Source organism: Acomys minous (genome assembly GCF_964271855.1).
Source record: "Acomys minous genome assembly, chromosome: 12".
Lineage (NCBI taxonomy): Eukaryota > Metazoa > Chordata > Mammalia > Rodentia > Muridae > Acomys > Acomys minous.
In genome coordinates, this window is record NC_140493.1 from 4,534,009 (window position 1) to 4,590,574 (window position 56,566).

At 50.2% G+C, this 56,566-nt stretch overlaps 3 protein-coding genes, 1 long non-coding RNA gene and 1 pseudogene across 6 annotated transcripts; 3 read left to right on the top strand and 2 right to left on the bottom strand.

The window, feature by feature from the left end:
- The first annotated feature begins 1,194 nt into the window (after positions 1-1,194).
- Positions 1,195-4,270, top strand: LOC311580026 (tubulin alpha-1B chain). The gene is made up of 4 exons (XM_084751174.1): positions 1,195-1,352; positions 2,489-2,711; positions 2,847-2,995; positions 3,112-4,270. Exons 1-4 carry the CDS (start codon positions 1,350-1,352, stop codon positions 4,090-4,092), a joined length of 1,356 nt encoding a protein of 451 aa, XP_084607300.1. The 5' UTR covers positions 1,195-1,349; the 3' UTR covers positions 4,093-4,270.
- A 6,054-nt stretch (positions 4,271-10,324) lies between these two features.
- On the bottom strand, positions 10,325-11,618 carry LOC311578127 (histone H2B type 1-K-like; annotated as a pseudogene). Its single transcript has one exon. The product of its transcript is annotated as a histone H2B type 1-K-like (transcript).
- Positions 11,619-13,180: 1,562 nt separating this feature from the next.
- Positions 13,181-17,539, bottom strand: LOC311578128. Its single transcript, XR_014772773.1, has 3 exons — positions 17,412-17,539; positions 17,042-17,172; positions 13,181-13,843 (listed from the first exon to the last, which is right to left on the bottom strand). It is a non-coding gene; the product is annotated as an uncharacterized lncRNA (long non-coding RNA).
- Positions 17,540-17,669: 130 nt separating this feature from the next.
- Positions 17,670-32,945, top strand: LMBR1L (limb development membrane protein 1 like). 2 transcript variants are annotated; one of them, XM_084747848.1, is made up of 17 exons: positions 17,670-17,907; positions 20,321-20,436; positions 22,111-22,144; positions 23,060-23,199; positions 23,357-23,460; positions 23,833-23,959; positions 26,054-26,122; positions 26,258-26,322; positions 26,522-26,594; positions 26,685-26,768; positions 26,845-26,921; positions 27,662-27,739; positions 28,218-28,291; positions 29,112-29,202; positions 29,399-29,465; positions 32,048-32,209; positions 32,353-32,945. In XM_084747848.1, exons 1-17 carry the CDS (start codon positions 17,822-17,824, stop codon positions 32,415-32,417), a joined length of 1,512 nt encoding a protein of 503 aa, XP_084603974.1. In that variant the 5' UTR covers positions 17,670-17,821; the 3' UTR covers positions 32,418-32,945. The 2 variants fall into 2 exon arrangements, with proteins under 2 accessions (XP_084603974.1, XP_084603973.1); XM_084747847.1 differs by having other exon boundaries at positions 17,677-17,907; positions 20,352-20,436.
- A 4,835-nt stretch (positions 32,946-37,780) lies between these two features.
- On the top strand, positions 37,781-43,138 carry DHH (desert hedgehog signaling molecule). Its single transcript, XM_084748636.1, has 3 exons — positions 37,781-38,380; positions 41,604-41,865; positions 42,135-43,138. The coding sequence occupies exons 1-3, from the start codon at positions 38,078-38,080 to the stop codon at positions 42,758-42,760; spliced, it is 1,191 nt and encodes a 396-aa protein (XP_084604762.1). The 5' UTR covers positions 37,781-38,077; the 3' UTR covers positions 42,761-43,138.
- The last annotated feature ends 13,428 nt before the right edge of the window (positions 43,139-56,566 follow it).

Here is a 56,566-nt window from a genome sequence, read left to right on the forward strand (position 1 = left end):
GGTCCCCCTCCCCCCCTTCGGTCCTGGGGAATCACACTCAGGTCCTAACTGAGCTATTTTCTCAGTTCAGATTACCTCTTTGAAACAATGTATCTCCCAAAGCCCCCAAATACCTACACTGTGCCACGGAAGCTTCCTGGATGTCCTCTAACACCAGGCGCCTCACTCTCAAGTGTCTGCTCTTTCTCCTAATTAACTGGCTAAGGCATTCCTTTTACTCTTGGAATTCTGTTCAGCTGGACTACGTCAAGAGTCCCAGGGCACCTGACTAAGAGGCGCTGGAGGCTCTGAAAGGGGGAGTCCTCAGGCTGCACAGCTGCAAAGGATCAGTGTTTCCTGCTGCCACTGCCAGGAGGACATTTTGAATAGTTTAGTAATTGCAATGTTTCAGTGAGGGCAACTTTAAAGCCTTTATCCTTAGCCCTAATTACCTTATGAATAGCAGTTTATGGTCCTGGGATAAATCCGGGGGTAATTTATTTATTATAATCATCTGGTCATCATAGCACGCAGCAGAGCGCCAAGAAACCCTTTTTAGAAAACTTACATAGCGCAAGAAATCCCTGCTCTCAAATATTCCTCAGTGAAACATTTCCCTTCCAGTTCTCCTCATTTCAAATATTTTTTAAATCGTGTGAAAACCCCTACTTACGGTTCTTCCATCAAGCTGGTAGCTTAAGGCTAGAGATGGGGCCTAGACTGCCCTCGTTTTAACAAGCTCAACATTCCGTGCTTCCAACACGTGGTACCCTTGGTACCCTCGCCTTTATAAAGGTTTTCACATTAGCAGGTAAGTACGCAACGCACAGCCTTTAAAGGAAGCAAGGAGAAAGGCAAAACTCACTCATCAAGTGTGGCCACGTGAATATAACCAGCTGAGCTATCCGGGCCACAAGTTTCTGCATTCTAAGACGCTTCACGTTTAAAACTGCGGACCTCCCAAGTCCCAGGGTTCGCCCACATGGAACGAGACTCCCCTGGTTCCCAGCCACATCCGTCCGTCTGCGGCAGAGCCCGTTCCCCTCCCCGCATTGCAGCGGCGCGCCCCAGTCTGCAGCACCGGCGCGCGCCCGGGCGGGGGCTCCGCCCTGCGGGCCCGCGCAGGGAGGGGGCACCGAGCCGAGCCCGCCTCTGCGGCGGTCAGGCCGGGCGCCCAATGGCCGCGGCTGGCTAGGGGAGGGACCGTGACCACCCGGCCGCGGCCGCCCCGCCCCAGCTGCTACTTAAGAGGCTCCTGCGCCGCCGCCTCCGCCTCATTGCGTTACTTACCTCGACTCTTAGCTGTCGGGAACGGTAACCGGGACCCGGTGTCTGCTTCTGTCACCCTCGCCTTCTAACCCATAGCTACCATGGTGAGTGGGTCGGTGTATATGGAGGGACTGCGGGATGGTGATGCATGGGGGATACGCTGGGGGTTGGGGGTCCCGGTGAGCGGGCGGGGAAGCTTTGGGGCCTGGGCTGCTTGGGGACTTCAGGGATCTGTGGGCAGAAGGGGTCCCCCTGGGCTCGCTCTCCAACCATCCGTATTCTTGCATAGGACATACAGCATGGCGCTTCCAGACCGCAGTCTTTGCCGCGTGGGCCCTTCCCCCATCCTTCTGCATTTCGGGCTTTCTGCATTTCGGGCGCGCGCAGCCTTTCCCCGCCCTCACTTCCTCTTTAGCGCGAAAAGGCGGGGGCGGGAAGGCGCCAGAGACAAAGACGCATGCGCGACCGTTACATTCCCGCCTGAGAGCGGCGGGAACGGCTTCTGCAGTGCGCGTGCGCGCTCAGCCACTGCGGGTTAAATACATTTAGGGTGTGTCTCCAGTTGGACCTGTGTTTTGGGGGGGGGGGGGCGGGCTGAGGATCAAACCTAGGATCTCTCGGATCCTAAGCCAGCTCTCTGCTACCGAGCTACAACCTCAGCCACGGCCTTTCTTTTTATTTTAATGAAAGGAATTATGGGGAAGATTTCCTCAACTACCTTCCACAAATCGTAACTTCCCGACACCATGGAGTCCAACTGCCTCCAGTTAGGAATTTGTATGGGACCAGATGGTGACATGGAAGGATTTTGAGGGGACAGTAATCGGATCCGGGCGGTTGATAATCCCTTGCTGCGACAGGACAGATGTGGAACTGAGCTCTGTGATACATACAAATAGAGGAAGTGAAACCCAACAGCCTCCCAAGCCGATCAGGGTGCACACTCTCAAAATTGCTCCTTTACCACATTTGGCGGAGATCGCCTGCATCTAGGCATGTCCCCCTCAGTGCTCCAGCCATGTGCTTCCTGTGTCTAGAATCGTCCAGAATTCCAAAGCAAAAGTAGAACTCAGGGTAGATGAAAGACCTTTGTGTCTTGGTTTTCAAAAAGCGGAAGCTGTGACGAGGACTACTAGGTGTGGAAAATGCCCAAATTAACCATTTGTCATGGCTTGCCAATGAGAACCCCAGCTCCATGCAACATTGCTAATAGATTTCCCCCCCCCCTCTCTTCCCACAGCGTGAGTGCATCTCCATCCACGTTGGCCAGGCTGGCGTCCAGATCGGCAATGCCTGCTGGGAGCTCTACTGCCTGGAACATGGCATCCAGCCTGATGGCCAGATGCCGAGTGACAAGACCATCGGAGGGGGAGATGACTCCTTCAACACCTTCTTCAGTGAGACAGGCGCTGGCAAGCACGTGCCCCGGGCGGTGTTCGTAGACCTGGAACCCACAGTTATAGGTAAGCTGACCCGGAGCTTCCCTTCCCCGAGGGATTCCTTCCTCCTCACATATTCAGGATCTCTTCAGACACAGGAGGGGCAGTGAGCTGTGTGGCTGGTTGGTGGTGGACGGCTGATTTCTTCTCCTTTGGCAGATGAGGTTCGCACTGGTACCTACCGCCAGCTCTTCCACCCTGAGCAGCTCATCACAGGCAAGGAAGATGCTGCCAATAACTATGCCCGTGGCCACTACACCATTGGCAAGGAGATCATTGACCTTGTCTTGGACAGGATTCGCAAGCTGGTAAGTGCCTTATGTGGATACATTTAAAATGCAGTGAGGGGGTTCTGGTGCCTAGCTAGGAGTGTGTGCCCTGCCAGCAAAACATTACATTTCCTTCTCTCTCTATTTCCCTATAGGCTGACCAGTGCACGGGTCTTCAGGGCTTCTTGGTTTTCCACAGCTTTGGCGGGGGAACTGGCTCTGGCTTCACCTCCCTGCTCATGGAGCGGCTGTCTGTTGACTATGGAAAGAAGTCCAAGCTGGAGTTCTCCATTTACCCCGCCCCCCAGGTTTCCACCGCTGTGGTTGAGCCCTACAATTCCATCCTTACCACCCACACCACCCTGGAGCACTCAGATTGTGCCTTCATGGTAGACAATGAGGCTATCTATGACATCTGTCGTAGAAACCTCGACATTGAGCGCCCAACCTACACTAACCTTAACCGCCTTATTAGCCAGATTGTGTCATCCATCACTGCTTCCCTCAGATTTGATGGGGCCCTGAATGTTGACCTGACAGAATTCCAGACCAACCTGGTGCCCTACCCTCGCATCCACTTCCCTCTGGCCACATATGCCCCTGTCATCTCTGCTGAGAAAGCCTACCATGAGCAGCTTTCTGTAGCAGAGATCACCAATGCCTGCTTTGAGCCAGCCAACCAGATGGTGAAATGTGACCCTCGCCATGGTAAATACATGGCTTGCTGCCTGCTGTACCGAGGTGATGTGGTTCCCAAAGATGTCAATGCTGCTATTGCCACCATCAAGACCAAGCGTAGTATCCAGTTTGTGGACTGGTGCCCCACTGGCTTCAAGGTTGGCATTAATTACCAGCCGCCCACTGTGGTGCCTGGTGGAGACCTGGCCAAGGTCCAGAGGGCTGTGTGCATGCTGAGCAACACCACAGCCATTGCTGAGGCCTGGGCTCGCCTAGATCACAAGTTTGATCTGATGTATGCCAAGCGTGCCTTTGTGCACTGGTATGTGGGTGAGGGCATGGAGGAGGGAGAGTTCTCTGAGGCCCGAGAGGACATGGCTGCCCTGGAGAAGGATTATGAGGAGGTTGGTGTGGATTCTGTTGAAGGAGAGGGGGAGGAGGAAGGAGAGGAATATTAATCTATTTTTGGAGCCCCTGTATCATGTCAGATTTCAGCTTCAATGTTAAGCTGACAGGCATCAATGCTATTGTGTTATCTTCATCCTATGATCATGTTTTCTCCATGTGTGCCTGTAAGGTGTTTTTCCATGTCTCAAAGTAAAAAGCTTTACGGAAAAAAGTTTCTGTGTGCTTGTGCTATTTGTGCTAAGTCTCCAGTATCCCCGACTAGCTTAGACTTGATCCTCTGGTTCGTGCCCTGGGAAGTAACAGGTATGATCCAGTACAGCCTGTGTGCTCAGGCAGCACTAGGTTGAGAAAGACCCTACAGTTATAGAGCATTTGCTGGATGCTGGCTGTAGTGCACACCTCTAATACCTACACTTTGGGGTGTGAAAACAGGAGTTCCTGGCCAGCCAGGGTTACAAAGGACTGAGGGTGGTGCTGAAGGCCCCATTTCCACGATTAAGGTTAGAGGGGATTTAACAGTGGCCATTCCCTCCTAGTAAAGAGCTGAAGGAAGAACACATAGTCTAGGGCTGAAGAGATGGCTCCAAGGTTAAGAGCACTGACTGTTCTTCCCGGGGTCCTGAGTTCAACTCCCAGCAACCACATGGCTCACAACCATCTGTAATGAGATCTAGTACCCTCTTCTGATGTAACAGGTGTATGTGGAGGCAGAACACTGTATATGTAGTAAATATTATTGTATTACAGGAAGTGGTTAGAAGGTCTCAAGTTACACATTTGGTACTTGAGATGAATAGACGGCCTCGGTATACCACTGCCATACCTTCTGTTTTGTTTTTTCTTGTTTTGAGATTGTCTTAGTTACTCCTGCTGGTCTTACCCACTCAATATGTAGCCCAGGGCTACTTGTGTCTCCCAAGTGTGGGATTAAAGTCACAAACCTCTGGACAGAAACGAAAGGCGGAGGGTCAGGAGCACAAGCCCAGCCTGAGCTACAGAGGACCAAATCCCAAGAAAAGAAACCAAGACAACCCCATACCAACTAGGGATGGTGGGACATGCTTATAATTCTGGGGCTCAGAAGGCAGAAGGAGGCCTTGTGCTTGATAACCTGCAAGTCTAACCTAGTCAAGCCCCACATTCCACGGAGATTCTAAAACAACAAGGCTAGAGAGGGCTCAACACTTGGGAGAGTACAGTTCTTTCAGAGGAGCCAAATTCACCCAAGCACCCCTCTGACTTCTGGCTCCTGCACTCACATTACCCACATAACATACAATAAGAATTAAAATCTAAGAAACTAAAACAAGGTGGACAACTGAAAAACACCGAGGTTGACCTCTGGCCTCTACACATATGCTTACATTTTTGTAAACACACACACACACACACACCACACCACACCGACAAACCATCTTTTTACCAGGGAGATTATACCAGATGTGGTGGCACACACCTTTATTCCCAGCATGCAAGAGGCAGCTTGAATCTCTGAGTTCAAGGCAGCCTTCTACATTGTGAGTTCCAGGACTACACAGATCCTGTCTCAAAACAACACATTCAAGAATCCAAGGGGCTGTCTTTGTAGCTCAGTTTGGTAGAATGTTTGGCCAGCTTACGTGAAAGGCCTGAGTTGGTCCCTAGCATTGCAGTCAACCTGACATGGTGGCCGATGATCTCACCACTCAGGAGCTGAAGGCAGGGCACTAGTTGTTCAAGGTGCAGTGCCTGGGAAAGCCTGTGGCCCACAGGAGGTTCCAAGATTATTAAATCATGATTATTTCCCTCTTAGGCCAGTTTTGTTTGTGGGGGGGGGGGTAGGGGTCTTGTTTGTGTTTTGAGACAGGGTTTGTCTGGGTAGCTCTGGGTGTCCAGCTCTGTAAATCAGTCTGGCCTTGAATTCACAGAGATCCGCCTGCCTCTGCCTCCTGTGTGGGAGTGAACCACCCACGCCGCCTCTGCCCTTTAGTATATTACTTATTGTAGTCTGGGATTAAAGGTGTGTGCTACCAAGCCAGCTTTTATGTATCCCAGGCTGACCTGCCTCAGCTTATGGCCGTCCTCCTGCCTCAGCTTCGCAAACGCTAGCATTGACAGGCAAGTCTAACAGTCCATGGCCATCTCTTAGACACTGTAAATGTTATAAAGCTCACACCTTCTCCTTATAGCCACCGTCCTCTTTAGCCACTTCTGGAAAAGGTGAGTCCCAAAGGCCTGTCCCTGGGGATCACAGAGATCGAACTCTTGTTCCGTTGTGATGCCCCTATTACCTTGGGACCATTTATTCTTTTGCACTGCAGTTCCATTATGCCTTGCTCATAGGAATTAACAGGTAGAGACCGACCCTGTTAGGCCCTGTAATTAATTGTAGAAGCAAGAGCTGGTTCCCTCCTTCCATCACGTGGATTCTGGGGATCAAACTTAGGTGGTCAAACTTGGTATCTCATTAGCCTTTACATTTGCCAAAACGAAGCAAAACAAAAAACAAACAATGGCAAAAACCCCACAGTGCTAAAGTGTGTCCGGAGTGGAGTGTTCTTCACTTCCTTGAGGCCACTAGTAAAATAGGATTCCAGTTAGTTTCTCATCTTACAGATGACAGATTTAATTGGCAAGAAAGAAAGGAAATGAAGTCCGGCGTTGTGGCGCACGCCTATTAATCCCAGCACTTGGAAGGCAGAGGCAGGCGGATCTCTGGGAGTTGAACTGAGTCTACAAAGTGAGTCCAGGACAGCCAGGGCTTTTACACAGAGAAACCTGTCTCGAAAAACCAAAAAAAGAAAGAAAGAGCCGGGCGTGGTGGCGCACGCCTTTAATCCCAGCATTTGGGAGGCAGAGGCAGGCGGATCGCTGTGAGTTCGAGGCCAGCCTGGCCTACAAAGTGAGTCCAGAGCAGCCAAGGCTACACAGAGAGACCCTGTCTCAAAAAACCAAAAAAAAAAAAAAAAGAAAGGAAGGAAGGAAGAAAATGATACCACAGCTTTGTGTTAGAAGATCAGAGGGACTATGGATTTTTCAGCCCAACGGGGAAGGGATCCATGCTGTGATCCATGGTAGACAGAGTAAAAGGGAGGCAGGAAGAACATTTTAGCCTGAGACGGAACTTACCCCTCCCAATGCCATAAAACACCTAGCAAATCCCGTAATGGCCTGCAGATGGCAGCACCGACAAGGAATTCTCTGTCCAGGCGAGCCAAGCTGAGCCATGTGAACTCTGTCTGCCCTTGCCATCACCTTGGAGGTAAGGCTTAAAAAAAAAAAAAAAAGCAACAAACAGGAAGTGACCGACAGGGCATCCCTAGCATTTAAAGGCTTGCCAATTTTTTGTTCTGACAATTACTGGAGGAAGCTGTGCCTCATGTTAGGTCACTCTGATTCAGACAGCCACAGGCAAACCCCACACCCAAGAAGTTTCTTGAGGTGAGTCTCAACATCCACCCCTACTTCAGGACAATTGTAAAAGTATGGCCTTAAGGTCCAGGAAAACTAAGAGAGAGAATGTTGCCACAATAACCTAAACTCAATACTGATACAAAGTAATAATCACTGGGTATCTTGTAGCTGCTACTAATGTCATTATGTTGCTAACACTAGCTTCCTCTGCCACCCACATAAGCCACTCCCAACTGACAGCTTGCTGGATGCTGCAGTTCATTGTGTTCCAAGAGTTTAAGTAAGGCCTTTAATCCCAACACTCGGGAGGCAGAGGCAGGCAGATGGCTGTGAGTTTGAGGCCATCCTGGTCTACAAAGTGAGCCTAGGACAGCCAAGGCTACACAGAGAAACCCTGTCTCAAAAAACAAAAAAACAAAAAAACAACTCCTCCTCCCAAAAAAGAGTTTAAGGAAGATAAACTTACTGCTTCATAGTGGCACATGTCTTTAATTCCAGCACTTTGAGAGGCAGAGGCAGGTGGATCTCTGTGAGTTCAAGGTCAGCCTGGTCTATAAAGGGAGTCCAGGGCAGGCAAAGCTAGAGACAGAGAAATGCCGTCTTAAAAAGGAAAGAAAGAAAGAAAGAAAGAAAGAAAGAAGGAAGGAAGGAAAGAAAGGAAGGAAGGAAAGGAAGGAAGGAAAAGGCTGTGGTGCATGCTTATGATTCTAAGCATTTAATCTGCTGAGACAGGATAAAGAGTTTGAAACCAGGGGTTGGGGATTTAGCTCAGTGGTATAAAGTGTTTGTAGCAAGCTCAGAGCCCTGGGTTTAGTCCTCAGCTCTGGAAAAAGAGTTTGAGACCAGCATAGGGAAGTTTGTCCATTACTTAGTGGAACTTTTTTTTCCCCCTGAGAAAGGGTTTTTGTTTTTGTTTTGGGTTTAGGTTTTTGTGCGTTTCTTTGTTTCTTCAAGACAAGGTTTCTTCTCTGGGTAGCCCTGGCTGTCCTGGACTCACTTTGACCAGGCTGGCCTCACACTCAGAGATCCGCATGCCTCTGCCTCCCGAGTGCTGGGATTAAAGGTGTGAGCCACCATACCCACCAAAAAGGGGTTTTTATGTAGCCCTGACTGTCCTGGAACTCTGTAGACCAGGATGGCCTCAAACTCAGATGTTCGTCCTCATGTATTGGGCACCAGGTAAAAAGCTAAGAAATCACTGTTCAAGACAAACAGGATTCTTTCTCAAGAGACGTCTGTATGGGAGGCCACAAATGAATGTAAATAAATCAGATATAATTATGGCAAATCTGGTAACCTGAAAAAATTAACTTTATTGGGCTGGTGAAATGGATTAACAAGTAAAAGCACTTGAGACCAAATCTGATGGCTTGAGGGTGAGCCCCAAGACCCACATGATGGAAGGAGAGAGAATGTATTCCTGAAGTTTCCCTCTCACCTCCATACCTCACAGTGCCACAAATGTACCTGGACACACACACACACACACACACACACACACACACACGATTTCAAAATTAAAAAATAGGCTTCTCCTGGGCATGGTAGCACACGCCTTTAATCCCAGCACTCGGGAGGCAGAGGCAGGCGAATCGCTGTGAGTTCAAGGCCAGCCTGGTCTACAAAGCAAATCCAGGACAGCCAGGGCTTTTACACAGAGAAACCCTGTCTCAAAAAAAAAAAAAAAAAAAAAAAAAAAAAAAAAAAAAAAGCTCCTTTAGATAAGGGAGTGAGGAGCACTACTCTGAGCTGAAAGGGAGGGAAAGAGCAGAAGTTCACGGTCACCCTGGGCTACTAGAGGCAATCAGAAGTGAACCGGGATAAAGGACACAACCAATCCAGAGTCCTGAGGTTAGAAAGGGCTTTGCCAGGTCCACTAGGGAGTGACAGAGGCCAGATGAAGATAAAGCCAGGTTACAGTACAGAGGCTCTAGATTGTAGATGCAAGTCTGAGCTGACAAAATAATAGAAAATCTGGTAAGGTGTGAAGGTATGTGATGTGGAGTGTGGACCAACGCCTTGTGCCACACCATCTGTAGAGTCATGGGTCTGCATTCCCCTGTTGTGTCAGATCTCTGGGGTTTTGAGGTTTTGGGGTTTTTGGGGCGTGTCTTGGGGTGGTTGTGTTTTGGGGGGCTTTGAGAGACAGGCTTTCTCTGTGTAACCCTGACTATCATGGAACTCACTCTGTAGACCAGGCTGTCCTCGAACACAGGTACCCATCTCCATTGTCTCCTGAGTGCTTAGGTCAAAGGTGAGCACCACCATGCCCGGCTCAGATCTCTCTCTATGAAACATTCTGAGCCGGGCGTGGTGGCTTATGCCTTTAATCCCAGCACTCGGGAGGCAGAGGCAGGCAGATCGCTGTGAGTTCGAGGCCAGCCTGGTCTGCAAAAGTGAGTCTAGGACAGTCAAGACTACACAGAGAAACCCTGTCTCAGGAAGAAAAAAAAAAGAAAGAAAGAAAGAAAGAAAAGAAAACAAACATTCTGAGCCGGGCATGATGGCACATGCCTTTAATCCCAGCACTTGGGAGACAGGCAGGCAGATTGATGTGAGTCTCGAAAAGCCAAACACCAAACCAAACCAAACCAAAACAAAAAGAAACATTCTGGCAGCCGGGTGGTAATGGCCCATACCTTTAATCTCAGCACTCGGGAGGCAGAGGCAGGCAGATTGATGTGGGTTCGAGGCTACCTTGGTCTACAAAGTGAGTCCAGGACAGCCAGGGCTACACAGAGAAACACTGTCTCAAAAAAACCAAAAACCAACCCCCCCCAAAAAAAATCCAAAAAAACCCCCCCAAAACAGTCAAAAGTCTCCTTTGAGACTCACAGCAATCTCTTAATTAAAACCCTCTGCAAATAGAATAAAAATGTAAAACGCATACTTCTAATATATAATGGAACAGAATATACATTATCAACCTAAAAAAGAATAACGGGATAGAGAGAGGAAATACTGGACCAAAATGAGGCAGAAATCCAGCAGGCAAACTCCCAAGGGCGCACAGGGCTCCGCCTTCCAGCTGTGCTGACTACAACACATTCGCCCCTTAGGCCACCTCCACTCCCTGTCTGCAGCTCTCCTTGGCAGGTGTCCCACAGCTCTGACAACTCCAGCACTGAGCATCTTGAGGTCTCCAGGGCAACCTAAGCTTCCCCTTCACAGCTTCATGAGAAAGGCTTGTTCTGCCCTCCATGCAGGGACTCCCTGCCACACCCCTGGCCTCGGTGGTTTTCCTTTACAGTGGAGGAAAAGACTACAACCTCTTTCTTTCTTCCTTCTTTCCTTTCTTTTTTCTTTTGCGAGTATTTTAATTTTCTACTTATGTGTGTCTTTCTTATCACAAATATTTACAGTGAACATTTTTGTTTTGTTTTGTTTTTTGTGACAGGGTCTCTCTGTGTAGCCTTGGCTGCCAGGACTCGCTTTGTAGACCAGGCTGGCCTCAAATTCACAGCGATCCACCTGCCTCTGCCTCCCCAGTGCTGTGATTAAAGGCGTGAGCCGCCACGCCCGGCTCAACAGTGAACATTTTTTAGCCAGAAGCTTATCAATTGTTCTTTCAAGCTTTGAAATATGTCCGCGGGGTTGGGGATTTAGCTCAGTGGTAGAGCGCTTGCCTAGCAAGCGCAAGGCCCTGGGTTCGGTCCTCAGCTCTGGGGGGGAAAAAAAAGGTGAAATATGTCCACTAATCTGCTAAGTATCCCCATTAGCATTGTCTCCTTTGTCAGAGGAAACAATATCAGCACTTGTGAGTGATAGAGAAAATGTAAGATCTCCTCCTCTTGGCACCATTACTTGGCGCTGCTGTACCTGGTGACGGCCTTGGTGCCCTCGGACAGGGCGAGCTTGGCCAGCTCTCCGGGCAGCAGCAGGCCTACGACCTTCCGGATCTCCGTAGACGAGATGTTTGAGTGCTTGCTGTAATGTGCCAGGTGCAATGCCTAGCGCGCTCTATGCTCGAAGATGTCGTTGAGGAACGAGTTTGTGATGCCCATGGCCCTGGATGAGATGCCCATGTCGGGTGCACCTGCTTCAGCACCGTATACACGTACACCAGTTCGTTCTCCCTGGGACTGTGCTTGCGCTTTTTGCGTCCTCCTTCCGCGCCTCAGTCACAGTGGGCCCTCTTGGAGCCCTTCTTTGGGGTAGGCGGGGACTTGGCAGGCTCAGGCATCTTCAGGTCTCTAAACACAGGAAGCAACCCCTTTATTTACTCTTGTATATGTCAAGACTCCAAGAAAGAACCATTGGGGTGGTGGCGGCACAAGCTGGGCAGTGGTGACGTAAGCCAGGCAGTGCAGAGACAGGTGGGTCTCAGAGTTTGAGGTCAGCCTGGTCTACAGAGCAAGTTTCAGGACAGTCAGAGTTAGACAAGAGAAACTCTGTCTTGAAAAACTTACCAAAAAAAAAAAAGGATCTAAAGAGATGGCTCAGCAGTTAAGAGCACTGGTGGTACTTTAGAAGGACCAGGGTCAACTCCCAACACCCACATGACAGTTCAGAACTATATGTAATTCCAGTTCGAATCTGATACCCTCACAGACATACATGCAGGCAGAATACCAATGTACATAAAATAAAAACAAGTAAATAAATTTAAAATATCCAAAAGCCAGGCGCGGTGGCACAACCCTTTAATCCCATCACCAGGGAGGTAAAGGTAGGTGGATCTCTGTGAGTTCGAGGCCAGCCTGGTCTCCAAATCGAGTCCAAGACAGCCAAGGCTACACAGAGAAACCCTGTCTTGGGGGGGGAAACAAAGAGAACAAAAACCAAGCAAAGAACCATTGGCTGATATTGCCATGTTATACAGCCTATTTGGGATAGAACCTGACCCTTTCCTTGAATTATAATTGCATAATTCTTATTTATTTATTTATTTATTTATTTTTGTTTTTCGAGACAGGATCTCTCTGTGTTAGCCTTGGCTGTCCTGGACTTGCTTTGTAGACCAGGGAAGCCTCGAACTCACCTGCCTCTGCCTCCCGAGTGCTGGGATTAAAGGCATGAGCCACCACGCCTGGCTCTAGTTGCATAATTTTTGATGGATTGCTTCCCTTTGTTGTTTAAGCTTTCTTTCTTTTCTTTTTTCAAGACAGGGTTTCTCTATGTATCCTAGGCTGTCCTGGACTCACTTTTGTAGACCAGGCTGGCCTCGAACTCACAGCGATCCCCCTGCCTCTGCCTCCCGAGTGCTGGGATTAAAGGTGTGCGCCACCACGCCCGGCTTCTTTTCTTTTCTTTTTTTTTTTTTAAAGATTTATTATTTATTATTATGTATACAGAGCTCTGCCTGCATGCATATCTGCAGGCCAGAGGAGGGTATCAGATCACATTATAGATGGTTATAAGCTACCATGTGGTTGCTGGGAATTGAACTCATGACCTGTGGAAGATCAGTCAGTGCTCTTAACCACTGAGCCATCCTTCCAGCCCTGTTTAAGCTTTCTTTTTCACAAGTTGCAGAATTGGCTGGGTGGGGGCGTCCTAACCTGAGGATACCACTCCTTTATTCTATTTTGTGTCCGGGGTCTTCTCTTGCCACTCAGCATAAGCTTTGGTTTAACATTCAGTTTCCTGGTACTCTTTCTCCTCAAACTGTACTTTTTGTTTTGTTTTGTTTTGTCCGCCGCCCCCACTGCAGCCCCCGCCCCAAACAGGTTTTTCTGTATAGCCTTGGCTGCCCTGGACTCACTTTATAGACCAGGCTGGCCTCAAACTCACAGAGATCCTCCTGCCTCGGCCTCCCGAGTGCTGGGATTACAGGCGTGGGCCACCTCGCCCAGTGACATTTTGTGTTTCTTTTTGCCCCACTTGCTCTTTTTCACTGTCGACCTGCATAAGAGGTAATCAGTAACAGTCAGGTGACAAAGTCAGTACTAGGCTGTCTTGAAATCACCTCTGCCAAGAACATTAGTTCAAAACTTTTCAATATGGACTCAGGCAGATTTTCAGGACAAAATAAAGAAGTAACCACATGCATTCTTTACCATGGTATCCTAAGAATGGTCTCTAGCTCAGCTGTTACATTGTTCCTCTTTGAAACCTTTTGAGCTGGGCCTCCGTAGTCCACATTGCTCTTAGTACTGCTGCCTATTAAACCCCGATTACAGCGTTCAACCAATTTCCTAGTCCAAAGTCCCAAAGTCTTGCAAGTTCCTACAAAAACAGCATTGTCAGGCCTGTCACAATAATAACTCACTTCTTGGTACCAATTTACTTCTCAGTTACTTTTAAGTGGCAGTGACAAGGCACTATGCCCAAAGCAACTTATAGAAAAGGAGTTTATTGGAGACTTAGCGTTCAGAGGGTGAGTCCCTGACCATGATGGTGAGGAGCATGGCGGCAGGCAGGCAGGCAGGCAGGCGGGGCTCTGGAGCAGCAGCTGGGGGCTCACAGCTGATCCACAGGCAGGAAGCAGAGAGACAGGGATTGGCACATGGGTGTGTGAAATCTCAAAGCCCACCCCCCTTGACACATCTCCTCCAATAAGGCCACACCCCCTAATGCTTTCCAGTTTCATCACTTGAGCACCAAGTATCCGAATATAAGGAGCCTACACTTGGTTTCATTCAAACCAGTACAACGGGTGGGTTTGTATGTGGGCAAACAGATATGAGCGCAGGTGCCTCAAGAGGCCAGAGTATTAGATCTCCCTGGAGCCGGAGTTACAGGTGGCTGTGAGGACCTCCTGTGGGTGCTGGGAATCTGACTTGGTTCCTCTTCAAGAGGCAGAAGTACTTTTAACCATGGAGCCATTTTTCTGGCTACAGATTATTTTTATTTTCATTTACTTATTTATTTTGGTTTTTCGAGCAAGGGTTTCTCTGTGTAGCCTCGGCTGGACTCACTTTGTAGACTAGGCTGGCCTTGAACTCACATTGATCCCCCTGCCTCTGCCTCCTGAGTGCTAGGATTAAAAGTGTTCTCTGCCATGCCTGGCTCTATTTTTTTGTTGTTGTTGTCATTGTTTGGTTTTGTTGCTGTTGTGTTTTGAGACAGGGTTTCTCTGTATAGCTTTGGCTGTCCTGGACTCATTTTGTAGACCAGGCTGGCCTCCAACTCACAGAGATCCACCTGCCTCTGCCTCTGGAGTGCTGGGACTAAAGGTGTGCGCCACTATGCCCAGCTATTTTTTTCCTTTTTTTTTTTTTTTTTTTTTTTTTTTGGTTTTTTTGAGACAGGGTTTCTCTGTGTAGCCTTGGCTGTCCTGGATTCCCTTTGTAGACCAGGCTAGCCTCGAACTCACATTGATCCCCCTGCCTCTGCCTCTCGAGTGCTACTTTTGTACTTTTTAAAGACAGGGTTTCATGTATCCCCAGCTGGCTTTGAACTTGCTATGTAGGCAAGGGTCACCTTGCCTACATAGTAGTACTTGAGCTCTGTACTCAGGCGCTGGGATTACAGGTACACACCACCATGCCCACTTATGCATTGCTGGGGACCAAACCCTGGGCTTTGTGCATGCTTGGCAGCACTCTACCTACTGAGGTACGGCCCTGCCCTCTTTCTCACTGATTACTCTTACTACAGGTTCTAAGTCCTATGAGGGCAGGGGCGAGGCCCTCTACTTCTGCATGCTCACCATGTCTAGCTCCTGGCATACTATGGTCCTTAATCTCATGCATGCCAATTAGAGTAATATGAATGAAATGTTCTGGGTTTGCTCTAAGTCTTTTCATTTCATTTTATTTTATTTGAGACAAGGTCTTGTTGGGTAGTCTAACTCCTGCTGGCCAATTCACATCCTCCTGCCTCAGCCTTCCATGTGCTGGGATTATAGGCACCGACCAACACCATTGACCTCAACTTCATTTGCATGTCCATGCTCTCATGAAAGCACAATGCTTTTCATATCTGAAATAAGCATCTGAGGACTCAGATGGGTGTGGTGGCGCATGTCTTTAGTCCCAGCACTCAGGGAGGCAGAGGGAGGCAGATGCTGTGACTTTGAGGCCAGCCTGGTTTACAAACTGAGTAGAGGACAGTCAAGACTACACAGAGAAGAACCTTGTCTCAAAAAACCAGAAAAACCCAAAAGGAAAACAAAAAACATCACCTGTAAAGGCACTTGATGGCCAAAACTGATGACCTGAGTTCAGTTGCTGGGACCTACACTGTGGGAGGAGAAAACCATCTCCCAAGAGTTGTCCTGGGTCCGTCTTACATGCAAGCACAAGCTTGTTCTCATTGTGTGTGCACGCACACACACAGAGAACATGTTAAACATATTATAAATAAAACTCACTTTAAAATGGTGTAGTAGAGTGGGGCATAGTGGCACATGTCTTTAATCCCAGCACTCAGGGAGGCAGAGGCAGAAGAGTCTCTATGAATTTAAGGCTAGCCTTGTCTAAACATCGAATTCCAAGAAAGCCAGGGCTATATATATAAAGAGGAGCCTTGTCTCAAAAAAAAAATGTAGATTTTGCATATAACCTATGCATATCCCCTAGACTACTTTAAGTCACCCCTTGAGCACCTATAATTATATTTACTTGTAAGTAAATAGTTATAAATTTTATAACTATTTTATAATATTTTTAATAGTTAATAGTTAAAGATAAATAGTTACTAAATACAAAGTAAATAAATACTTATATTTATTTGTAAGTAAATAGTATGTTGTTTAGGGAATAATGACAAGAACATAAAAATCTACACACATTCAGTACAGACAGGATCTTGTTCTCAGTTTTTCTTTCATGGTGCTGGGACTCAATTCCAAGGCCTTGCACATGCTAAGTTTTTTCCCACTGAGTTACATTCCTAGCGTTTTTTGAGACATGGTCTTTCTTTGTAGCCTCAATTTTTTTTTTTCCAGACTTGGCCTCTCCCTAGGACCTGGAGCTACATGGATCCGTTAGGCTAGCTAGTCAGAATCTGACAACCTCCTGTGGTCTCCACCTCCCCAGCCCCAGGGCTGGGCTGGGCTCTCCAGCATGCTCCACTAATTGTGGGTGCCAGGCATGGAATTTCACTCCTCTTGCCTGCAGGAAAGCACTTCACCAGCACTTTACGTCTCTACAGCTACCTCTCCCAAAGCTTTTGGGTTTTTGTTTTGTTTTGTTTTTGTTGTTGTTTGAGTGGAGGGCCAATTATGTGTACATATTTGTATACACAAGCATGTATTTTGTTTGTTTGTTTAAGATTTATTTACTTATTACATATACAGTGCTCTGCTTACATGTACTGTTGCACAGCAGAAGAGGGCACCAGATCTCATTATAGATGGTTGTGAGCCACCATGTGGTTGCTGGGAATTGAACTCAGGACCTTTGGAAGAGCAGCCAGTGCTCTTAACCACTGAGCCATCTCTCCAGCCCCCTGATTTGCTTTTTTAAGACAGATTCTCACCATGTTACTCTGGTTGCTCAGGAACTCCATATGTAAACCAGACTGGCCCCGCACTAAAGAGCCACCGTCTTTCGCCTGCCTTCCTTCCTAGTGCTGAAATTACGGACTCGTGCCACAGCGCCCGTGACAACCTATACCTTCTAGTCTCAAATTCTTGCTAGTAAGTAAAAATTAGATAAAGGTTATAAAGAGAACGGCACATAGCAGGTAGCTAGTAAATCTTTGACTCACTCCACTCACCAATATTCCCCGTGGACATTTCCTCACAGTTCCAGGATAGCTCGGGCCTGGTAGCACATGCCTATCGTGTAGCAATCACCTGGAGGAAGATCGCTGAGAATTCAAGCTTAGCCTGCTTTGCATAGCGAGACCTGTCTCAACAAAACAACAGTGTCGTGACATATTTTTGTAGTCTCCTTTTTTTTTTTTAACTATTTGTTGTCCAAAACTCTAGGCCTTACACACACACACACACACACACACACACACACACACACACACACACACACACACACACACACACACACACACACACACACACACACACACACACACACACACACACACACACACACACACACACACACACACACATATCCTATCAGCGCACCCCTAACGATGAGCGACAGCCGTCGAGGAGCCAATAAGGTCCTCTCATTGGAAGAAGCCCGCCCAAGCCTTGTGTCGTCACTGGGCTTCTTAAAACCACAGCTCCAAGCCTGGCGCTTCCGCGTAACCAGGTGGCCGGTACTAGCGTTGAAACGCGACTTGTAACCACACCTTAAAGGGGAGGGGACAGCGGAGGACCCGAGCCCTTTAAGACAAGGCGGGCTGGGGCCTGCCCCTTTAAGGGCGGGGCGTCCGACGGCTGAATCTGAGCCCCAGATTACCTTGAGTTTCCGTCACCCGCAGCGAGCGGCGGCTCCCAGGCTGGGTCCGGGTGCTCGGCGGGCGGCGGCGGCCTCATCACCCCCCGCTCGTCCTCCCCGGACCCGGAGACACCCTCGCCCCGCCCCAGTCATGCTGAGCAGAGTATGGAAGCAGCTGACTACGAAGTGCTATCCGTGCGAGAGCAGCTGTTCCACGACAGGGTCCGCGAGTGCATCGTGAGTGCGGGACCTTGGGCGGGAAGGGGCCGGGCCGAGGTGGGAGGGGCGCGGGCAGTGGTGGAGACGGGGAAGTCCTGCCGCCTGGGCTCGGAGCGCCTCGGACCCCCGCGAGGGCCGGGGCTACGGTTGGCGAACTCCTGAGTCGGGTGGGCTGGGTCCCTGGGCCTCCGTAAACAAAGCCGCCTGGTTTCCGTTCCTGGGCTGCTCGCCCCTCCCCCCCGCCCCCTTCTACCCCACCCCGGTGGGCGTTCCTGGCGGTGGGTCCTCTAGTGTGGAAAATCTATCTATCTGATCGTCCCGAGAGGGATGGTCTAGCTGGTTGTGCGTGTTCCCCTTGAAAGTAGATGGAGGGCAGTCGTAGCTGATGTTGGAACGAAGGGAGACCCGAGTCACATTGAGCAGTTAAACTAGGGAAGTGCAGGGGTGGCGCGAGGGAAGAGATGGGGGTGGGATGCGGGGGGGGGGGATGAGGCGGGTCCTCCATCGAAGGCAGAAAGTAATCGTGTCCGAAACGGGTTGTAAGATGTGGCGTTGGAGAAACACTCAAGGTTCCCCTTCAGTTGTAGTTGTTTGTTGTCATTCGTGCTGTGACTGAATCCTGGGCCTCTGGCATGCAGCATGCCAAAACACAAGCCAACGCAATGACACACACCCCACTCCGCTTCCTGATCATTTGTTTGACGCTCTGGAGGTCTGGGCTTCCAGCTTTCCAGCCTTCCAGCCGTTCAGGGAGTTCTCCTTGGTGGGGGTGGGGCGGCCCGCAGTGGTCCTGAGCACATGGAGTCTGTGTTCCTTATACCCTCAGGGCAACCTAGAATTGCCACGGAACCTTCCAGACAGCCGGGCACTGCTCCATAGGAGCACCCCAGTGGAACTTAGGGAAGTCTGCTTTGGGGCCCGTTTTGAATGCTCATCTCCCTGTCTGCTGTTTCTCCCACATACTAAATGAAGGGACGGTCTTGGAGGAGTGGAAATAAATCTTACTGAATTGAGGCTGAGCTTTAGGCTACCCGTATGCGTGCTTAGATTGAAGAAAGGACAGAGGGAAATAGGATGTACCTATGTCTGACTGGAAAATACAAGTGTACGGCCCCAGGTGTGAGAATCAAGTAGCATCCCTTACGTGTTTTTTGGGAGAGGGACACACTGGGACATTGTTGCGTATCCTGGAGCCACATCCAGGCCTTGAGATACCAACAACCAGGAGGGGTGAGACCTCAGATCTGCCTGTAAAATGTCTCTGCCTTCTAAGCTATTAGCTTAGGACATCAGCACCAGCCAAGGGCAGCTGAAGGTTTCCAGTGCCTCCCCCACGTGGCTCCCTTCTAGAAGCTAGAAAACAACATAGGTAGGGGGTGGTGGCCCCTGCCCTTTAATCTCAGCACTGGGGAGACAGAAGCAGGTGGCTCTCTGAGTTTGAGGCCAGCCTGGTCTACAGAGGGAGTTCCAAGACAGCCAGGGTTACATGGAGAAAAACCAGAGAGAGAGAGAGAGAGAGAGAGAGAGAGAGAGAGAGAGAGAGAGAGAGTACAGCCTAGCCTCTGCTGGAAGTGGGTGGAACTCCAAGCCTGACCCTTTGATCTCTTCTGCCTTCTTGGCTGTTACACAACTTCAGGGCCGAGTGGGGCAGAACACCGTGCTGTAAAAGTGCAGCCACAGTCTTAGCTGTTCCTTCTGTGGAGAGTCCCTAAGTCAGTCAAAAGCTGCAACTTTCTTCTAGACACAGAAGTTTCTTGGTCTCTCCTTGTCGCTGTACAGATTTCCTGTAGAGTCAGCTCCTCTTGGAGACTAGAAGACACATGAGATTGATCTTGTCTTTGCCTACCTCAAATGCAGTGACATATATGTCTTCTACAACTTTGGGGTTGTGGACATACTGATGAATCTGTCCTATCAGCTGGGAGCCTAACCACTCAGGGCCGTGAGTAGGTCCTGGAAGTTACTTGTGGTAGGGTCTCAGGATCGACTGCTTTTAAAGTGACAGATAACCAGCTCTGGAAATGCTGGGCCTGACTAAAGACTTCTCTTAGGCTCAATGGGCTCTAGTTTGCCACAGAGCAGACCTGATGCTTCAGGCCGTGAATGAATAAGCAGGGTAGAAGCTCTGATCTGGTGGATAAAGGTGATTCTTACACAGTCGCTCCTGGACCGTATGTTGTCATGACAGCAACTGGAGTTGAGTAAGAGGACAGGCCAAGACAATCTAGACATTTTTTTCCTCAAGCCTGTTACTTTTCCAGAATGTTCTCGAAGTCAGCCTCTCTCATTCTGGCCTGATTAGCACTGGATCCTTCTTCAGGCCCCCGATAGCTTAACTAGAGGGAAGGCACCAGTGGGGAATCGAGAATCCTGGGATCCGTGGGGCTTTATACTGAGGGCCTTGCGGGTGCGGCTGTGCTGGCGCCTCTAGCGGGGCTCATTCCGGTTGCTTTTTGCCGCAGATCTCAATACTTCTGTTTGCAACACTCTACATCCTCTGCCATATCTTCCTGACCCGCTTCAAGAAGCCTGCTGAGTTCACCACAGGTACTTTGACTTCCCTGCCTTCAGCCAGAGTTCCAGTTGCCATGGAGCCAGCCTCAGAGGAGTGGGTGATGGTGCCTGCTGGGAGGGGAAAGACAGCTCTACTGGGCCATTCTCAGCCCCTGCTCTTCCACAGGCGGAGCTGAGTGGTGGTAGCAAGTCTGTATATGGAAAATCAGCAAGCTCCGGGCACCTCACACAGCACTCATGTCTCCCTCTTCTCTCTTTTGTTACTTAATTACTTTCTTTGCGTATTTTTTTAAAGATTTATCTATTATATGAGTGCTCTATCTGTGTATACACGTGCACACCAGAAGAGGGCACCAGATCTCATTACAGATGGTTGTGAGCCATCATGTGGGTGCTGGGAATTGAACTCAGGACCTCTGGGAAAGCAGACAGTGTTCTTAACCTCTGAGCCATCTCTCCAGCCCTCCTTCTTAGTTTTATAGCCAACATCTCATATAGTCCTGGCTGGCCTCAGACTCTCTGTGTAGCTAAGGGTGACCTTGAACGCCTGTCTTTTACCTCCCAAATACTGGGCTTCATAGTGTCATGGTGGCATCACTGTCTATGTAGCTTTTCTTCCCCTCCCCCCCATTTCTTTTCTTTTTTCCTTTTCTTTTTTTTTCTGAGACAGGGTTTCCTTTTGTATCCCTAGTTATTCTGGAACTCACTCTGTAGACTTGGCTGGCCGGAACTCACAGTGATCCACCTGCCTCTGCCTCCCGAGTGCTGGGATTAAAGACGTGCACCCCGGGCTGGAGAGATGGCTCAGAGGTTAAGAGCACTGGCTGCTCTTCCAAAGGTCCTGAGTTCAATTCCCAGCAACCACATGGTGGCTCACAAACATCTGTAATAAGATCTAGCGCCCTCTGTACATGCAGACAGAACACTATATACATAATAAATAAATAAATCTTAAAAAAAAAAAAGAGAGAGACGTGTGCCGCCACCACCTGGCATCCAAGTAGCTTTTCTCATCCTCAGTGTCTTCTTACAAACTGGGCATAATGAGGTCCAGCGGTGCCTTGTCACTGGGAGGACCAGATGAGGGCCATTTGTGAATCTGAAGTGAGCAGCTGCAGGATGAATGTCCTGGGCATATGTTTTGGGTCATCTCCTCCCCTAGTGCTCTCCCACTGAGACCAAGCACTTCCCAAGGTTTGGTGATGGTGGCCTTTCTCTTGGTAGAGAGACTGAATATTCTCAGACTGTGGCTTTGCATCCCATAGGCCTCTGATGGGAACAGAAAACACACTTTGTTTCAGAGCCTTGACCCAACCTGCTCAGATACCCAGCCACACTGTCTACATTAATGTTCTTCCCTTGGGGACTTTTCTTTGGGAGTCCCCTCTTTTCCCTGTAGCACGTGTCTCCCTTCTACCCAGTCACTGACCTGAACAGCCTCATAGACTGCAATTTGTTTATTGTATCTAAGCCTATATAAAGAGGAACCTGTTATAATAGCCATGATGGGGAGGAGGGGAGTTTGAGGCTTATATTCTGTGGACAGAGGACCACTGCTTACTAAACCACCTTGGTTGGAGAACAGGTTGTCGGGTTTATAGTGTACAATGTCCTGAACCCTCTTTGAGCATCGTCTTCTGGGGTGGGGGCGGAGCCTCCCAGAGCTGCCCACTGATGTCCTGCTGCCTCCCTGTCTGTCTCTTGCAGTCGATGATGAAGATGCCACAGTTAACAAGATCGCGTGAGTGTCTCTACCCTCAGCACTGGCCCCAGTGACTTTTACATGCTGGGATCTGGAAAGCCCCCTTGAGGAGCGGGGAGAAGGAACTGTCCCCCATCCAATAGAGAAAGAGTTTCTACTTCCCTCCTATTTCTGGCTTCTTCCAGCTTTACCTCATCCCAGGGATGCTCAGAAAAGCTGCTGGTCCTGTCTCCCTGGTTAGGCCAGGGGCTTCATGATGAGGATATTGGCTGGCGCTGAGTCACCAGGAAATGGGTTCAGCTTGGCCTCACCTCCCAACTGTCAGTGAGGGTGGGGAATGGAAGGGAAACAGGCCGATGGGAACAGAACAGGGTTTGGTGAAGATTAAAAGCCCCTGGAGGATCAGAGGAGCCCTATCTCAACCTGCCGCCCACCCCAAACAAAACCCCACAAAGACTGCTTGGCCCTAAGGAAGCCCTCGTGGTTGGCGGTGTCATTCTCCAGCAGCACACACAGCGATGTGGCCTGAGGGCAGCATATTCTCCTTTTGCAAATGTGTTTCCAGCTGGCACAGGCCTTGCTGGTGAGGTTGGGTTTTAGCTTGCTTTATCCTCCGTGACGATGCCCTTCCTAAACGGCAGGACCATGTGAAGTGCTGGAGCTCCTGTCCTTACAGAAAAGGCAAGCTCGGGACTCAAGCTCTGAGCAGAGAGGAGGCGCCACACCTCTTGTTAGCATCCCTGGCATTCCCTAGACTAGTGACATGGCAGGTGATCAGGTGCGCATCCCATGGGCCAGGGTTGCCCTGTAGGCAAGGACTGACTAGGGTAGGAAGGCAGGAGGCAGAGCCCAGCTCCATAGCGCCTTCCTATTGCTACAGCTGGCTTAGCAAAGAACTGACTTCCAGGGCAGTGGGGCTGGGGACTGGCTTGGCCTGACCTCCTCCCCTCGTAGGCTGGAGCTGTGCACCTTCACCCTGGCCGTCGCCCTGGGCGCTGTCTTACTCCTGCCCTTCTCCATCATCAGCAATGAGGTGCTGCTCTCATTGCCACGGAACTACTACATACAATGGCTCAATGGCTCCCTCATCCATGGTATGTGGCTCTGCACTGCACTGGGGTGGGGAGCAGGGCAGCTATCAGGCAGACCCAGGCTAGACCCTTGGGCTAGCCAGTTCGCCCACCCATTGGGGGCCACTTCCCCATTGATTGGCCTCCTTAATGAGCAAATCTGCTTTCTTTTTGGCTTTAGGTCTTTGGAACCTCGTCTTTCTTTTCTCCAACCTGTCCCTCATCTTCCTCATGCCCTTTGCATATTTCTTCACAGAGTCTGAGGGCTTTGCTGGCTCCAGAAAGGTAAGCAGAGGAAATATTAGTCAACCCAAGCCAGAAGCAGAACTCTGATTTAGGGAGTTGGCATAGGAGATAATTTGCAGACTTCAGTCAGAGTTAAGGGATGGAACAAGGACAGGGCTGTAGCAACATGAAGAGGAGTCATTGTCGCCCCAAGCCTGTGGGGCAGAGGGAAGAAATCATATCTAGGACCCACTGGTGCTTTAAATTGAGACTATGGGATCATTTAGCAGAAGAGTTGTGGTCTTTCTGTTGTAGCTGCTCCTGGAAAGCGTTAGCCAAAGGTGAGAGGGAGCATAGGAAATCCAGGCTTGCATCAGGCTCGGGATGCAGTCGTGCTGACCCCTCCTCCTTGCCGGTCTCTTCCTCCTGCAGGGTGTCCTCGCCCGGGTCTACGAAACAGTGGTAATGCTGGTACTCCTCACTCTGCTTGTGCTGGGCATGGTGTGGGTGGCGTCAGCCATCGTGGACAACGACAAGGCCAGCAGGGAGTCACTCTATGGTAAGAGTTGAGCTTTCTGTTGCTGTGTTAAAGGGGGAACAATTTGGGCTCATGGCTCCATGGGTTTCAGGCCGTGGTCTTTCAGCCCTGATTCTTGGGCTATGGTGAAGTGGAACCTCATGCCCTACAAAGCTTACAAATCATAGATGGCCAAAGCTACGACCCAGTCACTCCCTAAAAGCACCACCTTTGCAAATCGCATTGGGAACCAAGCGTTCAACAATCAAGTTTGTTTGTTTGTTTGTTCAAAACAGGGTTTCTCTGTGTGGCCCTGGCTGTCCTAGACTCACACTGTAGACCAGGCTGGCCTTGAACTCACAGCAATCCACCTGCCTCTGCCTCTCTGGGTACTGGGATTAAAGGTATGTGCCACCACACCTGGCTGCAGACATTCAAGGTTTTTTTGGGGGGGGGGCGTTTCAAGACAGGGTCTCTCTGTGTTAACCTTGGCTGTCCTGGACTTGCTTTGTAGACTAGGCGGGCCTCGAACTCACAGTGATCCACCTGCCTCTGCCTCCCAAGTGCTGGGATTAAAGGTGTGTACCACCCCCACCTGGCTCCTGACATTCAAGATTTTTTTTCTTTTTTTGGGGGGGGGAGGTTACGAGACAGGATCTCTCTGTTAGCCCTGGCTGTCCTGGACTCGCTTTGTAGACCAGGCTGGCCTCGAACTCACAGTGATCCGCCCGCCTCTGCCTCCCAAGTGCTAGGATTAAAAGCGCGCGCCACCACACCTGGCCCACCGACATTCAAGTTTTAAAAGACCATTTTATATCTAAACTAAAACAGAGCTCTAGCTTTTCCCTCTTTTTTTAAAGATTTACTTTTGTGTGTACAGATGTTTTTCTTGTATGCATGTCTGTGCTCCACATCTATGCATTGGCAAAATAAACCAGAAGAGGGCGTCAGATCCTCTGGACCTGGAGTTACAGGTGGTTGTGAGCTGGCTTGTGGGTGCTGGGAACTGAACGTGGGAAGAGCAACCAGTGCTCTTAATTACTGAGCCACGTCTCCAGCCCCATCCTACCTCCTCTTAAGACCTCAGGAGACTAAGTCAGGGAACTCCTTGTATAGTGAGCCACAGGCAAGAGCCCAGGCAGTGGTGGCGCACACCTTTAATCCCAGCACTTGGGAGGCAGAGGCAGGCAGATCGCTGTGAGTTTGAGGCCAGCCTGGTCTACAAAGAGTGTTCCAGGACAGCCAAAGCTGCACAGAGAAACCCTGTCTCAAAAAAACAAAACAGTACTGGCTCTTTAGTTGGCCATGTGCATTTGATCAACTGTGGTTCTCTTAAAGCGTGAAGACTGGCTCCACTTCTGTAGGCTAAAGTTCCAAACCGATGGACTTTGGACACATCCACCATATAGAAAATTCCCTTGGGCCCACAGAATGATTTAAAAAATAGTCAGCCAGGCATGGTAGCACACAGTTTTAATCCCAGCATTTATGAGGCTGAGGCAGGTGGATCTCTGGGAGTTCCAGGCCAGCCAGGACTACTAGAGAGACCCTGTTAAAAAATAAATAAGTAATGGATATCCAGTTGTTCACTGTAAAGCCCAGGTGGTGGTTGAAATCTTTCCACCTCAACCTCCCGGTTCTCCTGGGATTACAGGCATGTGCCACCACACCCGGCTGACACTTTCATCTGAATATCTGCCTTGTTTGACAGGGGAGAGGATCTGGCCGCCAGGACCAGACAGCAGCTGGGCCTTCTTTTTTTTTTTTTTTTTGGTTTTTCGAGACAGGGTTTCTCTGTGTTAGCCTTGGCTGTCCTGGACTCACTTTGTAGACCAGGCTGGCCTCCAACTCACAGCGATCCACCCGCCTCTGCCTCCCGAGTGTTGGGATTAAAGGCATGCGCCACCACGTCCAGCCAGGCCTTCTATATAAACTAGGATCCCTAGTTTCCCCATCACTCTACCTCTAACCCTAGGCCAGCTTTCCTTGAGAGTGTGTGCATGTGCGTGTGTATGTGTGTTACTTGCCTATAGCCTGTAGGTGTTTGTGCTGAGTTTTTGTCTAGGCCCTGAGCCCTGTTACCTCCTAGTAATCAGGAGCTGTAAGACAGCCTGACGTGCCTTTTCTTGTCCTTAGACTTCTGGGAGTACTACCTCCCCTATCTCTACTCCTGCATCTCCTTCCTGGGAGTCCTGCTGCTCCTGGGTGAGTGGCAGAGTCTGGGAGGGAAAGAGCATCTTGGGCTCCAGCAGTCAGGTGGAAGGAGGAGGACTGGGCAGTGGGTGGGGTGGGGGGAAGTGAAGAGTCCGAGAGGTGACTGAACCTCCCTTGTCCCTACAGTGTGCACTCCACTAGGTCTCGCCCGCATGTTCTCCGTCACTGGGAAGTTGCTGGTCAAGCCTCGGGTATGTCATCCTCCTTGCCTCTTGTGCACCTGAGGCCAAACCGTGAAATGGACCTACAGTTGTGCAAGGCCACACTCCTGCTTGCCTTCTTTGTCCTTTCCCCATCACTGGGGCTGGTCAGAATGCAAGGAATTGGAAGGCATAGGAGCAGCCGCGGTCCAGGAGCCTCTCACAGCCCCTCCCTCTCTCCTGCCCTCAGCTTCTAGAAGACCTGGAAGAACAGCTCAACTGTTCAGCCTTTGAGGAGGCAGCTCTGACTCGGAGGATCTGCAGTGAGTTTAAGTCCTTCCTTGCTCTTGCTTGGGTGCTGGCCTGGTAAGGGCTGAGGCCTGGAGGAAGTGTGTGTGTGTTCTCCCCCTTAGACCCCACCTCCTGCTGGTTGCCTTTGGACATGGAGCTGCTGCACAGACAGGTCCTGGCTCTGCAGGCCCAGAGGGTCCTCCTGGGTATGTGCACTGGGAGCTTCCCAGGGAGAAGGCCCCTGTCCTAAGTACTTACTGACCACCTCCCACCCCTGCACAGAAAAGCGGCGGAAGGCGTCGGCCTGGCAGCGGAACCTCGGCTACCCTCTGGCCATGCTGTGCCTGCTGGTGCTGACGGTGGGTTTCGTAGCCATGTGGGGATGGGGAGGAAGTGGGTCCCTGGTACTTTAGCTTCCTCAGGGAGGAAAGATGTACGGATGTACGTTGCCATGGTTGCAGAGGATTCCTGTCAGATGTGTCCTGGCCTGTGCTAAGAACATTAATTTCCACGTTGTGGATGGAGAAACACAACTGACTTCCCCAAATCACACACAGTCAGTGGGAGCGAACACAGACTTACAGTGGAGTGAAAATAAAGGTGGAAAGCTAGTGTCTGAATTAGGGCTTCAGGAGGAATCTTAGGGGAAAAGGTACCTTTTTGTAGGCCATCTCCTGTGTGGGCTTTGCAACCATTAGTCAGGTGCTCTGCAGAACTACGCCTCGCCCCATAGGTAGACCCTTTTTTTGTGTGTGGGAAGGAGGTGGCACATGTTTTGAGACAAGGTTTCTCTGTGTAGCTTTGGCTGACCTGGACTCTTTGTAGACCAGGCTGGCCTTGAACTCACAAAGATCCACCTGCCTCTGCCTCCCAAGTGCTGGAATTTCAGGTGTGCGCCCAGCAGTGTACTCTCTCTAGTCAGGCTTTTGCAGTTCATCTGCAAGCAGCAACCTCCAGGAGGTCCCCAAAGCTGCATGGTCGCAGAGTCATTCTTGTAAACTGGAAATGCTAAACTAAAGAGAATGCTCCTAACACTGCTCAGAGCACAGCTGGGGGCTGGCCTGGGGATGGTGGGACTTGGTGACCTTGCTGCCCACAGGGCCTGTCTGTGCTTATTGTGGCCGTCCATATCCTGGAGCTGCTCATCGATGAGGCCGCCATGCCGAGAGGCATGCAGGTAAGGGGGGCGTGCAGGCAAGGGGGGGGTGTGCAGGCAAGGGGGGGTGTGCAGGTAAGGGGGGCATGCAAGTAAGGGGGCGTGCAGGTTAAGAGAGTGAGGGGCATGCAGATAAGGGGGCATGCAGGTAAGTGGTGGAGGTTGTGGGGGGGCCAGGGGCGCTGGCTGTCTTTCCATCACTTCTGGAGAGGGCTTAGTTAAGAAAGGCCGGGGAAGCTGAGTATGTGTCTCATGCTGTTATCCCCGTGCTTAGGAGGCTGAAACAGCTGGAATGCCACAAGTTTCAGGCCAGAATGGGCTACCCAGGGAGAGTTCTACCAGCTTGTACTACAGCATAAGACCCTGTCTTAAAAGGGGGAAAGGGGAGGCTGGAGAGAGAGACAGAGAGACAGAAGTCAAGGACAGATAGATGGAAGACTGGGTGGTGCTGGTAGTCATAGTGGGACTGCCCCTCAACAATGGCACCCTGCCCCCACAGGACGCCTCACTGGGCCAGGTCTCCTTCTCCAAACTGGGATCCTTCGGTGCCATCATCCAGGTCGTACTGATCTTGTATCCTTCTGGAAGCTCCTCCTTCTGGCCCCTGCAGGCGTCCACATTCATATGCACATACCCACAACTAAATCTATGTCTTGTTTACTTGTTTATTCATCTTTAGTCTATGTGCAGTGATGTTTTGCCTGCTTGTACGTCTGTGTGAGGGTGTTGGAACCCTGGAACTGGAGTTACAGACAGTTGTGAGCGGCCATGTGGGTGCTGGGAATTGAACCTGGGTCCTCTGAGCAGCAAATGCTCTTAAACCACTTGCTGGGCCATCTCTCCGGCCCTAAAAAGTATTGTTTCAAAAAGATGGTTCAGTGGGTAAAAGTGCCTGCTACGCAAGAAGACTGGCACCCTGAGTTCCGTCCCTGGGAACTCACAGTGGCATGAGAGAACTGACCCCTGAAAGTTGTCCTCTGCCCCTCCCCCATTACATGTGTGTGCTGTGGCATGTACATACACATGAATACAACATAATAGTAGATAACACTAATGTGGAGAATGATAGGGGACACCCAGCCTGACCTGTGGCCCCTGCACATACATGCGCGTGCACCACACAGAAAAGCGGGGTTTTTTTTTTGTTGTTGTTTTTTTTTGAGACAGGGTTTCTCTGTGTAGCCTTGGCTGTCCTAGACTCACTTTGTAGACCAGGCTGGCCTCGAACTCACAGTGATCCGCCTGCCTCTGCCTCCCAAGTGCTGGGATTAAAGGCGTGCGCCACCACCGCCCGGCCTAAAAGCGGGGTCTTGAAAGGGGTCCAAGAAGTCCATTTTCTGACAGAGGCAGCCGTTACTAGAAGCTGGCCGGTTCTTCCCTAACCCAGTGGCAGTTACCTGATGGTGTCCTCGGTTGTGGGCTTCTACAGCTCTCCGCTCTTCCGAAGCCTGAGGCCTAGGTGGCATGACACAGCTATGACACAGGTAGCTAGGAGGGCACCTCTGGGTGTGGGTGAGAACTGGTGTTGGCGACTTGCACACTCGTGCGGGCACACACAGCCCAGGCTGTCCTCAAACTCACAGAGGTCTACCTGTGTCTTCTGGGATTAAAGGCATGCGCCACCATGCCCAATAGCACTGACACCTCTTCCTGCCTTTGCCTCTTTCTTTTCTCACCCAGATAATTGGGAACTGTGTCTGCCTCCTGGTCCTAAGCTCAGCACTTCCTGTCTTCTCTAGAACCCTTGGTAAGTAGTGAAAAGGGGGGGATCAGCAGTGGGTCGGGGGAGACTGACTCCCTTGGTTTAAAAATGAGGCGCAGTCCAGGCAGTGGTGGTGCACGCCTTTAATCCCAGCACTCGGGAGGCAGAGGCAGGCGCATTGCTGTGAGTTCGCATCCAGCCTGGTCTACAAAAAGAGTTCCAGGACAGCCATGGCAATCACACAGAAAAACTCTGTCTGGAAAGCCAAAAAATAAAAAATAGGGGCTGGAGAGATGGCTCAGAGGTTAGGAGCAACCACTGTCTGCCCTTCCAAAGGTCATGAGTTCAACTCCCAGGAACCACATGGTGGCTCATGACCATCTATAATGAGATCTGGTGCCTTCTTGTGGCAGGCAGGCACAAATGCAGACAGAATACTATATAAATAATAAATAAAAATTTTTAAAATTTAATTAAAAATGATTTTCAAAGGCCAGTCTAAACTTATTAGAGAGTTTCAGGCCTCATCTACACCGGGAGACCGTATAACAAAACAAAGCTGCCAGGGTCTGACTAATCATCCTGCTTCAGCCTCCATCGTGCTGGGATTATGTTTTAAAGATTTATTGTTTTATTTGTATAAGTGTTTTGCCTGTATGTATATGCACATCCTACATGCCTGGTGCCCGTGGAAAGCACAAGAGGAGATTACATGCCCTGGAACTGGCGGTGTGGATGGCTGTGAGCACCAGTGGCTGCTGGGCGCTGATCTAAGGGCAACAAGTGCTCTTCACTACTGAGTCTTCTCTCCAGCCTCAGAATGAGAAAAATGGAGTTGCAGATGGTTGTGAGCCACCATCTGGGCGCTGGGAATCAAACCTGGGTCCTCTAAAAGAGTAGCCAGTGAGCTGGAGCGATGGCTCAGAGGTTAAGAACACTGGCTGTTCTTCCAAAGGTCCTGACTTCAATTCCCAGCAACCACATGGTGGCTCACAAGCATCTATAATGTGATCTGATGCCCTCTTCTGGCATGCAGGTGTACATGCAGACAGAACACTGTATAAATAATAAATAAATAAATCTTTAAAAAAATAAAAAATAGGCCAGGCGTGGTGGTACATGCCTTTAATCCCAGCACTCGGGAGGCAGAGGCAGGTGGAACCCTGTCTAAAAATAAAAATAGAATGAAATAAAATAAAAAGAATAGCCAGTGAAGTTTTTTTGTTTGTTTGTTTTTTCTGAGACAGGGTTTCTCTGTATAGCCTTGGCTGTCCTGGACTCACTTTGTAGACCAGGCTGGCATTGAACTCACAGTGATCTGCCTGCCTCTGCCTCCTGAATACTGGGATTAAAGATGTGTGCCACCATGCCTGGCTCTTTCTTTTAATTTTTAAAGTTACATTTATTTTATGTGTGGACAACTTGCAGGAGTTGCTTCTTTCCTCATACCATGTGGGGAATTGAACTCAGGTTGTCAACTTGGCAACAAGTATCTGCCCCACCCCCACCCCACCCCCACCACCTCCCTTGGCCCCAATTTTATACTCTTTGGATTAGGAATGTTCAACTTGTGCTTTCTCTTCTATGCCATAGTGATTTGGAGGAAATTGGGTTTATTGTTCCCTTAATTCCTAGAGATACTCACTGAGTGAAAAGACAGAAGCCAGACCGTGGTGGCACACACCTTTAATCCCAGCACTTGGGAGACAGCCTCCCCCCCCCAAAAAAGACGGGTGCACTAGGAATGTGTATTTAAATGGGGTTCAGGCCTTTGACTTGAGCATTGTGATGGGGGATACAGAGGGAGTTAGGCACAGTGGCTGACACTTGCAGTCCTGGGGAGCTGGGGGCAAAAGAATCACAAGTTGTTCATCATCCTCGGCTACAAAGTGCTGCCAGGCTGGAATGCAGAAGAGAGAAAGGGGAGGGGTCCTAATAGTGCCTGGCACAAAGAAATACTGTGTGTGTCACCTTAATTGTTATGGCCCCACTGTTTTGTCTCTTTCAAGTTGAGGCCCAGAGTAATGAACTTGCCCTATGTTACCCAGCTGTGGAGGTGGAGCTGGCATAAGAAACGGCCTGATGGCCGGGCGTGGTGGCACACACCTTTAATCCCAGCACTCGGGAGGCAGAGGCAGGTGGATCACTGTGAGTTCGAGGCCAGCCTGGTCTACAAAGTGAGTCCAGGACAGCCAAGGCTACACAGAGAAACCCTGTCTCAAAAACAAAACAAAACAAAACAAAAGAAATGGCCTGATGGCAGTTTGCACTCTGTTCTTTCAGTCTCTTAGCTCCTGATCTGTGCACTAATGAAAACTTAATGGCCAGCTTGTAGAATCTCAGCTAGGAACCACTTGTGATCCTGGCAGTTCCTAGAGATACCTGAGGCTAGAGGCAGCTGGCTGAATGGAAAGATGCAAGTGTCTGGAGGGAGGAGAAATTAGTGAATTTAGCTGCTACTGTGTTCAGGAGTCCTGAGCTGGCCTTGGAATGGGCTTAATATGGGCACAGCAGATGCTGGCAGCTGTGACGCTCAGGTGTGGCCACTAGGAGGCAGCAGAAAGCTGGGCTCCTTCGAGGAGAGGGCTTGGGGCGTTCCACCTTCTCATAATGGACTTTGTACTCAGGACTGACTCGCTTTGACCTGCTGGGTGACTTTGGACGCTTCAACTGGCTAGGCAATTTCTACATCGTGTTCCTCTACAATGCAGCCTTTGCCGGCCTCACCACCCTGTGTCTGGTGAGGACCTTCACTGCAGCTGTGAGGGCAGAACTGCTCCGAGCCTTTGGTAAGGGACGTGTTCTGACCCAGTGGTGGCCCCACAGGCGTGCTACCTGCAGGTCGCCTGACTCATTTACCCATTGTATACCCTGGCTGCCTCACCTGCCAGCAGCCATGTCCTCTTGTGACTGCTGACCTTCTCTTTTCCAGGGCTGGACAGACTGCCGCTACCTGTCTCTGGTTTCCCCCGGGCTTCTAGGAAGAAACAGCATTAGTGACCTCCAGCTGGAGGCTGAGAAGGAGAAAAGCAACACTGCCTAGGCCTGGAGGCCAGCTCTCGGGTGGCTGGACGCAGGGCCTGGAATCTGAGAGGGTGGGTGGCAGGAGGGAGTTGAACCATCTGCACTGTTGCATAATCTGAGCCAGAGTTTGGGACCCCCCCTCACCTCCTGCCTTTCAGATGTAGCTGTGGCCTCCCTCAGCCTGGGGTAGAGCTGGGGGGCTGGCTCTAGTTCCTGGTCCCAAACACGTTTACACATCAGTCTGCCTCAATCCTGTTCCAGGCAGTGCCTGAAGCCATGTTTACACAATTTGATGTGCAATAGGGTGGGGGGTGGGGGGCACTGGGTCAGGGGTAGGCTCTGGACACAGCTGTCTTCCTTGCCGCTGGCCCAGCAGAGCCGAAGCACTGTGCTGTCCTGTGGAGGGCTTTGGACCACTGGAGAGACCAAGGGTGCAGGCAGGAAGAGGCCGCGCTCATCAGCAATAAAGTTGATCCAGGGTTTCTTTGTTTTTTGTAAAAAGCCTGTGTCTGTCTGTCTGAAAACCCTGGTCCCAGCTAGCCCTGAGTCTACCAACTAGGAGAAACTGTCCTTTCTCTCCCCTCTGCCTGAATTCCTTACCCCTGTGGCGCTGGAGATCTGGTGTCAGGTCAGAAGGTTCTGCTGAGGAGGCTGTTCTTCTCATAGCTTTACTTAAAGTAGGCTGTCTCCTCCTTTAACCCCAGCACTCAGGAGGTAGAGGCAGGCGGATCTCTCTGAGTTGGAGGCCAGCCTGGTCTACAAGGTGAGTCTAGGACAGCCAAGGCTACACAGAAAAATTCTGTCTAAAAACAAAAAACAAAACAAAACAAAAAAACCAAAAAGAACCCACCCAGGGGCTGGAGAGATGTTAAGGGCACTGGTTGCTCTTCCAAACATCCTGAGTTAATTCCCAGCAACCAGGTGGTGGTTCACAACCATCTATAATGAGATCTGGTGCCCTCTTCTGGCCTGCTGGCTTGCATGCAGGCAGAATGCTGTATTTAAAAACAAACAAACAAGCCGGGCGTGGTGGTGCATGCCTTTAATCCCAGCACTCGGGAGGCAGAGGCAGGCGGATCGCTGTGAGTTCGAGGCCAGCCTGATCTACACAGAGAGTCCAGGACAGCCAAGGTTACACAGAGAAACCCTGTCTCGCAAAAACCAAAAGTAAATAAATAAAATAAAATAAAAATAAAAACAAACAAAAAGAACCCGCCCAAAACTTGGCTAGTCTTCCCGACACTCCCTGCTGCTTGGGGCTTTGTTTCTACACCTTGGGAAATGGGTTACGAGGGCACAAACGTAAGATGCCGTCCTCTGTCCACCACACCTCCAGCCCTGACCCCCTGTCAAGTGACACCTCAGAACCTGGGTTCGGTTCAGTTTGTAAAGGCTGCCACTTCCTTGATGTCCTCCTATGTTGAAGGAAGGAACAAACCTGTAGACCTCCGCAGATTGTACATTGTGTAACTTCAAAGGCCACCACTTCCTCCATAGTTACATACAATTTCTGTTCTTTGAGACAGGGTCTGACTGTATAGCCCCTGGCTGTCCTGGAGCTCACAAAGATCCATATGCCTCTGCCTGTTCAGTGCTATCTAGCCCTAGAATATTTTAAATTTCTATTATTAGGTTTTCAAGACGTTCCGGGGCTTTTCTGTGTAGCCCTGGCTGTCTTGGAACTCAAAAGATCCGACTTGCTTCTGCCTCTGCTGAGATTAAAGGCTTGCACCAGCACACCGGAGTCAAAAATTCAGTGACTGAGGTCAGAGGAATATCATGGTGTGTGTATTCATAGGATAACTTTTGAGGAATTGGCTCTTCCACTGTGTGGCTCCTTGGGGACCGTCTGCTGGGCCAGCCTTTGTGACCTTTGCAGTCCTGAGGCAGGAGATGTCAAGCCCAGGGCCTATGCTTGCCAGGCAGCTGGGTGCTCTACCACTGAGCTGCACTCCCAACTCCATGTTCATGTCCTTGAACGGACGGCAGGCATAAGGGTTTTTGTCCCCCACTGCTTTTTGTCCTAGTTCATACAAAGTCACTGGGTGCTAGCCTTGGAACTGGGTGAGGGAGGGTGAGCGTGGAATACAAAAAGGGGTGGGTTCCACACACACTTGCCAAGTGCAGAACTTGAACCTAGACGGCCTTGGAAGTACGTGATAAAGGAGCTGGTCCTGAGGAACTTTGTATGAAAGGTGCCACGTATTCTAATACTGTAGTTCATTGCTGCCCCCCAAGAGGACCTGAGTCACACTGTCAGGCCTCAGGGAGGGTTTTTGGTTTTTTGTTTTGTTTTTTGGGGGGTCTTTGTTTTTACTTTTGCAATGTTTATTTTGAGCGTATGTGTGCATGGGCACACCGGTGTAAGTGTAGAGATCAGAGGACACCTTGATTCCGTCCTACCATGTGGGTTCATATTGGAATCAGCTGGTCAGGCCGGTGGCAAAACTGTCTCCTATGTAGCTACAACTGGCCTGGGACTCAATATGTAGACCAAACCATCCTGGCCTCCAAATCACAGAGATCCACCTGCTTCTGCCTCCTGAGTGCTGGGGCTAAAGTTGTGCAACACCATGCCCAACCTTTAAAAATAAGCAAAAAGCTTTGGCCAGGTGTGGTGGTACACACCTTTACTCTCAGCCCTCAGGAGGCAGAGGTGGGTAGATCTCTGAGTTCAAGGCCAGCCTGGTCAACATAGCCAGTTCCAGGACAGTCAGGGCTTCTACATAGATCTTGTCTCAAAACAATTTAAGAGGTGTTTTCTGGCTTACATTTATGACTGTCTACCTGCATGTATGTTATATGTACCATGTGTGCCTGGTGCGTCTCTTAGGGTTCAGAAGAGGACAACAGACTCTCTGGAACTGGAATTACAGGAAGTTGTGACCCACCAAGTAGAAACAGGTCTGCAATAACAGCAAGTGCTCTTAACTGCTTAGCCATCTTTCCAACCCTAAGGATTCACTGTGTGTGTGTGTGTGTGTGTGTGTGTGTGTGTGTGTGTGTACAGATGTCCATAAGGCCAGAAGATGGTGTTGGCTCCCCTAGAGCTGAGTTAGTTGTGAGGTGGGAGGTAAGCCTGGGTCTTCTGTAAGCAGAAAGTACTCATACGCTGGGACAACTCTTCAATCACCTGTGTTTAAAGTTGAGTTGGCTTGAGTTTCTCTGTGTAGCCCTGGCTGTCCTGGGCTCACTTTGTAGACCAGGCTGGCCTCAAACCCACAGAGATCTGCCTGCCTCTGCCTCCCAAGTGCTGGGATTACAGGCGTGCGCCACCACACCTGGCTTTTGTTCAGACTTTATTGGTTTTTATTTTATGTGTATGAGTGTGTCTGTGCACCACGGGAGTCAGGTGCCTGTGGTGGCAGAAGGAAGTGTTGGATTCTGACTGATGATCAGCTGCCATAAGGATACTCTGGGAATCAAACCGCAGTCCTTGGAAAGGCAGCTGGACCATCCACTGGGACAATAGCAAACACGGTTTGTTATTGTCCTGGTTGCTTTTGTCAACTTGAAACAAATCACCATATCTAGAAAAAGAGAATCATACTTAATGAAAGCACCTGCATAAGAGTGGCCTGTGGGCGCAGCTGCAGAGCATTTTCTTTGATAACTGATGTGGAAGGGTGCAGCCCACTGTGGGCGGTGCTGCCCCTAGGCAAGTGGTCCTGGGTTGCATGAGAAAACAAGTTGAGCAGGCCTGCATTCTTCATGGCCTCTGTTTCAGGTCTTCCCTCCAGGTTCCTGGCTTGAGGCTTTTACTCTGGACTTTTGTTTTTATTTTTTTTATCTTAGGTGTTTTATGGGTGTGTATGTAGGTTTGCCATGCGTATGCCTGGTCCTCACAAAGGTCAGAAGAAGGTGTCAGTCCCTCTGGAACTGGAGGTATGGGCGGTTGTGACCCACTATGTGGGAGCTAGGAACAGAGCCTGGGTCCTCCAGGGAGAGCAGCCAATGCTCCCAACTCCTGAGCCATCTCTCCAGTCCCTTACGGTTCGTCCCGCCTTCCCTTCATGAATGGACTGTGATTGGAACATGTGAGCTGAAGTCCTTTCCTCTCCAAGTGGCTTCTGGTCGTTGTATTCATGACAGCAACAGAAGCCGTATGACAGCGATGTAGCTGAGGAAAGCCCTGAACAGGGTCCACCTGCATGTGCTAGCTCTTGTGGAGGCGCTGGTTTTGATCTAGCACCACATAAAGCTGGCATGGTAGGTTCATGACTAATGCCAGCACTGAGAAGCTGGAGGCCAGAAAACACTCAAGGGCAGCATTCGCTATGAAGTAGTTTGAGACCAAGCCTGAGCAACATCAGATTCTGGAAGAAGAAGAAGAAAGAAGAAGAAGAAGAAGAAGAAGAAGAAGGAGAAGGAGAAGGAGAAGAAGAAGGAGAAGAAGAAGAAGAAGAAGAAGAAGGAGAAGAAGAAGAAGAAGGAAAAGAAGAAGGAGAAGAAGAAAGAAGAAGGGGGCTGGAGAGATGGCTCAGAGGTTAAGGGCACTACTGACTGCTCCTCCTGAGGTCCTGAGTTCAATTCCCAGCAACCACATGGTGGCTCACAACTATCTGTAATGTGATCTGATGCTCTCTTCTGGCCAGAACACTGCATACATAATAATAAATAAAATTTAAAAAAAAAAAAAAGGAGGAGGAGGAGGAAGAGGAGGAGGGATGCAAAGTGACCCTTGGGTATCTGGCAAAGATTGTGTGGGCTGACAAGAGGGATCCACAGGTAAAAGCACTTGCCACACAAACCTGATTAACCTGAGTTCAAGCCCTAGAACCCACAGAAGGAGAGAAGGGACTCCCCAAAGTCTGACCACACACACACACACCGTACACATGAGCAGTAAGTCCCAAACTGGATTGTGTCAAACTCTGTTCCCAAGAAGATATAAAACCACCAAGGAACATGATCCTCTGGGATCCAGGCTTAGTTATGGACAAATGTGAAGAGAGAGAAATCGGGGAGGACCACAGAGAAGGGAGGCTTTGATTATATGCCCAAAGGGCTTGGGTGGCCTTGAGCAGAAATTGGAACTCAGACTTCCTGGATAACAGCAGAGGCCACAGCTTGCCAGAGTAGACTTTGGGAGAGCAAAGACTAGCAGAGGAAGATAGTTTAGTTCCTAATTTAGACTCGGAGGTAGAAGGATGCTTATCCAAGCAGCCAGGACTGTAAAGCTTCAAGGATTTCCTAAGCAGGTGCCTCCATGGTTTCCAGGATGGGACACACTTCAATGGAGTAATGGAACAGTGGTGACCGCTAGATCCCCCGCCCGGGTGGGAGGGGGCGGGACAGTCCTGGGAGAAGGGCGGGGGGCGTGGCCAGGGACCACTTAAGGCGGAGTCAGGGCGTTTCTGGGAGCATGAGAGCCGGGCAGCAGAGACTGGCTGGGCTGGCACTTACCCTCGACCCACCTGCCCTGTAATGGTAGCCTATTAGTAGTAGGTTCCAAGTTCCCCGGAGCATGTAGGCAGAGTTAGCGGCTGCCAGGTGTTTAGAGCCACAAGCGCTCCAGGTATTCTGGGGGCTTCTCTATCTGCGCTGCTCTCTGGCTCCTGCGGAGATGCCCAACTGACAGGAGAGCTAGTGAGGATCAGAACGCTCCCCTTCGACCCAAGTCCACTGCGCCCATGGCTCTGCCGGCTAGTCTGTTGCCTCTGTGCTGCTTGGCACTCCTGGCACTGTCTGTCCAGAGCTGCGGGCCGGGCCGGGGACCCGTTGGCCGGCGGCGTTACGTGCGAAAGCAGCTTGTGCCTCTGCTGTACAAGCAATTTGTGCCTAGTGTGCCCGAGAGGACCCTTGGCGCAAGCGGGCCAGCGGAGGGGAGGGTAGCAAGGGGGTCCGAGCGCTTCCGGGACCTCGTACCCAACTACAACCCCGACATAATCTTCAAGGATGAGGAGAACAGTGGCGCTGACCGCCTGATGACAGAGGTAAGGAGAGGTCCTCCCCACCTGCTCTACCACACACCATGAACTCCTCACCAACGCCACAGCCTTGGAGCATGAACTGTCCCTTCATCCCCAGAGAACATAAACTAAGCTAAAATAAAGCAAGACCTCCTTAGCCACATCCTTCAAGAAAGCAAATAACCTGCTGGCTGGAAAGCGGCTTGGAGGTACCCAAACCGGGAGAGGCTGGGATGGGAGGGGGAGGAGGAACTGGCTAGTGAGAGTGAATCTGGGAGAGGCTGAAGGGAGGGCGGGGAATGGAGGATGGCGGCAGGCGAGACGGGAAATGGCTGAGGCGTGGACCGGGGGTCAGCCACCGAGCCAGGCAGGAAGGGCTGGGGTGAGCTGGGGGCCAGAAGCTGGCTAGGGTAGGGAACCTACAGAAGGCTTTACACTTAGCCTGGCTCTTGGCCTGAAGTCCAAAAGCTCTGTGAGCCAAAAAGAAGAGGGCTGGGGAAACGGTGGGCAAGAGTCAGGTTACCAGCCCGTCTAGCTGAGAACGGAGGGTCAGGAATTGTCCTTGGCATGGGAAAGGTGTCCTCAACCAGGACAGGCCTGTACTAGGATCTAAAGAACAGATGAACGTACCTGAGAATCAAGGGTTCCTGAGCCTCCGAAACCCAGCTTAACTTAAGGACTTTGCTGAGTATTAATTTAAAGAATTAAAAATGGAGCCCCAGCATGGTGGCACACTCAGAGCCAGGACTCAGGAAGCAAAGACAGGTGGATCTCTGTAAGTTCCAGACCAGCCTGGTCTACAAGGTGAGTCTAGGACAGCCAAGATTACCCAGAGAAACCCTGTCCCAAACAAACAAACAAAAAACAAACCGGGCTTGGTGGCATAGGCGGATCACTGTGAGTTCGAGGCCAGCTGGATCTACAAAGTGAGTCCAGGACAGCCCAGGCTACACAGAGAAACCTGTCTTGAATAAATAAACAAAATTAAAATTTTATTACAAAATGTTGTTGCTAAGCTGGTATTAATTTAAATGATTAAATTCAACTACTGTTAGTGACCACCTGCTACAGATGGACATCCAGCCTCCCTGGAGTTAAGGTGCACCACGCCTTGGAAGAGAAGGACCCCTCTGCCCAGTGTTCTGGGGTATCAGAACTAAAAAGAAATTCAGAAGACATATTCCTCCCCCCCTCCCCCACTGCACCCCTCATTTCAATCTGAGAGCTGGGCCCAGGAAGAAGGAGCAATTTAATCAAGGCCTCAGAACTAACCAGTAGCATTGCTGAGACTAGGATTCAGGGCTCCCAGTTCTGAGTCCCTATGTACTTTCTTTCCATTACACCACCTAATTGTGTGTCTGCGGTAGGGAGGTGGAGGAGAGGGGGGAGTACGGATTTCCTCTGACTAACTGCCATAGTTTTCCAGGTTACTTTGTTAGAAAACCTGTACGGGGGGGGGGGGGGAGGGGGAAGAATTACTGTATTTATTTATTTATTTATTTATTTATTTATTTTTGAGACTCTATGTAGCCCTGACAGGCCTATAGCTTGCTATGTATGTAAAACTCAGAGAAATCCTCCTGCCTTTACCTCCTGACTGCTGGGATGAAAGGTGAGAATCAAGCACTCCAAGCCAAAAAAAAAAAAAAATCCTCCTTCTTCCTGTGGTGAAGCCATCCTCTTTCCAGCAAACCGGGAAGGGGCATTCCTCCCCTACCTTGGTCATGGGGCATTGTGGTCCTTCTCTCTGGCTGAAACCTGCAGCAGAGTAATAAAACAGGGGACAGGCTCGGGAGGCCTCAAAAGGCCTGGGAGCGCCCCCCCCTGCACCCCCCAACACACACACACCCAGTCTTACTTATCTCCCACACCCTGCCTGCAAAAGGGCTCCATTGACTTGACTCTGTACTGGGCTACTGCCCCCGCAGGTCAGGGCCTTCTTAGGGGACAAAATGACACAAAGTTAGAAAGAGCTACCACTTCTCCTGCGCCACTGCAGAGGTGAAGTTGGCTAGAAAAGAGGGGGCGGGGCGGTGTCCCAATCATGTAGAGTCCAAGTTCGAGGTGAGAAAGGAAAGGAAACAAAGAAAAAGTTCTTTGCGCGCTCCTGCTCCCGTGGTGTCCCCGGCTCTGGTGTGCCAAGGTCTCCAACTCCCAGACTGAAGCAACCAAGATAGCTATGGCCTCCTCCCCCGGGGCTGCAGGCCCGCGGCTGTGGCTCCTTTCACTCTACTCCCACCCTGCGCGGGGAAGTGGGGGCAGCTCTACGCCAGGGCAGCTCCATTCTCAGGTGCTGTTGGTTGCTCCCACGCCTTTCAGGGCTGACTCTGAAACAGAGACTGGAGAGAGGGGGGCTCCCAGGACTGTCACAGTGGCAAGTTGGCCACACTGGGGGAGGGGACCTGGCCGGCGGGAGCAGGGACGTGGGGCGCGGCGTTCTGCCCTTTCCTCTCCCGGAGCCGGGGCGGCTGAAAAGCTTCTTTGTAGCTGGAGCTGCTGAGTCCGCTTCTCCCGACGCGTTCCCGGCCTCGGCCTGAGATTCTCGCTTAGTTAAGTCATCCCGGAGAATGGCCATTGTACTTCGTGCAGCCCCCGCCACCCAACCCTTTTTTTCCAGCAGCCTTGATCCCACGCGGCTCCTCTTGGGCACCTCTGTAGGGGCGCACCCAGACCACCAATGGGTTAATGCTAGAGGCTGAAAGGAGGAGGAGGAAGGAAGGAAGGAAGGAAGCGATGCCCTGTGCCAGGGGAGGCAACCAAACAAAAGATGAATCAGACTGAGGGAGGGCAGCTGGGGCCCGGGGAGCTGGGGTCAGGCTCAAATAGGGTTGATTCGGGGAGCCAGGCCCTCCCTAGGCAAGCTTCCATTCTCCCTCTCCACTACGGCTCGCTCTCTGATTGGCCTGAGCTCCTGGTCCAGGAACAGATGGGGATGAAGGGCAAGCACTGAAAATGGAGGGCGGGGGGAAATAGCTAGGTATGCGCATCCCCCCCAAGCTCTCCAATCAAGCCCTCCCGAGGGCGTGGGCGTACAGCTTGGTGACTACACCTGTTCAGAAGCACGCTTCCCCGGGATACCCAAAGGCCGGGAGGGAATGAAGTGAGTCCAGAGTATAAAGATGCGTTCCATTCGTGCCTTTAAGGTTCCCCTCCCCGCGCCGGCCCCCCTCTCTCCCCCCCCCACCTCCCCGCCTCACCTTTCCTAGCAGTAATAGTGGGAAATCTGAGTCCTTTATTCCCTCACCAGCGTTGCAAAGAGCGGGTGAACGCTCTGGCCATTGCGGTGATGAACATGTGGCCCGGAGTGCGCCTACGTGTGACTGAAGGCTGGGATGAGGACGGCCACCACGCGCAGGACTCACTCCACTACGAAGGACGTGCCTTGGATATCACTACATCTGACCGTGACCGCAATAAGTATGGTTTGCTGGCACGCCTAGCAGTGGAAGCTGGCTTCGACTGGGTCTACTATGAGTCCCGCAACCACATCCACGTGTCGGTCAAAGCTGGTACGGTGGAGGCTAGATGTTGGTCCACCCAAAAGGGGCTCTCTCGGGGAAACCGAGTCTACCATAGCCTTGCTCTAAGGAAGCCTTGCACTAACAGGCGTTAGTGTTGTAAACCACCTTTCTAATTCCATTCATTGGGGCTAGATCTCTGGAAAGTTGAAGTGTCCCGGGACTGGTGAGGTCGGCCTTTGTGCTTGATTCACATCTTAGAGACGCTGTACTTTCACTAGCTGACCTGTTTTAATCCTCTTTATGGTTGTGCCTTGCAGATAACTCCCTGGCGGTCCGAGCTGGTGGTTGCTTTCCGGGAAATGCCACGGTGCGTCTGAGGAGCGGCGAGCGGAAAGGGCTGAGGGAACTCCATCGTGGTGACTGGGTACTGGCCGCCGATGCAGCGGGCCGGGTGGTGCCAACCCCGGTGCTGCTCTTCCTGGACCGGGACCTGCAGCGCCGCGCCTCGTTCGTGGCTGTGGAGACCGAGCGGCCTCCCCGCAAACTGTTGCTCACACCCTGGCATCTGGTGTTCGCTGCTCGCGGGCCGGCGCCCGCTCCAGGTGACTTTGCACCGGTGTTCGCCCGCCGGTTACGAGCTGGGGACTCTGTGCTGGCTCCCGGCGGGGACGCGCTCAGGCCGGCGCGCGTAGCCCGTGTCGCGCGCGAGGAAGCCGTGGGCGTGTTCGCGCCGCTCACTGCGCACGGGACGTTGCTGGTCAACGATGTCCTTGCCTCCTGCTACGCGGTTCTGGAGAGTCATCAGTGGGCCCACCGCGCCTTTGCTCCTTTGCGCTTGCTGCACGCGCTCGGGGCGCTGCTTCCCGGGGGTGCAGTCCAGCCGACTGGCATGCATTGGTACTCTCGCCTTCTTTACCGCTTGGCGGAGGAGTTAATGGGCTGAGCATCCAAGCCCAGAAGTCCTCCAAGCTCTGATCGAAACTGAAGCCAGAGACATGCTAGCTGAGATCTGGGGATGTGGGCAGTAGGTGATGCTGATTGGGAGAGTGGGGCGGGAAAGAGAGAGAGAGAGAAGGGGGGAAAAGCGTGCTGTGCTGGAACTTTTTGGTTTAGGAGCAACTTTTAGCTGAGATGAGTGGTTCCTGGTCCTTGATAACTGGGTTTGCTGGTAGGCACTCTTTAAGAAGGACTTTTTTTTTTTTCTCGTCTTCCCCAGTGCCTCAGTCCCACCCGATAATTTTATTTCTATTTATAATTTGTAATATGATGATCTGCTTGCCCAGCCCACCAATATGAGGAACTGGAGCCTGGCGTTCGTTAACATTGTCTGACACAGCCAGCCACCCTGACGTCTCACATTCTCACACTTCCTTGCTGGGGGCGGGGGGGGGGGGTTAATAAAGGGACGGCTTCCTGGAGAGCACCTTCACTCCCATGATTCACCTCCAAAGATCAGGAAAGAAGAAACTAACCAGAGCCACCAGCACCTCACTTCCAACTCGCAGGGTGTCCCCACCCCTCAGCAGCAGACTAGAAAAGCCCTTCCTTTTTTTTTTTAGGTACTGGTCCCACCGCCAGCTGGGACCAGAACTTCGCTTATGAGGATATACATACCAACTTTGGGTGGAGTGGGGCTCACCGAGGGCACATGGAGATTGATGCGCAACGCATTTGGACTCTTCTCTTGTTAGCTGTTCTAGGCTATCCCTGCAAGCTGTGGACCAGCCCAGCCATCATCCTGCTGGCTGAAGCAGTGTGGGCTTTTTTTTTTTTTTTCCCTTTCTGGGATTTTGCTTGCCAGCTGATGGACCATGGGTGTTCCTTACACTCCGCACACATGTGTGGCCTAAACAAAGATCCTAGAGTGACCAGGAAATGGTGACCCTATTACAGGATTACATGCCTGTAACCCCAACTCTCTGGAGATGGAGAAAGGATAAAACAGGATCATGAGCTGGGTGTGGTGGTACATGCCTTTAATCCCAGTACTCAGAGAAGCAGAGGGATCACTGTGAGTTCGAGGCCAGCCTGGTCTACAAAGCCAGTCCAGGACAGCCAGAGCTGTTACACATAGAAACACTGTCTGGGGGGGGGGGTGCTGGGGGGAACAGGATCATGAATTTAAGGCTAGCCTGGGCTGCATAGTGGAATGGGGAGGGAAGCAGCTTGGGTGTATCTGAGGGAAATGATGCCCCTCTGTCAAGTTCTACTATAACAGTGTGAGTTTCTTCCTTAAGTCCCGGGGTCCTTCCTCCTGCTTTCCCACCGGTGACTCTTCTCTTGTTACTGCCTGTGCATCTCTGGCTTCTCTGGGTGTTTTGGGGACTCTTTGGATTCCAACATTGCAGACCCTTGAAATGCAGGTAGACTGATGTCTCTGAGCTGAGCTAGGAATGGGCTTGTAGGTTCTGAGGGACATTCAAGGCGCTTAGTACTTCCAGGCACCGGCCCAAGCCTGCTACAATTGCCGCAAAGAAGAGCGGCTCTGCTCTGAGCATCTGAGCCAACCAAGTCCGTGCCATATATATGCTGCCCTCTAGTGGCAGTCAGAAGAACTCTAGGCCTAGGGACATAATGGCTCCCTTTGGTTCCCTCTGGACCAAAGGGAAATAATGCAAGGTGCACCAGAGTTGCTCATGGGAACTCTCCCGGAGGGTCGAACTGCTACACGGGGCCTGTTAAGCTTTTAGCACTGTGCCACGGTGTTAAGAGAAGACAAGGAGGCGGGGGTGATGGCGCAATCCTTTAGTCCCAGCACTCGGGAGGCAGAGGCAGACGGATGGCTGTGAGTTTGAGGCCAGCCTGGTCTACAAAGCAAGTCCAGGACAGCCAAGGCTAACACAGAGAGACCCTGTCTTGAAAAAAAAACAAAAAACAATAACAATAACAAAAAACAAGAGAGAGAGAAGACAAGGAAGCTGTTTGTTTCGCTTTCAGTCCTTGGCAGTTTCTATAGCCTTCGTGTCTAGTTCAGCTCTGTGGCTCTGGGGAGCTGGAGGTATAGGTAATGGTGCAGACTTTCTTGAGTCCCTCACTCTGGTGACCCTCAAATCTTGTGCTCCAGAAGGTAATAGCAAATAGAGCTCCAAATAGTTCTTGATAAAGGTCTTCCGTTCACCAATGTCCTCAGTCTACAGGGCCACATGCTTTCTCATGACGGCAGAGACACATCTCAAGTGATATCCTTTCCTACTTTCTTTCTTACCACACTCCCCACCCCCCTGCCCCCCCCAAGACATGGTTTCTCTGTGTAGCCTTGGTTGTCCTGGATTCGCTTGTAGACCAGGCTGGCCTCGAACCCACAGTGATCCACCTGCCTCTGCCTCCCAAGTGCTGGGATTAAAGGTGTGCGTCACCATGCCTGGCCATCTCCTACCACACTCTTATCTGCTTCTCTTAGATCCTGGTACCTTTGGTCTTATCACCCAGGTGATGTGCAATCTGAAAATCTAAGTAGTCTTCCTGTGTCACTGGGCAACCTGTGCTTATACTACTTTTCATAAGCGCTACACATATCTAAACTACTGAAACCAAGGCCTTTAACCAGAAAACCATAAGGGCTGGCTGGGAATACACCTCAGTAGTAGCCTGGTGTACATGGAGCTCCAAATTCATTCCCCAGTAATATATATATTTATATATATGTATATATATACACACACACACATACATATGAAGAACTCATTGGTTTTCATTAAATCACTTATTGTAGGTTACTTCCCAGGGTTGGAGGTTCCCCTTCCCCCTCCAACTTCATCCCTTGAGGCCCCTCCCCTTATTCTGTCCCCCTGAGGCCCCTCCCCTTATTCTGTCCCCCTGAGGCCCCTCCCTTTATTCTGTCCCCTTGAGGCCCCTCCCCTTATTCTTGGCCCCTTGAGGCCTCTCTAGCTCTCCCAGCAAATCTAAAACAATATACACTTTGTCTGCAAAGCAGGTAAATGCACCCTCTGCTTGGAGCAGGTGGGCGCACTAGCTTGGTTACATAGCACCTTCCAACTGCAGCAACTCTTTCCAACACGGGAACTGAACAAACATTGTCTATCTGCATTCTTTTCTCACTGCTGTTTCTGCTTTCTACTTTTTTTTTTAAGATTTATTTATTATTTATACAGTATTCTGCCTGCATGTGCATTGGATCTCATTACAGATGGTTGTGAGCCATCATGTGGTTGCTGGGAATTGAACTCCGGACCTCTGGAAGAGCAGACGTTGCTCTTAACCTCTGAGCCATCTCTCCAGCCCATGCTCCCTACTTCTTTTGATGCTCCACTAAAAGCATTGCCAATACAAATTTAGGGCCTGAGTTTTGCTTCTAAAGCTGGGCATGATATCTCCTGCCCATTTGCCAGCAGGGAAGGAAGGGCCGTGGCAGGATGAGTGTCTTGTGTTCAAGGGCAGTCTGGGCTACTTAGTGAGACCCTGCCACAAACAAACCCTACCCTATTTATTTTAACATCGGATGCAACATGACACCTTTGGACCTTCCTGTCTAGCCTCTATCTATATTCCTGCTTCAGTTTCCAGAATGTTGGGGTTGGATTTGTTTTAGGATGAAAGTGTAATTAGTCCAGCAGAGGTGTTGCACACATTCCCACCCTTGGGAGGACGAGGCAGGTGGATTTCTATGAATCTGAGGCTAGCCTGAGCTACAAAAAGTATTCCAGGCCAGCCAGGACTAAACAGAGAGACCCTGTCTCAGAAACAACAACAAACCAACCAAGACAAAGATATGAAAAACAAACACACAAACCAGAGGCTGAAGAGACTGCTTAGAAGTTAAGGGTACAGGGGCTGGAGAGATGGCTCAGAGGTTAAGAGTGCCACCTGCTCTTCCAGAGGTCCTAAGTTCAATTCCCAGCAACTACATGGTGGCTCACAACCATCTATAATGTGATTTGATGCCCTCTTCAGCAGATAAAGCACTCATATACAATAAATAAAATAAATAAATATTAAAAAAAAAAGTTAAGGGTACAGACTGCTCTTCCAGAGGACCTGGGTTCAATTTCAGCAACCATATGGTAGCTCACAAGTATCTGTAAGTTTAAGATCTGAAAGCCATACACAGACATACATATAACACAGCAATGCACATAAAATGAAAAAAACAACAACAAAAGCCAGGTGGTGGTGGCACACAATCTGTAATCCCAGAACTTAAGAGGCAGAGGCAGGCAGATCACTGTGAGTTTGAAGCTAGCAAAACAAACAAACAAACAACGGAATTTTGGCTAGCAAGATGGCTCAGAAGTTAAGAACAAAAAACTAGGTTCAAAGCCGGGTGAAGTGACGCATACCTTTAATCCTAGCATTTGGGAGGCAGAGGCAGGCAGATCGCTGTGAGTTCGAGGCCAGCCTGGTCTACAGAGTGAGTCCAGGACAGCCAAGGCTACACAGAGAAACCCTGTCTTGAAAAACCAAAACCAAACCAAACCAAACCAAAACACATTCTTGGAGAAGTAACCATTAATGTATAAATGCATATGCCTTCTAAAACAATATTATTATCGGGGATAAGTCCAACTGGTAGTACGTGCCACATTGGTGCAGAGAAGTTCTTGTGGATAGTGGAGCATTTAAGCAGGGTTGTTAATGGGTGTATAGGTGGGCAAGGCTGGAAAGATCATCTCAAGAGAGAATTTGGCATTTGGGAGGATGACGTGAAGTCTTTGACTAAAGAGACACTGGTTAGGGGGTGGAGCTGGAGAGATGGCTCAGAGGTTAAGAGCTCTGCCTGCTCTTCCAAAGGTCCTGAATTCAATTCCTGGCAAGTACATGGTGGCTCACAGCCATCTACAATGAGATCTGGTGCCTCCTTCTGGCATGCAGGCAAAACACTGTATAATTAATAAATAAATAATTAAAAAAAAAAAAAAAAAAGGAGAGCCAAAAGCTGGGGTGGTGGCGGCACACGACTTTAATCCCAGCACTTGAGAGGCAGAAGCAAGTGCATCAATGTGAGTTTGAGGCCAGCCTGGTCTACATAGTGAGTTCCAGGACAGCCAGAGCTGTTACACAGAGAAACCTGTCTCTAAATAAATAAATAAATACATAAAAATTAAAAAAACAAAAACAGGCCGGGCGTGGTGGCGCACGCCTTTAATCCCAGCACTCGGGAGGCAGAGGCAGGCGGATCTCTGTGAGTTCGAGGCCAACCTGGTCTACAAAGTGAGTCCAGGACAGCCAAGGCTACACAGAGAGACCCTGTCTCAAAAAAAAAAAAAAGATTTTATTTATTTACTTTATGTATATGAGTGCTGTGCCTGCATGTATACCCGCAGGCCAGAAGAGGGCGCCAGATCTCATTCTAGATGGTTGTGAGCCACCATGTGGTAGCTGGGAATTGAATTCAGGACCTCAGGAAGAGCAGCCAGTGCTCTTAAAAGCCGAGCCATCTCTCCAGGCCCCTCACTCATTCATTATTTTTTTGTTTGTTTTTTTGTTTTTTGAGACAGGGTTTCTCTGTGTAGCCTTGGCTGTCCTGAACTCACTTTGTAGACCAGGCTGGCCTCAAACTCGCAGCGATCCGCCGGCCTCTGCCTCCCGAGTGCTGGGATTAAAGGCGTGCGCCACCACGCCCGGCGAGACAGGGTTTCTTTGTGTGGCTTTGGCTGTCCTGTACTTACTTTTAGTGAGCCAGGGTGACCTCAAACTCACAGAGATCCCCCTGCCTCTGCCTCCCGAGAGCTGGGATCCCTCACTCATTCTTATTTCTTTTCTTTCTTTGCTTGGTTTTTGTTTTGTTTGTTTGTTTGTTTTTGACAGACAGGGTTTCTCTTTGTAGCAATGGCTGTCCTGGAAGTCGCTATGTATATAGACCAGGCTTGCCTCAAATTGATAGCAATCAACCTCACTCTGCCTCCAGAGTGCTGGGATGAAGGGCACCACCACGCCTGGCAGTCTAGCCTTTTAATTAAAACGATGTAGCCATCCAGCAAAGGAAGTACATAATGGCAGGCTAGTAACCCAATAAAGAAATGGGTTAGAGGGATCGAGGACACACCTCAAGAGTAGAACACTTGCTGAGCTTGTGTAGAGCTCTGATTTTGAATCCCAGCAATACAGTTAATTTTGGACATAGCTCTGCAATGTATTGAATGTATAGGGTTTCGAAATGAGTAATTAAGGCCAGAAGAGATGGATGTAGTCTTTTTTAGGGCTCTACTTCAGTCCGCCTACCTGTGATGTCATTGCTTACCTGCCATGGGGGCGTGGCCCCGCCCAGGGCCACATAAAAGAACAGACTCTCTCTCTCTCTCTCCCCCTCCCTCCCTCCCTCCCCCTCCCTCCCTCCCTCCCTCCCTTCCTTTCTCCCCCTCTCCCTCCCCCTCCCTCTCCTCCTCTTACTCACTCCTCTCTCTTCTTCTTCTTCTTCTTTTTTTTGTCTTTTGAGACAGGGTTTCTCTGTGTAGCCTTGGCTGTCCTGGACTCGCTTTGTAGACCAGGCTGGCCTCGAACTCACAGTGATCCCGCCTGCCTCTGCCTCCCGAGTGCTGGGCTTAAAGGCGTGCGCCACCACGCCCGGCCTCTCTCTTCTTCTTACTCTTCCTGTCTCTGTCTCTATCTCTGTCTCTCTCTCTCTGGGGCACCCCTCCCCCTTTTCCTCCCCCCCCCCCATGCTCATTTAATAAACCTCATAGAACATAATATCTGGTACCTTGTATCTCATTATCTTATTCTCATATATAAAAGTAGTGGCTTACAGAGCCGCAACCAAGGTTCAGAAGGTTGAGAAAGGAGACTGTGTACTGGTCAAGACCAGTCTGAGTACCCAGTGAGTTCCAGGCCACCCCGGCCTATAGGATGAGACCCTATTTCAAACAAAAGAAGTTGGCTGGGAGACAGAGTCAGATCACCGAGTTCAAGGCCAGCCTTGGCAACATAGTAAGACAGGAGATTCTGTTTAAAAGGGAAAAAGGGGGGGGGGGGGAGGCCAGGAGTGCTGTAATCACAGCAATAGGGAGGCCTCTAGTCTCACCCCGGCTGCTGGCTCAATCTTTGTCCTCATGGGAGACAGAGGCAGGAAGGAATCTGAAGTCTTCCTTGGAGGCCATCCTGGCCTATGTGATATCCTGTCTGAAAAAAACCAAACAAGCCGGGCGTGGTGGCGCAAGCCTTTAATCCCTGCACTCGGGAGGCCTCTAGTCTCACCCTGGCTGCTTGCTCAATTTTTGTCCTTATGGTCACCTCCTCATGGGAGGCGACCCCCTTACTCATTCTTACCTCTCCTACATACCTTCTTTCCACCTCCGCAACCCCCCACCCCCGAGCCCCCACCCCTGCAAAACCTGGGATCCATGGTCGAAAGTCCCGCCTCAGCTCTCCTGTTCTGCCCAGCTATTGGCTGTTCAGCTCCTTGTTAACCAATCGGAGATGCTGGAGAACAAATTTTACACAACATTGACCCCGGAGATGCTTCAATAATAATGACAATGCCCACGTCTGACTGGAACCAGATCTCTGGGTACAGAAATCAGCATCTGAATACACATTTCACAAAACCACCCCCAATGCTAAGGCAAAGGCTTTACGGAAAGTCTTTTATTTTGCTGGGTGTAGGGGTGCACACCTATAAGCCTGCCCTTAAGAGGACAGAAGCCGGAGGTCAGAGCTCTGGGCCAGTTTTGGCTACATTGTGAATTTCAGAGCCGACTGAGACTCTGTTTCAAAAACAACAAAAGAAAAGATACTCAGCCGGGCGGTGGTGGCGCACGCCTTTAATCCCAGCACTCGGGAGGCAGAAGCTGGCGTATTGCTGTGAGTTCAAGGCCAGCCTGGTCTACAAAGTTAGATCAGGATAGACAAGGCTACACAGAGAAACCTTGTCTCGAAAAACAAAAAACAAACAAACAAACAAACAAAAAAAAAGATACTCAAAAGGATCCGGAGAGACGGCTCAGCCACTAAGAGTTCTTCCAGAGGGCCAAAGTTCATTTTCCAGCAACCATAAAGGCTGCTCACAGCTGCTTGTAACTCGAGCTCCAGGGGGATCCAGCGCCCTCTTCCAGCCTCTGCAGGTACTGCATCCACACAAGCAGGTGCACATACATTCTCACACACACAAGTACATTGGTGTTTTGTCAGTGTTCTTAACCTCTGAGCCATCTCTCCTCCCCCAAATCATCGTCGCCATCGTCATCATTTTCTCTCTTTGTCTCTCTCTCTCTTTTGGTTTCTCTGTGTAGCCCTGGCTGTCCTGGACTCGCTTTGTAGAACAGGCTAGCCTCGAACTCACAGCGATCCACCCGCCTCTGCTTCCTGAGTGAGTGCTGGCATTAAAGGCGCGCGCCACCATGCCCGGCTCCTGAAGTGGTCTTGTCCTCAGCTTATATACCCTATCTATGTTAGGAGGAGTTGTGGCCTTTCTTAATCAATGAGGTATCTTTTATATTTAATAATTAAAGCAATGATAGATAGAAGGTATTAGGCAGCAGATATTATGTTATATGGAGTTTATTAACTGGGCATGGGGGGAGAAGGAAAGGGGAAAGGGAGTGCCCCAGAGAGAGACAGAGACAGAAAGAAGAGGGCAGAGAGAGAAAAAAAGAGTGGGGAGCCGGGCAGTGGTGGCGCACGCCTTTAATCCCAGCACTCGGGAGGCAGAGGCAGGCGGATCGCTGTGAGTTCAAGGCCAGCCTGGTCTACAAAGTTAGTCCAGGACAGGCAAGGCTACACAGAGAAACCTTGTCTCGAAAAACCAAAACCAAAAAAAAAAAAAAAAAAAGAAAGAGTTGGGGGGGGGAGAGAGAGGAAGTAGAGGTAAGCGAGAGACTACATGGAGGGTCTGTCTTTTATATGGCCTTGGGCAGGCCACGCCCCCATGCTAGGTAAGCAGTGACATCACAGGTAGGCCGACTGAAGCAGAATACTAACATTATCTGGTTATGTCACTCATTTTACATTATGCTTATCATTATATTCAGGTGGGCAGCTTATGTCATTTCTTATCATAGCAGGCATAGCATGCCCAGCCTCCTAGCCAGCATGCCCAGCCTCCTAGCCAGCATGCCCAGCCTCCTAGCCAGCATGCCCAGCCTCCTAGCCAGCATGCCCAGCCTCCTAGCCACCATGCCCAGCCTCCTAGCCACCATGCCCAGCCTCCTAGCCACCATGCCCAGCCTCCTAGCCACCATGCCCAGCCTCCTAGCCAGCATGCCCAGCCTCCTAGCCAGCATGCCCAGCCTCCTAGCCACCATGCCCAGCCTCCTAGCCACCATGCCCAGCCTCCTAGCCAGCATGCCCAGCCTCCTAGCCACCATGCCCAGCCTCCTAGCCACCATGCCCAGCCTCCTAGCCACCATGCCCAGCCTCCTAGCCACCATGCCCAGCCTCCTAGCCACCATGCCCAGCCTCCTAGCCAGCATGTCCAGCCTCCTAGCCACCATGCCCAGCCTCCTACCCAGCATGCCCAGCCTCCTAGCCAGCATGCCCAGCCTCCTAGCCACCATGCCCAGCCTCCTAGCCAGCATGCCCAGCCTCCTAGCCAGCATGCCCAGCCTCCTAGCCAGCATGCCCAGCCTCCTAGCCAGCATGCCCAGCCTCCTAGCCAGCATGCCCAGCCTCCTAGCCAGCATGCCCAGCCTCCTAGCCACCATGCCCAGCCTCCTAGCCAGCATGCCCAGCCTCCTAGCCACCATGCCCAGCCTCCTAGTTATGTTTCTGTGGACTATGCTTTATTAGAGAAGCTTTCCTCTCAGGTGGGGGAAGTGTCTTGAAAAAAAAAAAAAGCCATGAGCCAGACGTGGTGGCATATGCCCTTAATCCAGGGCAGCCAGGGTTACACAGAGATACCCTGTCTCGATAAACAAACAAACAAATAAATGGGAAACTGGGGGTTGGAGAGACGGCTCAGTGTAAAGGAACGTGTTGCTTTTGTAGAGGACTCAGCTGGGTTCGCACATCTTCTGCCTTCCACTTCCACCATGCGTGCAAGTGGCACGCAGACATGACATGCAGGCAAAATACCCAGACACATAAAATAAAATTAAGTGAAATTAATTTAATTAGAAACTGGCATTGGACAGGGCTTTTGGATGGTCTTTATCTCTAGGTAGGTTTTCTCATCTGAATGACTGAGCTTCCTTGCCTCAGCTTTGGCTGTGAGTGGGATGTGGTTCCACTCTCCCACAGTGTGCTATGGAGACAGACAGTGCACGGAAGTGAGAACAGGATGGGCCGTGAATAGAATCCAAGTTGGTAGCCCTAGTCTTTGTTGGGTTTCAGACCGTACTAAAGTAGACCTGGCCTAGCCGAGTGTGGCGCACGCCTTTAATCCCAGCACTCGGGAGGAAGAGGCAGATGGATCGCTGTGAGTTCAAGGCCAGCCTGGTCTACAAAGGGAGTCCAGGACAGCCAAGGCTACACAGAGAAACCCTGTCTTGAGAAACCAAAAATAAAATAAAATAAATAGAAAATAAAAAATAAAGTAGACCTGGCCTCCCAGCATCTCTCTGCATTCCTGTATCCCTTACTTGCTGCAGGGCGTGGCTGGCATACCCGGCCCTCAACCCTGAACTTTCCAGCCTAGGGGCAGGGGTTCACCCCTCACTATAGCTCTCCTCCTCCTTTTCTCTTCCCTCTCTCTTCTTTCTCTCTCTGTGAGCTCTTCTCTCTCTGCCTCTGTGTGTGTATGTGTCTCTGTCTCTCTCTGTTTCTCTGTCTCTGTGTGTATGTGCCGCTGTCTCTCTCTGTTTCTCTGTCTCTGTGTGTATGTGTCTCTGTCTCTGTGTGTGTATGTGTCTCTGTCTCTCTGCGTCTCTCTGTCTCTCCCTCCCCCTGCATGGCTGTGGAGAGAGCCAAATGAATCTGCATTTATACACTCTAGCTTTGTCTTGCAGTTACATTTCAGTGACGCTTTGATCAGTCTCAGCTTTGCTTCTTTGGAAACCCAAGTCCAAACTGTGTCTTAAGCTAACTCTGTTGGGTCGCATAACTTAAGTACACAGTTGTTTGATTTTAAAACACATGGCACCCAAATAGAACTCTTTGGAACTGGGGACTCTTTCTCTGTTGCTTTGGAGTGGTCCTATGAGGAGAGCCTTGCCTTAGGTGGGGCTGGTTTCCACAGGCTACGACCGAGTTACCATCCTAATAGCCAGGCCTGGCCTGAGCACTGCAGCTGCCCAGAGAACAGCTGCTTAAGCCCCCAGCAACTGCAGCAGCTGCGAGTAATCTCATATCTACTACACAAGACTCATCTCTTCATTGTTAGACTCCTTGGCTAGTCTGTCCAGCCTCATAGAATCAGAGAATTTCTTTTTTTCCTTCTCCTTCTTCTTCCTCTTCCTCTTTTTCCTTTTGAGACAGGGTCTCACTATGTAGCCCTGGCTGTTCTTGAACTTGCTATGTAGATGAACCTGGCCTCACAGATATTCTCCTGCCTCTGCTGTACAGTCATGCCTGGTTTAAGATCACCTGAACTGGGCTGGAGAGATGGCTCAGAGGTTAAGAGCACTGGCTACCCTTCCAAAGGTCCTGAGTTCAATTCCCAGCAACCACATGGTGGCTCGTGACCATCTGTAGTAAGATCTAGTGCCCTCTGTACATGCAGATAGAACACTGTATACATAATAAATAAATAAATCTTAAAAAAAAAAAAAAAAAAGATCACCTGAACTTGGGGGATGGAACATGGCTCAGTGGTTAAGAGTGCCACCTGTCCCAGGCGTGGTGGCTCATGCCTTGCCTTTAATCCCAGCACTCGGGAGGCAGAGGCAGGTGGATCGCTTTGAGTTCGAGGCCAGCCTGGTCTACAAAGTGAGTCCAGGACAGCCAAGGCTACACAGAGAGACCCTGTCTCAAAAAACAAACAAAAAAAAAACAACAACAAAAAACAAAAAAACCCAACCAACCAACCAAACAAACAAAAAAGAGTGCCACCTGCTCTTCCAGAGGTCCTGAGTTCAGTTCCCAGCAACCACATGGTGGCTCACAACTATCCATAATGTGATCCAATGCTCTCTTTGTCAGGTAAAGCACTCATATGCAAGTAAAGTTGATTTTTGTTTTTTTGTTTTTTTGTTTTTTGTTTTTTTGTTTTTCGAGACAGGGTCTCTCTGTGTAGGCTTGGCTGTCCTGGCCTCCCTTTGTAGACCAGGCTGGCTTCTAACTCACAGTGATCCGCCTGCCTCTGCCTCCCAAGTGCTGGGATTAAAGGCATGTGCCACCACCCCCCGGCCAAGTAAAGTTGTTTTAAAAAAATATATCACCTGAACTCTTGAGAGTGGGTATTACAGATTTATTATTATTTTTTAAACTAAATAAGCCAAGACTCCTAGGTACTTCTCCTGGCACCACTGGCCCAAACTGGAAGCACAGCATGAGTCTGAATCACACACACACACACACACACACACACACACACACACACACACACGCACACACCATTTTCTCTCCCTTTTTATAAACTGAAATGAATGGAGTATTTGAATCTACAGAGCAAGAATAGGATTTGGAGCTGGGCATGGTGGTGCACGACTTTAATCCCAGCAGTCTGTCTGGAGGCAGAGGCAGGCGGATCTTTGTGAGTTCGAGGCCAGCCTGGTCTACAAAACAAGTCCAGAACAGCCAGGGATCTGTTACACAGAGAAACCCTAACTTGAATCACCCCTCCCCCACAACAAGAGAGGCAGAGTGGAGTTTGGCTTTCAGTGACAAAGTTGTCTAGGGATGAAGGCTCTTGTCTGTTGGGATGAGAAGGTATATATGGGTTTCTTTTTCCTTCAAAGACTCTATGCAAAGTTCTAGAAGTTCTCAGAAGTATCTTAGGGAGAATGAGTATTATGCCAGAGGTACTCACTTCAAAACTGGTTCTTTTTCACGGCTTGGTGATTACACATTGAACAACTACAGAGCTACATATGCTTTTAGGGGGCTTTGTTTGTTTGTTTTGGGTCTTTCTTTTTCTTTTCTTTTTGGTTTTTTGAGATAGGGGTTCTCTGTGTAGCCTGAGATCCTTCTGCCTCTGCTTCCTGAGTGCTGGGATTAAAGGGGTGTGCCACTTAACCACCACTGCTGCCCTGCCTTTTGTTTTGTTTTGTTTTGTTTTGTACTTTTAGGTTCTTATTCATCAGTTGTGGCCTTAGGGAAATCATTTTGTTTAGGGATGCCAGAGGATATGGTGAGATGCTGGCAAGACCCTGGAAAACAAGAGGTGCTGTAAGATTTAAATAAAGTAAAACACACAGGAAAAGAGCAATCCCAGAGGCTTAACTCTGCCTGCTGCAATGTGTATCAGGCCCTACAAATACTAACAGGTTTTATCCTGTACCAAAGATGCTCCCCCTCTCCCTTTCTGGTTGCTGTTAAGATGTCTTGTTGTCTTGCGAGCCTTGAGCACCTGGCTCCACTTGAACACTGTTAGTAATCATGAGATATTCCTGCCACCGTACACAGGGGATTTTGAAAATGACGTTGTTTGAGTAGATACATTAATGTAATTGTATTTTAGGTTGGGGAAAATGGTAGGATCAAACGTGAGCTCTAAAAGGATTCTTTTTTATTTTTTGTTTGTTTTGTTTTTGAAGACAGGGTCTGTCTGTGTTAGCCTTGGCTGTCCTGGACTCGCTTTGTAGACAAGGCTGGCCTTGAAGTCACAGCGATCCGTCTGCCTCTGACTCCGAAGTCCTGGGCTTAAAGGTGTGCGCCACCATGCCGGCTCCTTTATTTTTTAATTTTTTAAAAGATTAAAAAAAAATATTTTTCATGCCTTTAATCCCAGCACTCGGGAGGCAGAGGCAGGTGGATCGAT

What these genes read in the sequence shown, in the direction of transcription:
- LMBR1L (XM_084747848.1), top strand. Translation starts at nt 17,822, where the DNA reads ATGCTGAGCAGAGTATGGAAGCAGCTGACTACGAAGTGCTATCCGTGC. An exon ending in GCCTGCTGAGTTCACCACAG is followed by an intron (nt 20,437 to 22,110) that starts GTACTTTGACTT and finishes TGTCTCTTGCAG; the next exon opens with TCGATGATGAAGATGCCACA. An exon ending in GCCACAGTTAACAAGATCGC is followed by an intron (nt 22,145 to 23,059) that starts GTGAGTGTCTCT and finishes CTCCCCTCGTAG; the next exon opens with GCTGGAGCTGTGCACCTTCA.
- LOC311580026 (XM_084751174.1), top strand. An exon ending in CCTGGAACCCACAGTTATAG is followed by an intron (nt 2,712 to 2,846) that starts GTAAGCTGACCC and finishes CTCCTTTGGCAG; the next exon opens with ATGAGGTTCGCACTGGTACC. An exon ending in TGGACAGGATTCGCAAGCTG is followed by an intron (nt 2,996 to 3,111) that starts GTAAGTGCCTTA and finishes ATTTCCCTATAG; the next exon opens with GCTGACCAGTGCACGGGTCT.
- DHH (XM_084748636.1), top strand. Translation starts at nt 38,078, where the DNA reads ATGGCTCTGCCGGCTAGTCTGTTGCCTCTGTGCTGCTTGGCACTCCTG. An exon ending in CTGACCGCCTGATGACAGAG is followed by an intron (nt 38,381 to 41,603) that starts GTAAGGAGAGGT and finishes TTCCCTCACCAG; the next exon opens with CGTTGCAAAGAGCGGGTGAA. An exon ending in CCACGTGTCGGTCAAAGCTG is followed by an intron (nt 41,866 to 42,134) that starts GTACGGTGGAGG and finishes TGTGCCTTGCAG; the next exon opens with ATAACTCCCTGGCGGTCCGA.